Here is a 60,948-nt window from a genome sequence, read left to right as displayed (position 1 = left end):
GAGACCGCATACTTGGATGAGGTAGAGAGTCTCACATCATGGTGCCAGGACAACTGTCTCTCTCTGAATGTGAGCAAAACTAAAGAGCTGATCATGGACTTTAGGAAGAGACAGCAGCGGCCCTACACTCCTCTTATGATCAGTGGGACCCCTGTGGAGAGGATGAGTAACTTCAAGTACCTCGGTGTAAACATCTCCGAGAACCTGACTTGGACTACACACATCCAAACACAGGTTAAGAAAGCCAGGCAAAGACTGTACCATCTGCAACAGCTGAGGAAATTCAGGGTCTCACCAGCAATCCTGAAAACTTTCTATTCAGGGACCATAGAAAGTGTATTGACACAGTGCATCTCAGTGTGGTATGGAAACAGCTCCAATCAGGACTGCAAAGCACTACAGAGAGTTGTGAGCTTAGCTGAGCGCATCTCAGGGTCTGCTCTCCCCTCTCTGCAGTTTGACTTTGATGCTGGTGCTAGACACGATGATCTCTGGTAGAAATTCACTTTTGCCAGTCATCTCATTGGCATGGCAAACGGTTAGCAAGGGCAGGCCTAGCTAGCCAGTGTTAGCAAGTAAAAAAATCACTTCACTGGATTATAGACAGCATGCAAACCCTACGGGTTGTTTTTACTAGAAGGTGCATCCAGTGAGCGAATAATAGAGTGTGTTATAGAGGCGCAGCGAGTTAATAGCCGGGCTACTGCCAACTTGACCGGTTTTAATAGCTGAAAAAAGTGGCAGGCGTGCGCGTCTCACAATGCATTTTCTCAAGGCAATTTCGGATTGTGTCACTGAAGCAAACACTTGGATAATGGAGGCACTGCCTCCGGCTAGCTAGCTCTCCGTGACTTTGCGAAGTAACATGCCTGATCTCGAGTGGATTTTATGCTCTAAATAAGCAGCCAGCGTTTACACAGTGCTTTTGCAACTGTAGCTAGATTCTCGCCGGCAAGAGAGGGGATGCCATCCAATCAGGACTGCAAAGCACTACAGAGAGTTGTGAGCTTAGCTGAGCGCATCTCAGGGTCTGCTCTCCCCTCTCTGCAGGACATCTACCTCAAATGCTGCAAAAGTAGAGCTGTCAAAATCATCAAGGACTCTAATCACCCTGGTAACCGACTATTCACTTTGCTTCCATCTGGTAAGCGCTTCCGTAGCCTGATGGCAAAAACTGAGAGACTTAGGAGGAGCTTCTTCCCCCAGGCCATCAGGCTCCTAAACTCTAACTCTGTGTCATAACATCACATGTAAATATCACCATGTCAATAGCTATTCATAATTTTTCTCTACCTCATATTGCTGCTATTTAAATACCCTGGAAAACGTTTTGCACATTCCTCTTATTACTATTTAAGTCAACAACATACTGACCTGTACTGACCTGCACATTTATATTTATATTTTTTATCTTTTATTTTATTTTATTCTCTTATTTTTTCTACTTTTCTTTTTTCTTAATATCTGTATACTTTATAATTGCACTGTCCTTGGAGCGGACCTGACTTACATTTCACTGCTGGTTATACCCTGTATAATTGTGTATGTGACAAATACAAATCTTGAATCTCGAATCTTGGCTTTCTGCAGACCAGTCAAGTTCTTCCACACTGACTGAATCAATCATGTATTTTTGAACCGTGCCTTATACACAGAGGCACTGTCATCTTAGAGTAGAAAAGGGTCCTGTCCAAACTGTTGCTATAAATATTAGAAGCACACAATTCCCTAGAATATCATTATATGCTTAAACATTAAGATTTGTACTCATAGAAATTACTAAAGTAGTAACCTGTTCATTAGAAGGGGGTGACACAATACTTTTGGCAATATAGTGTCAAAACAAGAATTTTGAAACTGACTTCATCCAGTGTTTAGATTTTGTACTAGAAATGTGTGAAAATCAGCGCATATTTCATTAAAAAAATGACTCATTTGCATATTTAAACCTAACATTTTAGAAAACTTGTAATACAAATAATGTTTGCAATTATGAATGTAATGCATCTAGGCACAACTGGGTAGCCTAAGTAAGGTGATAACTATTAGTTTTTTTTTTACCCTATTCACCTGCAGTGTCTCGCCTTGATTGATTGCCCTCCTCAGAATGGATGACAAGTTGTGGCATTTAAAAAAAAAATAGCCTTTAGTTATGTCACAGTCATACTACACTACGACTCCCTAAAGGTTGAGGAGGACACCCCGAATCCATGATCACCAGGACAGTAGCGAGCAGAAACCGCTGCGGGGCTGTGACGTCACGGGAGCACCGCCGCCCTGCAGTGTCCGTGATTTTAGTGACTAAAGCGCTCGCGGACGCGACGGCCCACCGCCACTATTATCACTATCGGAATCCACCGGACACCAGGAGAAGACGTTTTGAGATCTATGATGCACGCCGATCTCTCGCTGGTTCGCGCGCATCTGCTGCTGTAGCGACGGTCTCGCGCTGGATAGCGGTCGCGGCGACTGTTGGATATAAAATAGACAAACAAGCCGAAGCATCTCGGCTGAGCGCGAATGAATAATATTTAGCGGTCGGAGCGGAGCGGAGCGTCTGGGTGGAGTTGCAGTGCATCTCTCAATTATGCATGAAGAAGCGGCTAGCGCACTAGCAGCGCAAGCTAACCACTGTCCCGTATTATGACAGTGATCTGCATGCCTACAGCGTTTGATCATCACGCGTGGCTGTCAAGAGCGTTTGACTTTGATGCTGGTGCTAGACACGATGATCTCTTGTAGAAATTCACTTTTGCCCGTCATCTCATTGGCATGGCAAACGGTTAGCAAGGGCAGGCCTAGCTAGCCAGTGTTAGCAAGTAAAAAAATCACTTCACTGGATTATAGAGAGCATGCAAACCCTACGGGTTGTTTTTACTAGAAGGTGCATCCAGTGAGCGAATAATAGAGTGTGTTATAGAGGCGCAGCGAGTTAATAGCCGGGCTACTGCCAACTTGACCGGTTTTAATAGCTGAAAAAAGTGGCAGGCGTGCGCGTCTCACAATGCATTTTCTCAAGGCAATTTCGGATTGTGTCACTGAAGCAAACACTTGGATAATGGAGGCACTGCCTCCGGCTAGCTAGCTCTCCGTGACTTTGCGAAGTAACATGCCTGATCTCGAGTGGATTTTATGCTCTAAATAAGCAGCCAGCGTTTGCACAGTGCTTTTGCAACTGTAGCTAGATTCTCGCCGGCAAGAGAGGGGATGCCCTAAACGCTCCAAACATGTCCAGCAAAGCTTCGGGAAAAGAGAAGAAGTCCGGCTTCAGCAAGAAGCTCTTTCGCCGGGGCTCGGTGCGCTCCGTGGGGAGTTTCATGAGCAGAGTCCTAAAGACCCTCTCCACGCTCTCTCATTTCGGATCGGAGCTGCACGCGCCCGAGGGCGACAAGGACGATGGGGGGTTCACAGCCTTCAAGAAAGAGGGCAAGGGATCCGTCGCGTCGGATGACAGCGACTGCGGGGGGTTTCTTGGCAGGGACAAAATCCCCGGAGTGGCCGGTTTGAAGAACCACGGCAATACGTGCTTCATGAACGCTATTCTGCAGTGCCTGAGCAACACGGAGCTGTTCGCCGAGTATCTGGCGCTGGAGCAGTACCGAGGAGACCAGCCGGACGACGAGAAGCCCAAGACCAACGGGGTCGTGAAGAGGAAGGGTGGCCAGGACAGAGGAGAGGTGACCGAGCAGCTGTCGGGGCTGGTCCGAGCCCTGTGGACCTTTGAGTACACGCCGCAGCACAGCCGCGAATTCAAAGTGAGTTGTGTTGAAGCACACCTGGGAATATTTGACCTATCTGCTGTATCTTAAAACACGCATGAAAGATTATCTAACCGACATAAGTCCTGAGAAATTGTATGACCTCTCCAGGGATGTTTTGATGATTCTTTTGAGTCGGATCTTTTCAGTGAATCACTTTAACCGCTTCACAAAAGTCGTTCACGAGGTGGAATGAATCGGTTTCGCTGATTCACCGAACCATAGTCGGATATACCAGTTTAATAACTCGCCGAGAAATATAATGGGAAATTACTAGTTTACTAGTAACTTATTGGAAACATACGTTTTAAAGTGAGTTGACATGGAGGAGTGTGGTTACACCTCCTGGGAATATATGTGACCCTGGAGCACAAAACCAGTCTTAAGTCGCGGGTATATATTTGTAGCAATGGTCAAAATTATAGATTTTTCTTTTATGCCAAAAATCATTAGGATATTAAGTAAAGATCATGTTCCATGAAGATATATTTTTTCCTTATGACTGGTTTTGTGGTCCAGGGTCACATTTTACCTGCTGTAACCACGAATGAAAGATTAGCTAACCGAAATGAGTCTTGAGAAATTACACTCGTCTCTGTGACACCTCTAGCTATGTCTTGGTGATTCTTTTGAGATGACTGGTGATTCTTGCATCAACTTTACAACCAAACTAGGTACTTAATCACATTCCAGAATATAGCCAATTTTATTCAGCCTTTGTTGAGCATAACCAACAGAACAAAAAAATTAAACCTTCAAAATAAAATAAACCAGTGGTTCTCAAACTTTTTACACCAAATACCACCTTAGAAAATATTTGGCTCTTCAAGTACCACTATAATGACCAACAATAAAAGACAGTAACGTAGTAGCGCAGCCTAATAATTCAGCTACAGCTATGCACAGTTCAAATACAAGGCGGTTTTTATTCCTAATAAGAATATTTATTATTGTTGGCTACTTTAAACATTGCAAATACAGTATGAACATTAACACTGCATTGTGCTTACATACAGGTAAATAAAAAACTTGAATAAATTAATGTACTTTGCATTTTAAAAACGTACTTTACAAGGTAAAGTAAAAAATGTACAGTACTTGATCAAAAAAATGAACACAGGCATCACTTAGCCACCTTGCGAACTTTAACCCTCGGTATCACAGACAAGGCTTAAACCTGGTCTTAGACTAAAATGTGAGTCTGAGCTGTTTCAACTAAAATAAACTTGCACTGACTGATCTTAAAATATATCAGTGACTTTGTTTTGTCTCAAGATGCACCCCATGTTTTTTTTCTAAGCATGTTTATAAAAATGACTTAAATGTCCTAATTGAACTATAGCCTAATCCTGTCTTAGTCTAAAACCCTATTCGCACGGGATTAGTATTATCTGGGGACCATGTGTGATTTTGAAATTGCCCCCCCACATCTGAATTTTGTGTGGTGCATTCGCACGGGATAAGTGAAGCCTATGATTTTACTCAAAATTACTGATTTATCACCCGGATGTCAAGGCTTTGAGAGTCCCGTTCTATGGTCAAATTTGATGGATAAAAAAAACGAATAGTTTTGTGCCCCGTGTCATTTACATTTCACCAGGTTAAAATAATATCTCAAGCTTTATGCTTGATTTATTTGTCAAATCAAACCTTTTTAGCTTTCTCTTTCTGCAAATTGTATGGTGTAGCGATATGACAGCACAACACAAACACTCAAACACTCCATCGCAGCTCAAAAAAAGGCGCACAGGAAACAAAAACCTTAAATTATATACGACCCGCCAAGTGCTGGCCAAAACACAGAGATGCCGATTCGCACAGGACTAATATTATCACAGGACCTCGGTGTTCGGCGAAATATGGTAGGTCATTTGCGAGGGAATTCGTGGCCGATTCATGGCCGATTCGTACGGGATTAAGATCACAGACAACCTCCGCAATTATTACAAATGACTGGCGGTCACCAGGTAATACTAATCCCGTGCGAATAGGGCTTAAGCCCTTTCTGCGAAACCGGGTCTAAGTGTTTTAACATTAACTTATATTTAATTCAGTGGTTCCTCTGTGTACCACTAACACACTTTGAGAATCAGTGAACTAAACTAAACCAGAAATAAAAATAAAATGATGCTTCAAAAACAAAATATAACAACAAGGACTTTTAAATGAAATTAAACAAATCCAAGAGAGAAGTCAATTTAAGGGCTTTCTTGTTCTTAACAAATTTTAAAGATTTGTATGCGTTTCACCTTATTACACCATTGGATAAAGTTGGGTTTAGATTTAAACCATGTCCACTTATGAATAAAAAACTTACCCAAATATAACAGGAAATTAATAACAAATTCAAAATCTTTGTTTTCAAGAAAACTACCAAACCTGACTACCTTCACATTGAATGGTGGGAATTCAACATCCCCGCTTCACAAAACGTGTTAACGAGTTGGAATGAATTGGTTTGAGCGGGTCAATGACTTGCTGATTCATTGAACTGAGAATCGGATATATAATGGAGAATTAGCAGTTTTGAGTTTTGAATAACTTATTGGAAACATACTTTTCGAAAGAAGTGATTCATGGAAATGTCGAACTACTCACAAACAGTGATTATTTTAGCAATGGCGTTTTGTTGGTTGCTAGTCTGCTTTAAGGTTTAAATGCAAATAGTTTCTCCTATCCCACTTTACAACCATAAGCAAGCCATAGGTAGTTTTCATGGAAAAGTGCTTTAAAAGAATTTGGACAACCTGTTTGGATCCCTTTGGTTAACCCTTTTAATATATTCAAGTGGTCCCTAGGCATTATTTCTGTCCACTGCTGGTGGAGCAGCATATATGAGTTTTATTCAGTGTTATATTAACCCTGTAAAGCCTGACATGTGAAAATAAATGGTTGTTGTTGTTTTTTTTGTTTTTTTTTTTAATAGAATGGTTTATTGAAATTTCAGACAGCATCTAACAAAAAGTTTGCATATGATTTTTTTAAATGTAATAAAACATACAGTAGTATGATATGTATATATATATGGCACATATAGTATGATATAGTGAGAATATGAAGCTCATGCTCAGGTGGGAAAAACTGAGCAAAAACTGAGCTAAACTTGTTGCAGATGTTGCGATTTACTTAATCTTTTTTTTTGTGATTGTGTTAATCTTAAATGTTCATTCTTACAGTAACTTCCTAAAAATCATTAAAGATGTCACAGCAAAAAGACACAACCCGAAGGTTGAAATATTGACAATTTTACTAAAAGACCTTTTTCTTGCTAAAGAAAAGTTATGAAGTATTATCAGTCATCAAGGTTTGATCATGTTGATAATTTAGAGTCCTTAGTGAGTCATGTATCAAATATGATTCAGTAGGCTTTAAATGGTTGAAACCACATCAAAGTAAATCGCTAAAAAGCACAGCTGTCAACACTGAATAGAAGTTTTCCATATCTGATCTTACTTCTGTAGATTAGAAGCATTCATGTCTTGTTCAAAACTTGACTGATACTCTGTGTGTGTTGTGGTAGAATGCTGTGGCCAGGAGTGCCATGCAGTACCGGGGAAATGCCCAACACGATGCCCAGGAGTTCCTTCTATGGCTACTTGACCGTGTCCATGAAGACCTCGACCATCTTGTACACCCTAACATAAGAGCCTCTATAAAGGTATGGCTGATATCTTAGTGAACGGACATAGTTGGGTTTAATGACAGAATGTTTGGTCTAAGGATGTCACACAGTAAGGTCTGCTGAATTAGGAGACCGTTAACCACTCTTGCTGTTTACAAAGGTTGCAGTAAATGACGTTTGAATCAGCAGCTCCATAAAAGCTTGGGATTTCAATTGTTTAAATGGCAGAACAGGATAAGAGCCAAACGTGGCTGGATTTATAGAGCCGTTCTGCCCTGGAATGGCAGCTAGGAATTTCACATCAGACATTAGTCTGGACAGAAGAGTTTAGGGCACTTCAATTCTCCACTGTATCAAATGCATGGGACGTTAAGTCACATCCTATGGCCTGTTCGGAAGAGGGCTCGTTCGTTTCTTTTTACAGCCTGTGGTGTCCTGGTCAGGGTCAGCTACTTGCGTACTCGCATGAGATCATTCAGCTTGTTCCGATTGATTTAGATTTATGTTGTGGTTTCCTGGAGTTTGTGCCAAGAAGCACGAGGCTGACGGTTTCCTGGCCGACTGACTGCGCTGCTCTGAAGAGCCAGATGCTTAGCTGGAATCATAAACTTATAGAAGAATGCCAGTCTCTCAAATTATTAATCACTTACACTGTCTCGGCAGTATATCAGGGTTTTATTTATTGACTCAAGCACTACCTTATGTTGCACCTTTAATCTGACTTCTGTCAACAGTTCTTCCTTGCGCTTGAATTGTGTAGATAGTGTTTAAATAGCAGCATTCTGGATGGTTTAATAGCAGATATACTAGTACAATTAGTTTTTTTGAGATTTTTTTTCTTACCCAGGCTGAATTAATTTGTAATCAGTAAAAACAGAAACAGGGTTCGTACAAGGTGCTTGAAGTACTTGAATTAAAATTTTTTGATATTTAAGTCCTGGAAAACCCTTGAGAACAGCCATATTTATGAAAAGGTACTTGAAAACTACTTGATATATTTTCACGCAAAATTAACAATGCTGCGTGTGTTAATTACCATTTCCTTTTGGGAGCGCACAAGATCTCGCGATATCAGTATAAAGTTGCGTTCATGGTAAAACCTTTGATAGTGCTTGCATTATATTGCTCGGTCTTTTATTGCATGTGCTGTTCGTTTGGGTTTCATTTGGGAACGCATATAAAATCTAACGCGCTTTGTTTCCATCTCAGCAGCTCAGTCCACAAACTCTTCCTCTGCATGTGCTGGAGTTTGGGTTGCTTAACGTTCATCTGGGAAAACAGTGTGTGTTATCTGTGTAGATTTGTAATGTAAATCATTTACAAACCTATGCCAACACAGCAGAATACCTCAACATATTTCTAAACATGCGATTTGTTGTATATCGCGATTTCAAAATAAAAGTATCTCTGAGTTTGCTTGTGTTAAATGGATTTAAATGTTTTTAACGCTTGAAAATGTTGCTTATTCATATTATAGTTTTGTTCAATAAAACCATGTAATTACTTGGATTTGATACTTTATTTGAACCAATTATGATTGCCTCATCGTTAGTTTATATATAAATATAGTCATATTAAAGCCTGTTTTTCACTTTATTTTTATTACTAAAAATGATCAGATTACTCAATTGTCAAAATAATCAGTAGATTTCTTGATTACCAAAATAATTGTTAGTTATGTCTAGGGCTGGGTATCGTTCAAAAATGTTCGATACCGATACCTTGAGTTTGATACCGGTTCCTGAACGATACTTTTTTCGATACCAATTTTATGAAAACAGTTTTAACAAGATTACATTATCTCAAAAAATTTTGGTTTTATTTTTTTCAGCTTGTTGACATGTATACAGACTCAAAGACTCATCTCCTGAGCCACTGCACAAAGGAACAAAATATAGCCAACACAATAAATCAGTACAAATAATTTTAATAAAGCTCAAATAGTTTTCAGTTTACACTAGTGCGTGCTCGTTTTAAAACGCATAGCTCAGACAGAATCATCATTTCTATTCATTTATTCTAGGTTGTTAAAGACTTCAAGAAATTTAATCTTTATCCACTTTCATAAGTGGATGTTTTATTTTATTTGTTTATTGTTATTAAATTCTGTGATGTAGTATGTCAAATTTATTCTTAAAACAGCCTTATGAAATGTTTTCTTTTTCCTCAGAAATTCTGTGTTCTGTATCTGGTTTTCAAATGAAGGGATAAAACATTAATTTCATTTTTGTTTTAAATTATTGAAAATAAAACTTTATTTATTTATTTTGGCAAACAAAATTTTACTATTAAAATTAAAACATGGAAGAAATGTTGTGTGATCATTAATTAAAAAAATAAGAGTTTTAATAATTTTAATAGTAGCCTAGTAGTACCAGTATGTACTGTCTGCTGAACAATATTAATTTATTTCTGCCGCAGTGTCTTCCAAGTTAATCTGAACTTTTATTTTGACGGGTTTCCGGGAATACCTTTACAGTTCTGTGTGTATATGATATGAGCCAGTTTTACTCAAATCAAACGGTAAAATGCTCATGAAGTGACTCTCAGAGCAGTTCTAGAGCTGTTGTTCATGTGTTTGTGTCCTCATTTAGTGAGACAGCAGACGCTGAAATGTCACGCGAGCTTCAGTCTGTGTCAAGTTAGCGAAACTGTGCGATATAGAGAGCAGACTGCTCCGTACGCTTTCAAATTGCTCTCGCGGATTTTTTTAAATTTTTTATTATGCCTTAAACAACATATACAGAACAATACAACAGACAATATAAAGCCAGGGAATTAAAAGAGAGAAGAAAAAATATATAATAAATAAATAAAAAAATTACATAAACTAAAAATACACTAAAAAACATGCAAGACCTTTACATTACTCAAATATTTTGAAGACAGAACACAAACGAACAGAAAGCTCAGAGCAATTTAAACTCTCTGTATACACTTGCAGGAGGAACGGAGATAACAGCTCAGAATATAACTTATAAAATTCAGCCGTTATCCCATCACTACCAGGCGACTTGTTAATTTTTAACTGTGAAATTGAATCCTTAACCTCATCGATAGAAATTGGTAAGTCGCATAAAATTTTATCATGACTAATAGTATTAACATTACCAAGATGTTTCCTGAAAGTGTCCAAATCGGCTAGATTCAATTTAGATTTATACAAATTAGAGTGAAACTTATAGCAAAATTGGGAAATTTCTTTAGGATTTTCTGAGACAACCCCTCCAATATTTAATAGACAAATAGAATTGTGTTTAGCCCTGCTTTTCTCAAGCTTAAAAAAATAGGAGGACATTTGTTCTCCGTGTTCAAGCCACCTTTGCCTTGATCTAATAAAAGCACCATCTGCTCTTAATTTATACATATCATCCAACTTAATTTGTAAATCAACTAAATAAGTTCTTTGACTATCAGACAAATTTTCAGGCAAGATCTTGGTAATAGAAGAGATTTCACTAAAAATATTAACTTCTTCGAGACGTTTTAATTTAGCCAAATTACCACTAAACTTTCTGAGGTATTTCCCAATTTTATATTTTTAACAATTCCCAGTTTAAACCAAAATAATTTTCTCGTTTTGCTTTGCTCCAATAAAAGCCAATAAGTCTTCCCAGCTCTGACTTAACCTCATTATGATTAAGTAACGAACTATTCATTTTCCAATAAGAAGAGCCCTTGATAAATCTAGCTTCAGGAGAAAACATAAATTTAATACAGACAGCCTTATGATCTGTTAATGGCGTTGTAGAAATATCAACAGAAATATGATCTTTATCCAAATTTCTAGAGACTAACCAAAAATCAATTTGTGAAAGTCTAGATGGATTTTTATTACTCCACGTATATTCTCTGTCATTTGGATTTTTAACCCTCCAGATATCTACAAGCTCTAATCTATGCATAAAAGCTTTCAAAGCTGCGTTTGAGTTTGATTGGCGACCAGATGGCCACCTATCAAGAGATTCATTTAGGACAGTGTTAAAATCACCACCAATCACTAAATAAGCATTTGGAAATTTTGACTGCCAATAAGTAAGCTTGTCTTCCAAAACAAATAATAGCTGTTCATTCTCAGATCTAGAGTTATACCCATAATAATTAACAACAATAAGATTTACATTATAACATTTTAGAAGTAACAAAATAAAATGCCCATACTCATTACAGTACGTGTGCAACACATCACCTGCAAAATTATTTTTTAAACCGGAAACGCCTGCAGAGTGCTCTGAACCATGAGAAAACCATATCTCATTACCCCACTGCGACTTCCAAAAATTAACATCTTTATCATTAGAATGCGACTCTTGAAAAAAACCAAAATCAGAACCAAACTGTCTAGAAAATAAAACAACATCTCTTAAACCCCTGGCGTTTAAAGACACAACAGAAAAAGACATTTAAATTCACAAAAACTGGCACAATTAACCTGCTTTAAGAAAGTTCTATGAACTTAGATCTTTGAAAGTAGGTCACAAAGTCAAAAATGCTGAAAAAAGCAGCACCATATTAAATATCAAAAATTACAAAAAGAACACTGTAATGAAAAAATATTGGCAGTTTCTTAAATGTATAAAACAAACCCGTATCAATGTCTACAAAGTGCACCTGACAGATCAGTCAAAGTCAAAACAAGCGACGCCTGTTATTAAGATGAAAGCACTTTAAGTAGACAGGATGATTTCACCCTGCCCTTGAATGAAAGCTCTGCCTCCAACAAAGTATGCCGTCTTCCCCTCCGCACGTGGTTTTTGGACCTCAGGCCACAGCTTCCTTCTCCTTTCACAATCTCCGGCTGAAAAATCCTCCATAAATCGCAAACCGTTCTCTTTCAGAAAGGAAGAATTCTTCGCGGCCTTCCAGATAGCGTCTCTGTAAGAGCGAACGGAGAACTGCATAATGGTCACCCTGGGACGATCCGTGCCTCCTTGTTGCATCTTCCCGAGACGATGGACCACGTCAGTAACATCTGAGAGTTTGTCCTTTGCACTAGGAAGAACATTTTGGCAGATTTTGACCACCTCAAGCCGAATATCTTCGCGCGCAGATTCAGGAATCCCGGATATCCTCAAATTACGTCTTCTCAAATATGTATCCATATCCTCCATCCTCCGCTGCAACTGAGCCACAGGTCGTTCAACACCATCCATTCGCCGCTCAAGACTAGTAACCTTCTCAACAACGGCCTTTAATTCAGCTGACATGTCCGACATCTTTTTCTATTCCATCTGAGCGACTGTTGATCAGCTGTGTTATGCCTAATAGCTGCAACGAGATATCAGCTCGAGTGTCGTCACTTGCTCTCTTCTTTATGACCGGTGATTTACTCGGGGTGATAGGCAATGCAGGGAACTCTTCTTCAGCTAAACAGAACGCATCCTCCTCGCTTGCACAAGAAACAACGTAATCATGGCCGCTACTGGCTGGTGAGCATGCATTAGCATTAACGCTAGCCACCTTAGCATCAGCCGAAGAGTTGCTCAAATGACCGCGTTTACGCCCCATGGCGACACTATATAAAGGTAATCTTCAAATCAAAGAAGTAACAAAATTACATACAGGCAGTATACAATTAATTAAAAGTCCTTTTTGCACTATCTAAGCACATATGGTGCAGGAGCTCGTACAAACACGTCTGATTAGGCAGCCATCTTGGACCCCCGACCATTGCTCTCGCAGAGGTCAAACACTGATCAGTCAGCACCGCGTCACTTCTAGTCAAACACACCTAGTGCTGCAGGCTTATTGGCTCACTGACGTTAATGAGATTAACCCCTTAGGTATCGAAATTTGGTACCGAACGACAAGACGTTTTTCTTTTTTTTTTTTTTTTTACTTTTTTTACCCGGCCTGTCAGTAACACAGATAACACATGACAGTACGTATGTGTAGCTATGCTATCATCATTCACAGCCTTTTTTTTTTTTTTTTTTTTTTTTTTTTTTATATATTTATTTATTTTTATTTTTTTTAATTAATTAATTAATTAAATTTTATATACCCTTTTATTTAACCATACTATGACCGACAAGACCAGGGGACAGAGAAAACAAGAGAGAGAAAGAAAAAAAAAAAAAAAATAATAATAATAATAAGACAAGACGTTTTTCAATACTCTGTGGTATCGAGGCAATTCGGTCGGTGCCTAAAAAGTATCAAACTCGATACCCAGCCCTAGTTATGGCCCTACATTAGTTAAAACATTTCAAAATACAACTGCATTGTTTTGTGATTTAAAAGACAAATGTTTTGCAATTGAAAATTTTTTAAAAATAGTATTAAAATATTCTCTCATTCTAGTGAACCAAGTATCTGCATTTTGTCTCGTCTCATGAGCTAAGTTTGTCACATCCCTAGCGTCTACAAGCATGATATAGCTCATATTTTCCAAGTGTATGATATAGCTTTTATTCTTCAGGTCAATCATGTATTCATAAAATAAAAGGAAAGTGTACTTTGCCATAGTATCATTTTAAATGTTAAAATGGCCATAGTCACTGCATGCTTTGTTTGAGCTGCACTTTATTTGTACCATTGTTTTATTAGTTTGTATTATATTTTGAAAGATAATAACAGTATTGTTTGATAAGTGAGATCTGTCCTTGATTTTAGTCCTTGAAAACCAAAAATAATTGTGCTTGAAGTTCTTGAAAGTCCTGGAATTTCATTTAGCAATTTCTGTACGAACCCTGCAGAAATATTGTGAAACATTATTATAATTTAAAATAACCATTTTCTATTTAAATATATTTTAAAATGTATTTTATTATTAATTTATTAAGCTGAATTTTCAGCATCATTACTCCAGTCTTTAGTGGATCACATGATCCTTCAGAAATCATTCTAATATGCTGATTTGATGCTCAAGAAACATTTATTATTATTATCAGTGTTGAGAACAGTTGTGCTAATGTTTTTTTGTGGAAACGGTCGTACACTTTTTTTTCAGGGTTAGTATAAAGTAAAAAAAAAAAAAAAAAAAAAGCATTTAAAAATGGAAATTTTCAATTTTTCCATCATCTTAATTATAAATGCCTTTACTGTCAGTTTTGAGAAATGTAATGCATCCTTGCTGAATAAAAAAATATATATATATTTAACAAAAAAATCTTACTGACCCCAAACTTTTGAATTGTAGTGTATATGATGCAGTTTGTAGCTTGAAACTGTCCAGTAAAAAATGTTGTTGCGTAATATTTGGAGACTTTGCTTTGACCTTCCGCTGGTTTGTCTTGAATTACAGCTGTTAATATTGTTAAATATTGCCTAAAAATCTGTTTGTCACCGTAGCTTCCTATTGAGGAAGACGATGGAGCATTAGAGGGACCTTCACCTCCTCTTTCAGCCGGCTCATTTGTTCAAGAGCTGTTTCAAGCTCAGTACAGGTAATAAACACGATGTCTGTCTGTCAGCTGTATTTAAATGTTCATCTTAGTTGAAATTGCTCACTGTGGCCTCTGTTGATTCCAGATCCTCGCTTACCTGTCCGCACTGTCAGAAACAGAGCAACACTTTTGATCCCTTTCTTTGCATCTCCCTCCCAATACCATTACCTCATACACGGTAAGTACTGATGTCAGAGAGACTGCCATTTAATTCCTTTCTGTGTGTTTTGATGACCGCATCATGCTTCATCTGTAGGTGTAGACATGAAGGCAGATTGATCAGCCGTCATGTCTTTATTAATGGTGTGACAGGATGAATATTAAGAAATATGTTCAGACAGCTGAGTTTATATGAAGTGTTCGATTTCATGACTGTTGGAATAATTTTCTTTACTTTACATTTCATAGAAAACTAATGGCTTCATTTAATTCTTAACTGAACTTTGGGCTGGATCTGCTGTTACACAGCCCACCACGTATTATCACCAATCATGAAACTCATCGCTCTGTAGCAACTATACAGATACACTATCGATCAAAAGTTTGGGTTACAGTATAATTGAATGTAGTGTCTTATGCTCATTTTTATATATAATTTATGAATATTCATATAAAAATACAGTAAAACAATCTTACATATCAGCACAGCTTTACGTTGATATCAAAGCTGAATTTTCAGCATCATTACTCATGTCACATGATCCTTCAGAAATCATGCTGATTTGCTGCTCAAAGCAGTCAGTGTTAAAACCGTTGTGCTACTTAATATTTTCGTGGAAACTGTAATACACTTTTTCCCCTGTAATCTTTTATGTAAAGTGTTCAGAATTACAGTATTTATATAAAATAGAAATCTTTTGCAACATTATAAATGTCTTTACTGTCACCTTTGATCAATCTAATGCATCCTTGCTGGATAAAAGTAGGAATTTCTTTCAAAAAGAAATACTTGTCCCCAAACTTTTGAACAGTATTTATTCTTTGATTATGATTTTTTTTGTGTGTTTTTGTTCTTGTTTAAAGAAATTCTGAATCAAATGCAGCTATATTGAGAGCATCAATATCATGTCGATTACCTTAGAAAATAATTTCTGAACAAAGGGAAAAAAAAAAAGGTAATGTACAACTGGTAAACTGGACTGTTTAAAAACAAAAAGCATGAATCTCATTTCTGACAGGAATTATTCATTTGAGGCAGGACTTCTAGGGGGGTTAGAAAAGTTACTGTCATTATTCCTGTGGATATTTCTGTCATGTTTATTTCATGTAAAATATTGTTTTATAAGTACTTCATTTGTACAATTTTGCCCTAAAGCTACTTGTTTTACCAAGTTAATGTGGATATGATACGATATATGAAAGATTGCATTTAACTTTGCACAGACAAGGTTAAGAAGTGAAACACCTCTCGTTGTCTAATGCTGCGTATAGTATTTATAACGATATTGAATTAACTTATTTTGTTTTCATTTTAATTAAATTTTTTTGTGCTTTGCTGTCAGAATTTCTATTGTTTCTATTAAATGTATTTTTAATTCAGTTTTAGTAATTTTAGTGCTTCACCTTGAACTTAAAGTCGTTTTTAGCTTGCATTGAATATTTTTATTTCAGCTTTATTTCAGTTACCCAAACAATTTGTAGTCTTAGTTTTAGTTAACAAAAACAACACTAACACCTGCCCCGTATCTTCTCATGGTAAGGGTTTTACTAAACACTACAGACATTTTCCTTTGTTTTTACAAGCTTATGGACAAAATTAAACTTATTTTCTGTGGAAATTGACAGCATGCCCTGGATATCCATGTACTTTTACTCACAATATTTCTTCATAAAATATAAAGGTTCCGAAGTTGCTACTTTCTCCTTGTTTTAGCTGCTAAATATATACGTTTCCCTTCAAATGATCATCCTGTTCTGCTTCTCTCCTGAGGTGCTCTGATGCTATTTTTAAGAGGCCAGTGTAGTGGTTGATCAAGGAGAGCACTTGGATTAATCCAGTGGCATTTTTAAGCTGCTGAATTTATTAGTACACATTAATGATTAAAGAAGCCAGACAGTGTTGGAAGACAGACAGTACAGCAGAGATGACGAACCAGTGAATAATAGTCCCTGGCAGAGTAGAATAGCAGGGCAGGTTTCACTTTCACATCATTATTAAGTAAAACCCTGCTGGGGTTTTCATATCATCCCTAATCCAAGAGGTTCTACATCATAAAGAAGAATCGGGGGATATTTGGACCTCTCCGCCAGCTGTGGCTTTCTGCACTGTCGGCATCGCTACGCTCTGAAACACATTAGTGCAGAGGAAGACTAGATTTGGAGCTTATGCTCTGCCAGCATGAACAATGATCTGAGGAAGAGGAAATTTCGTCTGGAAGTTCAGCGATGTGCGACTTAAGCGATAGTTGCTCAGGTCGTCACAGTCTGTGGGAGTAGATTTCATTTGCCCTCTCCTTAATTTTGTTTATCCATGCTTAGCAAGTGCTGTTATCTCTGTGTATTATTTCATAGGCCATTTATTCCCTACGCTTCCCTGATATGCCACTTCACGGGGGCAGATATTGATGAAGAGTTGTTGATGTATCTGCTTCGCCTTCTGGGGCCACTGCACACAGCTTTTCCTCTTTAGAGATGAGTTTGCTTCTTAATGCGTTTAAAGAGGTGATCAAGCATCATTATAGCAATTCTAAATGCTTTCTGTCCTTACAGGCTGCTGAATGCAATAAAAGGACCTTAAATAGTGTTACATAGTATCAGCTTGTGTTTTAAATTAATGTTTTTTGGAATGTTTATTTATTTTATCCACACCCGAATTATAGATGTCTTTGCACATTAATACAGTTGCATAAGCATTAGTCTTTAAAGGAATAGTGTAAAAAAAAAAAAAATGAATTGGCATCATTTACTTACCCTTATGTCATTCCAAACCATAACACTTTCATATACCTGTGGAACACAAATTAAAACCTGATGTTTCTGTCCCTCCATTGAATGTATATTCTACCAAAACGTTCAAGCCTGAAAGAGTTCATAAAGACATTGTAAAATTTGAAAGGGTTACTCCTCCCCAAAATGAAAATTTTGTCATTAATCACTTACCCCCATGTCTTTCCAAACCAGTAAAAACTTTGTTCGTCTCTGGAACACGGTTTCATATATTTTGGATGAAAACCGGGAGGCTTGTCACTGTCCCATTGACTGCCAAATAAATAACACTGTCGAGGCCCAGAGAAGTATGAAAGACATTGTCAGAATAGTCCATCTGCCACCAGTGGTTCAATCTTAATGTTATGAAGCGACAAGAATACTTTTTGTACGCAAAGAAAATTAAAATAACTTTATTCAACAATTCGTCTCATTTGTGTCACCATAGCACCATTTTGGAGAATATCCGCTGGACGCAAACTGCGTACGCTGTTCTGTGTCAGTCACACCACACGGATATGTCTTTTACGTTTACAAAACGTGTTCTAGTTGCTTCATAAAGTTCAGATTGAACCACTGGTGGCAGATGGACTATTTTGACGATGTCTTTCATACTTCTCTGGGCCTCGACAGTGTTAATTACTTGGCAGTCAAGTCACAAGCCTCCCGGTTTTCATCTAAAATATCTTAAATTGTGTTCCCAAGACAAACTAAGCTTTCACTGGTTTGGAACGACATGGGGGTAAGCAATTAATGACAATTTTCATTTTGGTGTGGCGTAACCCTTTAATCCAAGTTTTCTGAAAAGACACAACCACTTTATACAATAAAAATATTTTTTTTTTTTATTTGCATATAAACAGGGTTTGAAATTAACTTTTTATCTCACCAGCCAATTTGGCTACAAATGTTTTAAGTTACTGGCCATTCATAACTTCTACAAGCAAAAAAAAAAAACCAACAGAAGTAAACCTACAGCTTGAGGCACGGCAAAGCAACCGTTGCAAAACATTTGCACTCCATGTTAGTACGTCATAAATTGAATGAACACATTCAGTGTAAACAGCACCACGGATTATAATATTGTATTTTGTCATGTCGCACCGTGCTGCGGCACTCATGTACAGTGTTGACACGGTGTGAGTCTTCAGTCGTTTTTCCACTCTTCACTACTGCTTCAGTGCAAAGGAAACCAGTGCGTTATTTGTTGCGTTGTAACTTGATTTAAATGTCCAATTTATACAGATTACTTTTATGATGTCTTTATAAACATTTTGAAGCATCAAAATTATGGTGGAATGGACTTTTCGTGGAAGGACAGAAATCTATTAGTTTTCATTAAAAAAAGCTTTGATGAACGAAAGTGTTACGGGTTTGGATGACATGAGGATGAGTAAATGATGACAGATTTTTTATTTCGGGGTGATGGACCCTTTGAGTTTACAGTCAGGTGGTGATGTGAACTAATGGCTAAAAATCTGGGTTAGCCACCAAAAGCCTGTAGGTTTGCGAATCATTATTGTACCGTTGGTTGCTCCAGGGCGACTGTCTCTCTGAAGTTGCTTTGGATTAATTTGTTGTATCACTTGGCATCCCTCAGGCCTCTGTATGTGACTGTGGTTTATCAAGGCAAGTACTCTCACTGCATGAGGATCGGTGTGGCCGTACCACTCAACAGCACCGTGTCCAGACTAAGAGAGGCCGTGTCACGTGAGACCAAGATCCCACCAGACCAGGTGCAGTTTCCAGTTTTTTTGTCAAAGTACGGAGATGTTATTTTGTATCGAATTCTGGTCTTGGTGTAAAGATCTTTACTGTTTCCCTGAATACAATATTGATTCTCCATTAATACTGAGGTGTGGACACTGATGGAGGGTTGATTGCTGTTTGTATGTTCGTCTTCTCACATAACGTCATCAACCAAAGATGTTTCCTGTTTGTTTGCCTTGTTTTACCGAGATGTTGAGTGTAAATCACTTCTGACCATCCGTCTCTCTTATGTCTGTGCAGTTTGTCCTGACTGAAATGTATTACGACGGTTTCCACCGCTCCTTTTGTGACGATGACGACGATCTTGATATCATTCAAGAAAGTGACTCAATCTTTGCTTTTGAAACTCCTGAGACTTTTAGATTAGAAAACATTCGCTCTAAAAGAGGTACTCTTTCATGCATTGCACTTTGGTTATAGCTCAAAGTATACATCAGTTTTGACGCAAACAGCCAAACACACTTGCTTTCATAGTACTTGCTCTCCATTTGATAGCATACGCAAACATAGGTGGTTAACACGTGTGCACTAGAAAGTTGTATTTTTGTCCAGTGTTGGTCTGCGCCATTTCTCTCCAGAATTTGACCAATAAAAATGTCTTCGTACTTGTTTAAACTAGAGTTTCAGGTATCTCTTTACTCGCTCATCTAGGTGGGTGTCTATTGTTGACTACCATCTCCAGTAGTCAGTTGTTTCTTTTTCAACTGTGAAACAATGGGCCAGGCCAGTGTTGCCCCCGTTTGGACCAACAAATGCATGCAAAAAAAACCCCTCAAGGCACATGTGCAAGCTGAGCATACAGAGTATGTGAGGTTAGAAAAATCGAGCTGTGCTGATGACCGTATTTACGCAACTGTACGCAAAGCCTAGCATACACGTAAAAACCGAAGTATACTTTGGGCTTAAGAAAAACTGAATGTGTATCAAATAATCCTAATTATAAGACATCAGCATTTATTGAAACATGAAAAATGAAATATTGGAAATTGAGCTAAAGGTAGTGCTTTGTCTTTGAAAACAGAAACTATATCTACAGTAGCTTAGATTAGGATCATCATCATTTCAAAGACAAGATTCAAGATTCAAGATTCAAGAGTGACGAATAAAACTCTTGAATCTTGAATCTTGTCTTTGAAAACAGAAACTATATCTACAGTAGCTTAGATTAGGATCATCATAAAAGTAGACTGGATACAAAGTAACATTTTTAACCATTTCCAGGGAGCCTTCTTGCTAATCTGAATCAGAACAATTTGAAATGCGGAACAGAGAGCAGCCGAACACCGTCTTTCATGCAGGGAGTGTTGAATCCATCATCTCCCAACAAAAACACTGGATGTGAGAAAATGATTCTGCTGATCTGTAACCGAGCCTGCACTGGCCATCAAGGACGGAGGTAAAATTATTGTCTTTCCGTCTTTCTACTCACTCGAGTTGAAGTTCCATTATTTTTTTAAACAATATCTTACAGTACATGGAGGAAATGTAGTAATCTCGTTATGCACAATATAGTGTAGCACGAAGTGGAAAATCACTGCAGTACTGTACTTTCTGTTTGTTGCAGGTTCGGTCTTCCGTTTGTACTATATCTAGAGCGCACTGTGACATGGGATGTGTTACAGAAAGAAATTCTGGAGAAAATGCGTCACCTACTAAGGCCAGGGGTTTACATTCAGGTCAGTGAAACCTCTACTTGTTGTTAAACACAGGTCTTGAAATGCATCTTTTTTGCAAGTCAGTACAATTAAATATGACTTTTTTTCTTGCATACAACTTGCACTTCTAATAAAGTGGATTGGTGATTTTTAGGTTGGACCCTTTAGTCTGCGTGTGGTCGGAGTGGTTGGAATCACATATCTGTTGCCACAGGAGGAACAGCCACTATGTCATCCCACTGTGGAAAGGTTTGTATTGCATAACCATGTGTTCAGAGCATATTGTGTGAACTTAAACTTCAGGTGTCCTACTGACTGATTTAGACATGTATATTGTTCTACTATTAGTGGACATAGACAGTTCTTCCACAGGAAAGCAAATTGTCAGTGCTTTTATTACAACAGCATTTTTAACTAAGGACATTTTATGTTACGCTAGATTACTTGAGTGTAGTTGAAAAGTTTATCATAACTGCTTTAGTGTGATCATTGAATTTAACACGTGTAATAAAACAAAATGCTACAAACCTTGATTCTTTCTTGGCAAACATCATGTCTTTCCTCAATCTTTGCTTTTTAGAGCATATAAATCCTGTGGGCCAGGTGGGCCTCCTCATGTTAAGATTGTAGTGGAGTGGGACAAAGAGACCAAGGAATAGTAAGTCAAACAGAGCCATAATTAATTTGTCTATAGTGTTTTTTTTTTTTTTTTTTTTCTTGTAGAAGATTAAACGACACTTAAAAATTGCTGAACATCATTGCATTAGATAAGGGTTTCCCAAACAAGGGTTTGAAAACCCCTGGGGGTTTGCGAGGGAACTGCAGGGAGTTCATAAGTTGACGAAAAGCTAATAATTAAATCAGTAAATGAAATAATTACATTTAAATTAAAACAGATACAGTTTTAATAATAATCAAATTAATATATATATTTTTTTAATGCAAATATTTTATTTATTTCCCTTGCATGTCATGTGACCATTAACCGTGAACATGTAAGTGTATTGTTACATTTATTGAATTATTATATTTAAATCTCAGGGAGTACTTTAAATAAATATTTTAGGTCAAATGTGTTTAGTTGAAAGTAAAGTTTTGGAACCCCTGCATTAAAAAAAATAAAAAACATGAAAAACACAAAAGGAGCCTTTTAGATGCCACTTGGGTTATTTATTTATTTGTTTGTCTAATGCGTGGAAATTTTATACTGCTGTATACTTCCTGAAGGTAGTTTGGGGTAAGATCAATTCCACACGGGGAATGTATGGCTAAAAATGTCAGAGCAAGAAATTTTAGGGAAGCCAGAAAGGAACATTTCAAACATTTTTTGAAGTGTCAAAGGAGTTTCCTGACCACATGTATTAAACATTCTCTGGCAGACAGTTAGAGAAAATATCCTGAGATAAAATAAATATGTCTGTTGAAGTCACAGAGAGGATCGCAGACGTGCTTGACTGGTCTGGTTAGAGATTTATTTCCAGCGTATGTTCTGATTCCCGCAGTTTGTTTGGACACACTGAGGAAGAGTACATCCCTGATGCTGAGAGTGTGTATCTGCACAGAGAGCAGCACCATCAGCCGCAGGCCTGCACCCTCGCTCAGTGCTTCCAGCTCTACACCAAAGAGGAGCAGGTAAAAGTCTGGCATAATACACATCAAGTTTTACCCACATAGAGGATTTGTTTACCCAAAAGTGAAAACTCTGTCATGTAGTCACTATCACGTCTTTCCAAACCTGTTTGACTTGCTTTCAAAGGGAGAAATTTCGAAACTATCCCATACAATGAAAATGAAAAAAAATCCAAGGCTGTCAAACAAGATTTTTATTGAATAATGACTTTTTCTGTCCCTTCCTCACAGAAGAGGTGATTTATGATGCTTTAATATCATTTTTGGAGCTTGACAGCCCTGATCCACTTTCTTTGTATGGAAAAGAGCAACTTTTGTGTTGATGGAAGAAAGAAAGTCATACAGGTTTTGAACGGCATGAGAGTGAGGAATGAAGACAGACTTTTGATTTGTTGTGTGAACTATTCCTTTAAAAGAGCCCTCACACTCCTTTAATTTCCACTTCTCCAGAGCTGTCTTTCTGGGTGCACGTCAATGTTACTCTATTTCTGCTGTCAGTGCTGTTTTAAAATTGCTACTTTTTTGTGAACACATCTTTAACCCTGGAATGGGTCCACATATCGTATAAATATACACTGTGGCTAGCCAGAGCTGGCCTTGAGCAGCTAAGGAAGGGTTTGGAACTGGCTGTGTTTTAAGGAAAATGAAAGAACAGCCAGATTTGTAAATGTAAAACCTCTCTGACTGATTTTGTTTATGTCTGCTTCCTGTATGCCTTCCAGTTGGCCCCAGATGATGCTTGGCGCTGCCCCCATTGCAGGCAACTGCAACAGGGGCGGATCAAACTCAGCCTGTGGACCCTGCCGGATGTTCTCATACTGCACCTCAAGAGATTTAGACAGGTGCTGAACTGATGAAATCACATTCCCTGCACAAATGTGCTCTCTGCATGCACATGTGTGATAGGGCCTGTTTACACCTGGTCACTTTGTGCGTTTTCTCTGATCGGATAGCTATCCAATCATGAAAAGACCGTCCGAAATGCTTTCGAGACCGATTTAAATCTGATCGCTCAAACCACTTCAGGAGGTGGTCTGGGATGCATTCCACACGAAACTAGACAAGTGTAAATGCATCTGGTTGCTGAAACCACATATGCAGGGCCGCTTTATCCTAATGCAGCCCAGGGCCCCGAACACTAGGGGGCCCCCCCGAGTCAATTCTCTTTTGCATTTTATATAGGGTTGCCATCCGTTCCATATAATACGGAATCGTCCAGTATTTAAGGCATTAGTTTGTCCCGTATTTGCAGGCATATGCCGTATGACCACCTAGACCATAAAAATAGCAAACAAATGATTCTTTTTCCAAAGCATTTGTTTGAATTGCGAATGTAGCCGCTCAAGGAAGGCTTTAAGACCAAGCGGAATCGTCTGCCACCTAGTTGCTCCTGCTTCACAGGCAGTGGGACTCTTGTTTTGATTTCTGCAAATCAGTTTGGTCGAATGCAAAGACGTGATTATTGATCGTAAGCACAACATCCAGCTAGAAAACATACTATCTGCCTTTTATTGTTTGCAATAGTTGGACCGAGGCTATGGAATAACCTAGCTAACCTTCCTTTATCTGTGAAAGCTTCAAATTCTGTCTACGAGTTTAAAACTAAATTGAAATCTTATTTTCTTATTGGCTTTTTAAACATTGTATGTTAAATTATCTTTTGAGTTTACTGATGTTATTCTTTTTACTGGTTTTTATTTTATTTGTACAGCACTATGGTCAACTGCTGTTGTGTTTATCGGTGTTTAATAAATACAAATACCTGAGGGAAGATGTCTTTCACTATTGTTAGTTAATGTTGTTAAATAGAGAAACAAAATTATAAATTTTTATAATGTGTATAACTTCTAGCGCATTATAAGAGCCCAGGGCCCCGCAAAGGCTTAATGCAGCACTGCACATATGTAAATTTTACTCCTCCAAAAATGTTAAAATAATAAACGTGTGAGAGCGTTATAGGCTATATGACGTGTTACAGTCAGATATGACGGCGCTAATTCAACATGCATCACCGCGGATGAGTAGCTGAGTATCTCTTCAGCAAGCCAACGCGTAAACTGCCACAAATAAAACTGAAATTAAGTCACAGACGCTCAACACACTGTCATCTTCATTAAAAGTAGTTAGACAAACTGGTCTTTCCAGTGCTGATGCCACACTCTCTTCTTCTGTGGTCTTTTGTCTAGAAATTAGCTGATAATGAATCAAATGCAGCGCATATCTGTTGCTTTCATTGACGTGAACTGTTAAATTTACGCATAGTGCAGGAATTAAAGATCAGATTATACCCCTTTTGCGAAGACGCATTTATGTGGCCAAGTGTCAATGGAACCGTTTTAACAAATCGGATAGATATCCCATCAGAGAAAATGCATGAAGTGGCCAGGTGTAAACAGGCCTGTAGAGTGGCCTGTGATGAATGTTTGGATAGTAAAAAAATTTGAACCCCACCAGGGGGCGATCCTTTAAATATCATGAAGGTCTACCTGGAGAGTTGTGTGTTAGCATTCCAGTTCACTGTCTTTGGATAAAAGTGTGTAATGGCTTACTAATGTGTGGAGCTTGTGTCTTCAAGGAAGGGGACAGGAGGGTAAAGATGCAAAACATGGTGCGATTTCCTTTGATTGGCATGGATATGGCGCCTCATGTGGTGAAGAGAAGCCAAAGCAGCTGGAGCTTACCCTCCCACTGGTCCCCATGGAGGCGACCTTACGGACTTGGCCGTAACCCAGATGACTACCTTTATGACCTCTATGCTGTCTGTAACCATCATGGCAACATGCACGGAGGGCATTACACAGGTAATGCACTAAGAACTTAAGTGCTTGGATTTGTGTCAAAATTTTGCTGTATTACCTTCCTGACTGGTGTATTTGATATTTCAGTCTCTGTCTTTTAACTCTTAACAGCGTACTGTAAGAACTCCATTGATGGGCAGTGGTATTGCTTTGATGACAGTGAGGTTCAGTCTGTAGCTGAGGAGGATGTCTGTCAGCAAACTGCATACATTCTGTTCTATCAAAGGAGGACAACTATTCCCTCGTGGTCGGCAAACAGCTCTGTCGCAGGTGACTCTTGTTCCTTATTGAGTTTTGGGTTGACACAGTTTGCTGACTCATTTGTCTTGTTCATTTAGAAGGCTTGTGAAGGTGCTGGCATGTGAACCAAGTGACCCTCTTTTTCCAGCCCGATGAAACTGCTTCATATTAGTATGGCACACTTTGATGAGATTTTAGTAGAGCCCAATTCCATTTCGGAGAAATAGAAAATAAATGAATTAAAAGATTTTGTTGTACTGTCTAGACATATCTAGCATTGAAGGGCCTCCGGCACATTTATGGAGACAAAGTTAGGAAAAATGGGTCATTTAAAATCCTCATGAGTCATGAGCACATTATAGAAACAGTTCACCAAACAATGAAAATTTCTCATTTTCTTTCTACACTGAGCAACCAAAGAAATGTAATTATTGTAAAATACTCTAAGGGTGCTTTTAATGATTTTTTTTTTTTTTTAAACAACTGCTGTTTTGTGGGCCTAAGTTTTAATTTTTATTCATACCCCCCCCCCCCCCAACAAAAAAAAGACACCACCCTGCTGCCTGTTCTAAAGATTTCAGTGGTCATGTCAATCACAGTGTTGATTACCAATGTAACAAACTAACCTAAATCTATACCTTAGTATAACTTTTGTAGCACATGCTGTTAGGTAGCACTATGGTTTGTTGTGATCACATCCATCCATTATTTTCTGAAATCTTAACCAAATCCATAGTCTAAACTTCACAGGGTATTGTGTGATGTAGATCAGTGTTTCTCAACTGGTGGGTCGCAAAGTGTGTGGCCAAAGAAACGACATCTGATGCGAGACTTTTATTTTTAAAAAACGTGCATGAAAGCTGTTGACACTTCTGTCAGATGCAGTTTAAGTAAAGAGTGCCTGAGAAAAACGCACTGTCCCGATTCAGTATCTGCGGTCAGATGAGATGTTGACAGGTTTAATGTCAGTGTCATTTATTCTATCGTTATTTTCGTAACTTATGAAATAAAAAGTCTCTCACCTCAGAAAAGCGAACTATCCTGTCCTACCAAATGTTATACTGTGCTCATCTCGCACACTCTTCAATAGCACGCGCGAACACAGCGCCGTGCTGTATATCACTTCACTAAAGCGCAGAAACTACGAGCATGCAACGGTGAAATAAAAGTGCAGTACCGATAAATCACAAACTGGTACTGCTTGTGTTAGCTGGGAAGCCTTTCCTTATGGGCTGTTTATTCAGTATTAGTCATATTCTTAACAGTCTTCATTTTTGTGAAATAAAATTAGCTGTTTTTGTTTAACAAATAACAAATATCAATATTCAAAACGACATGACATCGATTCTCATAGCCAGCAATATGATATTTGCCAATACCTAAAAAAAATTGTACCATATGATTATGATACAATTCGATTTGTTTGGGGAACAAAAAGTCATGCGTTGAATGGCAGTAACTGCCATATGACCAACAGTTTTTACATATCACCATCTGTCTTGATGATCAGCAGTGGTTAGTCTACAAGTCTAAAAGATCAGCATATGAAGAGTAATGTATCAAAACAGCCCAATTAATTCTAAGGGTCAGAGAGTGGACAGAAAATGGAATGTTTTTTTGTGAAGAATACTCTTCTGTGCAGAGTGTAATACAACAGTGCAGAACATGGCCCTGTAAATGAAGATCCTTGTTTTTGGATTTGTGTAAAACTTTTAGGTTCCACCAGCTCATCTTTATGTGAACACTGGGTTAACCGGCTTCCGGGCAGCAGGCCGCCCAGCCTGGCCTCCGGAGCCTCCTCGAGACGCACCTCCCTGATCTCTTTGGCAGAGTCAGTGGAGTTTCCCGGTGATCGCAGTGAAGATGATGGTGAGGAGCTTCGTTATGCCTCTAACATGGGTGTTCATCTTTCTGGCGTCTGTAACATGTAAATCTTTAGAAGCTGAGTAGTACCGTATTTTGCCCTCATCTTCCTTGTGTCCTCTTATTCTGTGTATTGTGTCAGTGTTTTACTATTGCCTTTCTTTATTATGTCTTCTCTCTCTTGTAGCTTTAGCGCTTACTAACACAGGATCTCCCGCATTGCTCAGTTAAGACAAAACTGCATGCCAATGCTCTTTTCATTCAGTCTAGTATTAGCGCTTTAGTTTAAATCTCTCTGTTCTTTTTGTTAAGGAGGATTTTCAACGCGGCCCATCGTGAGGAGCATCCAGCGGCAGAGCTTGTCCTCCAGATCGTCGGTTACCAGCCCTCTGGCTTTCAGTGAAAACGGGATGAAACCTTCCTGGTCCATGTCACAGAAACTACAAATGAGATCCAACTCGCCCTCGCGATTCTCTTTGGATTCACGCTCTTCCCCTCCTCTCGAGAGGATAGGTGAAGCTTGTGATGACAAAGTGTCCACGTCTTGCTTTGGTGGCTACAGCAGACATGAGCGTCAGCCCAGCAGTAAGGCCCCACTGGCCATGATGGAGGGTAATGGCAGTGATGACGGCAGTGGGAAACGGATCCTAGATGAGGCCTATTGCAGAGCTCCGACACAGTCCGACAGGAAGAGCTCTAAAGGTGAGCCTTTCGACAACAACAACCAGATTAATGCTGTGGACCAGAATGCTCTCGGAGCACTCGCCAAAGAGCGAAAGCATAAGAGCTCCGGGTCAGAGAAGAAAGCAGATGAGAAGAGCTCCAGCAAGAAGAGTTCCACCAAAACCAAGGGGGACCAAGAGAAGCCCTCCAAGAAGCGCCAGAGCACCTCTTCTGTCACCAAGTCTCCATCCTCCCAAGTGTCTTCCAGCCCTCAAGCGAAGGGCACCAAAGCGACCAATCTAAAAGAGAAGAGCGATTCTCCCAAGAGTACCAAGGGTACACCTTCAGGAACACCCCCCAGAAGGAAAGAGTCTTTGCAGGCACAGGACTCTCTGGTGTCTGGAGGCACAAAGGGAAAGCCATCCCTTACTTCCACACCCCAGTCCTCTGCCTCTCCCTCGCCCACTTCCAAAAAGACCTCCTCGGTGGCTGAGAGGAACTCAAGCAAGAAGAAGCTGGTGGAGAGAGGCTCCAGCAAGGACTTGACACACACCAGTCCCCTGGCAGAGAAGTCTAGAGTCAGTGCCACCCCGCGAACATCCCAACCTAAAACTGCCGAGGCGAGCCAGCCCGAAAGGAGGCCGGTGAGAAGCTCCAGCAGTAGCTCCTCAGTCACCAGCCTGCGCTCCCCAAGCGTCTCCTCGAGAGACCTCCGCCGCAGCAGCAAGTCTGAGGACAAGGGACTCTCGTTCTTCAAGAGCGCGCTTCGGCAGAAAGAGACTCGGCGGTCGACCGATCTGGGCAAGACCACGATTCTCGCCAAGAAGGCTGTCGAGAGGGCTGCCAAGTCCAGCAGCCAGTGCAGACTCGATGCTGACGAGGGTGAAGGCTCGGGAAACTCTTCCCAGCAGGTCTCTCCGGAGCCGCGCTCCTGCAAGGCTGCCGCCAATGAGAAAGAGTCCTTGAAGACCTCCAACAAACGCTCTATCTTACCAGTTGGCAAGTCCAAGTCTTCCAATTCTGAGACTAGCCTTCAGTCTCCCATCAATGGGAAGAGGCCTCTTGAAAAGATCTCATCCTCTAAAAAGCTTTCTTCCAGCATGCAATCCTCTGCACGTCCAACACAGACGCCTCAATGAAAATTTAATAGCAGTTCTATTATTTTCTGTAATGCAGCTATTTTTTGATGTGCCTAAGAAGAATATAAAGTATATAGTATATACCTGTATTTTACTTTTCTCAAAGAAAATATGTAAATTATCAGAAAGCGCCTTTCTATCCTGCCATGGAACCAAATCGTTGCCTCTGGCAAGGTATGGTATATGAATCTACTACTGTTCACGATTCTGAATAGGTATGTTTTAACTTAGCACTTTGTATATATTTTTTTCTCCCTCGAATAATGCTTGGATGTAATGGATACTATGTTCAATAATTTTTAACTTGGTACCGTTCCTTTTTATTTGGACAAGTCACTTATGATGAAATTAGATTCTTGCGATATTCCTTGGAGTACTGTACCAATTCACTCCACATCTACACTTGGTGCTATTTACAGTCCAGTATTCCCCTGGCACTGATACGGCATGAGATTGAGAAGAGTTACAACATGAAACCTGGCTGAATTTGTGACTGTAGACTTATTAAGGTTTGGCAGAGTCAGAACAATCTCTTTGGTACCTCTCAAAGCCTGCTCTCCTACCCCAACTTTTTTCCTTTTGTAATCAAGAGTAGTTACAGTGTTCCAGTAGCATTACTGCCCTTAGAAATATGCGCAACAATGCCAACTACAGGCCGATAGCTGAATTGTTGCTGAATGAATGTGATCTTTCGAATGGTAAATTAGTGGAGGACAATCTTTAAACTCACAATATTTAGTTTATTGCAGCAAAACGCTGTGTGATCTCCTTATCTGGATATTAATGGAGGCAGTGTAAGCCCTGCATGAATTTGTTTTGTATATCTGTTTTTACAATGAAAGTTTAGAAGCCACATAATCATACTTGAACCATTTCACGCCCTCCAAGTCCAATGCCAACATATGAGCGGTTTTAATTCGGCTTGCTCCAAGCTGGGGTTAGCTGCATGACGGTTTTTTATCTCCCATACTTATCTGTGGACAACCAGTGCAATAGTTTTCAACACTTTGTCGGAGATCCGATATATGACCTTCTGTATTTGGGAAACATGTTCAACTTGATGTTACTGTTTTAGAAACAAATTATTTTAAATAACAATACTGTGCTTATGCAATAGTGATACAAAACATTTAATCAATGTAATTCAAAATTATTTTCTGGACTGTAATGGCTCACCACAATAATGGGTTTCACTTTTTATTTAATTTTTTGTGCCAAGAGTTTGTGATTTAATATCCAATTGAAATGGCTCTGCAGAAAGGCCTTTGTTTATTTTGCGTACTTGTCAACACCATCGACTTATATATACCTAAATATATTTTCTTCTCGATTTAGTTTCGACAAGTTCATTTGGACTAATTCAAAACGTTATGTATGACAGGAGAAATGTAAGGTTAAGTAAGTCATTGTTACATTTGCATAATAGTGTCATTATGTTGGCCGCTGTTCAGCTTGCTGCCCTCCCTGTACTTAAAACATTAATCCAAACACTGCTGACGCCACTGTTAAACCGTTCTCATTTTCATGCTGCTATTCGGTCTCAGAAACCCATCTCTTTCAGCACACTTTATCTTAAAATAGATAATTCAGCAATGAACCTAATGTGTAGCACGCTTCGTATTTTTTGCCACAGGCCCATATTTTGTGTGCACTGAAAAAGTGTTTGTAAAAAGCAGTATTGCATGATAACATTAACGCATGTACTTAACTATGCAAGTAACTGTTGCTAAACAAGACGCGAGTCTGGTTATTAATGTCTGATTTTTTTAATTTTTTTTTTAGAAAACAGAGCATGAATTGTTTCCATTTTCTTGCTTTTTTGCACACTTGTCCAACTTTTATTTCTTTAAATATTGTGATGTGAGAACATAAGTTATTAGCTTTAATCAAATGTATTCCAGAATTAGCAATTGGCATTGTATTTTTATGCTGTTTTTTTTTTTTATTAAAACTATTATTTTAATTCATAAGCTGTTCTTTAGGGTAAGACCTCCCTGTCTCCATGTGATAAATGTAGTTTTTATATTTTTATAGTCACAGCCTATTTTGGTTTTTCACATTTCGCTGGCGTGATGTGGTCTGCTCATGCTTTCACATGTAGTATGTAGGGAATGTTTTATCTTATATCAGCTATGTAACTATCGTCAGCATTCAATCAGTGCACAAGTCCTGCATCGCTTGCAATGCTGATACACTAAACACTACATTCACTTTGTTTTTCATTTCATTCCATATTTTAAATTGTGAAGTTCTCGGACCATGAATTCAGAGAAGTGCTATTACCCCCTCTATAGTCTTACTGCATATGGGATGTTTTCAATGGCTCAAGTGCTAATATGACATGGTCTTATCAAGCGTTTGAATAGGACAGATGATTTTACCATTTATAATGAAGCTGTATCAGTCTTATGGTATAATATGCGTGCTCTTGGTTTACACACTGGACTTGAACGATTTCTCTCGGCCCAGAGCAGTTTTCATGTATTTGTTCACGAACTGGTACCTGCTTTGGTGGGCTAATAACTGGGCTGTCATTTTATTATATGAACAACAGCCTAGGTCAACCAAAAGAGGAAAATATTTGGTTCGAAAAATCGAAAACCATGTAAATGTTTGGTTACATGAGACTGCGTCAAATGCTTTTTGTTAATTTATTTGTATGTTTTGTGTATGCACTTTTTTTATTTTATTTTTTATTTTAAAGAATGCATTTCTTTGAAGAATCATTTGTATTCATAACATTGTCTCCCCAATGTAAGTTGGCGGTTGAATTATGATTAAAAAAATAGACCTGCAGTAGAGGTCTATCCTCAAATTTGTCCTCAATAATTATTTTGATTGATTTTATTTGCTTAGCTGGGGTTTGAACTTTTCTTTGCAGCAAGCAGTGTGATATCCAATGTTGACCACAAGATGGGGCTTTCCACCATGCTTTTAAAAAATATGCAGCGGTCCAGAAGATTTCCTGTTGGGGAAGAACAGGCAATTCTGGACTCCCTTTGGAGGACTTCAGGCCCCTGGCAATTAAATACATTTTATAAAAGAAGGTGCTCATAATGCAAGTGAGTACTAATGGAATCATTGTAGTTTGAGTGAGATATTCATGTAAACTCAAGTCAAGTCTTCAAGGGGTAATCAATTCAAAAATGAAAATTCCCCCATGTCATTCCAAACCTGTATGACTTTCATTTATCTGTAGAGCACAAAAGAAGATATTTTGAAGAATGTTGTTAACCAGACAGTTTTGGTTCCTGTTGACTTCCAATGTATTTTTGTCAGTGGGAACCAAAATGGTTGTTGCCAACAAACCAAAAAATTGTAAGTCATGTTTGGAAGTTAATCATGACAGAATTATCCCTTAAGTGAATGAAAACAGTTTTTTTTTTTTTTTTTTTAGTTTTTCACATGGCAGGTGCATGTTCACTTGTAATCCCTCTTTCTGAGAAAAGCTCAATGTGTGATTGCTTGAATAGCGGCCAAAATGTTTTTGCACTGCAGTGAAAGCAAGGCTATTATTTAATTTGAGGCCTCAATATAGGCTACACTTCAACCCGAACAAAAAATTATCTTATATCCCTCCCTCAGCATCTCAAGCCTCCAGGGACAACTACAATTGTTGTTTGCTTTTATCTTAACTTCACTCAGTTTTCATGTTGCTCAGCAGAGGTGAAACCTGTCTCTAAGCTAACTGCATCGGCAAGGTGTTCAGAGACACCGGCAGACCTAATACCTTACCATGTGCTGCATTTCAAACGCCTTTCTCTCTTTTCCCGTCTTTTTTGTTAGCTTTTTTTAAATACAGCATCTCGCTCCTTTTTCTCCTTCATTACAGATTCTGACAAGCCATTTGTGTTTGTGAACAGCCCAATTCTTCAGAGTGTTGTCATCATTACCAGCTATTTTTGAGGATTGGCAAGTGCCCTGGGTGCTGAGTGCAAATGCATTCCTGAATATTTAACATCTGCGATATTCATTTACACAGTCTAGAAAGAGGCTCACCTAAAGTGCTCTTTTCACCGTTTAATCCATAGATGATTTACAGATTGGAGGAACTTCATTAATATTTCTTTGTGGCATTTTATGCTTTGCCATTAAGTTAATAGCTTCTCTGCATTTTCAGACAATGTTGCTACAATCAAACATCCAATATTCTAGACATGCAGTAGGCTGGGCTCACAGAAGAAGAAAAAAAACATTAAAACATGTTATGTCCAGTGTTATTGCAAGATTCATCATAACTGAAAGACAACTGCCATATCCCAGTTTAAATATAAATATATATATATATACATATATATATATAAAACCAATGATGTTTGGAACAGGAACTTGTAGGCATACTAAAATATCTATATTTATGCTTTCATATGAACAAGATGTGACTTGAGCCACAGTGTCTAGGAAACATTTCATTTAATACTAAAAAAAGCTAACAGAATTGTATTATATATCTTTATACACACACACATATGCATGTTTTACCAAAGTCCTGTCACTCCGCGGCCATCTTTGAAACGCCTCTTGGGCATCCAAGTGCAGCTCCTATCTCTTTGAATGGGGAAACATCAAATTCTCCAAAACTGCTCACTAAGCTTACGATTAAACTTCATATTTGAAATCACCAAAGAAATCTGACAATATATGTCATAAATGTTGTTTCTTTTGCTCAAATAGCGGTTTAAAAAAGCTTATTTCTCAGGCTAGATCAGCCAGTGCGCATGCGTAGTCCTGAGCGCGCGTCTCAGAGCGCTGACTGTTTCTATAGTAACCGGGACTTTTGCAGCAGCAGTGACGCGCTGACTTTACCGATTAGCGATTGGCTCTTTCATTCAGAAGGCGGGGCTTCCAGCGATCGAGCGGCCATATTAAGCATTGCATTTTTCCCCATTCAAAACAATACGAGTGACATGTCATGGGTATTCTTATACATAAATTTAAATCACTTATAAATTTGTAAACATCCGGGATGCGCGCGCATCATGGTTGCAGAAAACCCGGGAGAGTTAAGTTTACGGCAAGAGAATTACATGGATAAGGTACAAAATAGTTAGATTTAAAAAGATTATATATTATTTTGATTAGGTATTATTTTCGAAATGGTCTCTACATATTACAATAACTTATCACCCAGCGATAAGCACTGTTATTCAACAAAATTGACGTTAGTGAGTGGGATACGCCTTACAGATCCGTTTGCCATACCACCTTAATGGGTAAACGATGAAACGAAATGGCCAAGCATCCAGTGGCCAGAGATATATAATTACCTGATCGACACTCCAAGTGTATATGGGATAAGTTAAAAGCGTACAAGTCTCTTGATGCGTACAACTTTGTTCTGTGTGGTCATGTCCAAGACATACAGTTTCATGATTACCAAGTTCAAGACTTCGTAGTGCTGAAGACGGAGGTTCTGCCCAGCCAAAGACAGTGTAAGAAGACGGAATTGTACAAGGCGTGGGTTATCGTCAACAAGACAAACAACTGTATACTTACAGCGAACTGCACCTGTATGGCTGGGTATGTAACCAAAAATCACTATCTTAAAATGTTATTATTTGTATTCAGTGTCAGCAATTTATTTAAACTAAAGTTAACTGCTTATTTGCTGAAATCATACAACTGTTTTTATATGTATACCTAAAGCACAATTTAAACTAATGTGTTTCATGCATTATAACATTTTGTGCAGGTTAGGGTCATGCTGCAGCCATGCAGCTGCACTCATGTTTAAAGTTGAGCTATAGGTCAGGATAGGAAAGACTGAGAAGTGTTGTACTTCAGGGACAAATATGTGGATCCAGCCATCTAAGAGAGAGGTGAAACCAGCCAGACTGAGTGAGATCAGCTTCAGAAAGGCTAAGAGGACAGACACCCAGCTGCAGCCAGTCAGAGTAAAGCATAGAAAGATCAATGTAAAAGGTAGACACAATCTAAATGTAGACAAGATCAGGTCATGTAGCAAGCAAGTATTGATTATATTTTTATAACCTGTCTTTTATTGACTTTAGTTGCAATAATGTACAAATAAAGCTTCTGAGGGTGTATTAACATGGGCTATTCCAAGGCGTTTACACATTGGAATACTTGTAGAAATGTGTTTTTGCATCAACTTTCAAGTCTTTGCTTACTTCCATTGTTGCAGAATACCTTGAAGTTGTTAATTTGTTACTTTAACCCTGACAATTGTATATCTCTGAAAATTGCTTTTTCTAAATTTTGCTGATCCAAACTTTGTCTTTATCTTCTTTGATTATTCTGATGCAATGGAAGTAAATGAAGCCTTGAAAGTTGATGCAAAAACACATTTCTACAGGTGTCCCAATCTGCCAACACCCTGGAACAGCCTGTGTTAATAAGTAAATGTTATTTTAAAATTTGTCAGTTTGCTGTTCCATTCACTGGACTTAAACTACTTATTTCAATAAAACTACAAGATGGATATGTTCTAAAACTTGATTGGTAGTGTAATTTAATGTAAAAACATAAGTTATAATCAGTGCCATGCAACTATTAATGACTAACCAGATTTGTGTAATTTATATTAAAATTAGTTTGGTCTAACATTTATTTTGTGTATTCAGAACTGACAGATGAAGACATTGCAGAACTGAAAGTACTAGCACCTAACGCAGCTGTGCTCACTAGCATGGACTACAGTGACACCGATTCCGCATCAGAATCTGAGATGGAGACCGGAGACCTGCCAGAGCCCCTGGTAGCTCTGTATGATGCCGATCTGAGATGCCTCTGCCAAAATGAACTACATGAGAGGAGTGAAGAGACATTTGAAATACTGGGGAAGGAGTTAACTAATGAGCAGTGTGTAAACCTTGAGCTTACCACTAAAAAGCAGGCCCACTCTCAGGCCTGGCACACACACAGAACTGGAAGGATAACAAGCACAACCCTACATCGTGTATGCACTGTAGTAACTGAGAATGCTAAAACAAACCTTGTAAAACAGGTAATGCACTACAACAAACAACAGTTTGATCATGTCCCAGCAGTACTTTGGGGAAAAGATATGGAGGACACAGCCAGAAGACAATACACAGAAATAATGAAAGCACAACATCAAAACTTTGACGTGGAGCTCTGCGGTCTTTTTGTGCAGCCAGACGAACCACATCTTGGGGCATCGCCGGATGGAATAGCAAACTGTACCTGCTGTGGGAAAGCAACTGTAGAAATTAAGTGCCCCTACTAATACCGTGATGGTCTGACAGGGAGTAGTGAGGACACACAGTTCTGCTTAGACAAAGCACTACAACTAAAGAAGAATCATGAGTACTACCATCAAGTTCAGCTTCACATGTTTATATGCAACACCCAGTACTGTGACTTTGTGGTTTGGACAAAGCAAGATATTACCATCAACCGCATCAGCAGAGATGACAAAATGCTGCAAGCAGTCCTGCCTAAAGCTGAAGTGTTCTTCAAACAGAGCATTTTGCCTGAGCTGTTAACACGCAGCATGGATCCACTGATGCAAGCACCTACACCTGCAGTCTGCTCACGCTGTCAAAGGCCAGACTTTGGGATGATGATTGACTGTGCAAAGTGCAAGAACCATTTCCACTACACATGTGCCAGAGTAAAACGAAAGGTTGTGAACTGGTATTGTGAACAATGCAAAAAAAAGAAGTCAGAATAAAATGTATTTTGAAACAAATGATTTAATACAGTTGTAGTATTTACATAAAATGTATTGCACTTTCAAGTGTTTTAATTACTTTAAAACGTTACATAAATTAATCTAATTCAAGCTATCTTCTTGGAACTACACATTTGCAAAGGTTTGTTAATGCTCCACACACAATCACTATATCATCTAAAAGGTCAACCTGTGTGATTGGAATAACAGTTGTCAGAATTTTGAAATTTTTCCATCTACCTATTACTCTTTCGATGTGTATTCTCACATTAGACAAACGCCTCCGTGTCCACTTCTTGAGCAGAGAGCTGCTTTCTACCTTTGGTAAAGTGAGGGATCCTAAGGGTGGCACCACGTGTAGCAAGCTCATCTCTGATGGTAAAACCACGATCTGCTAGTATCTCATCATTATGCTCTAGCAGGTCATAAAATCCAGATTCAGCTGTAATTTGTTTATCTGAAACGCGCCCACCCCAACCTGCTGACAGAAATGTAATGGCTCCTGCAGGTGACATGCCAACCAAATACTTAACAGTGTTGTGGCTTTTATAAGTAGAGTACGTCTGGGCTCTGGAGGTTAAATTTGTGGGTCTGTCAATCAAAATTTCTGTACAGTCAATAATGCACCTACAACGTTTATATTTAGTTTTAAAACATTTTGGCATATTCTTTAATATTGCATGCTTGCTTGGCCACTTGATGAGAGGCTTTAAAGTTGCAGATATAACAGGGAGCCAACTTCTCAAAATTTTAGAGATGTCACATTCTGTGACATTAAATCTGAAAGCAATATCCTTGTTGCTGAGCCCTAATCTTAGTTTCATTAGGATGGCTAGTAGATGATCCTCCAAGTTCATAGAGCCACGCACAACCTCTACATTGTCTTTTAGCTTGCGAATTAACCACTCAAAAATGACACTTGTCAAACCTGTGAAAAACAGAACATGCACTGCTTTGCTCTTGATAGAGCTGAAGGAAAATTGTGTTTTTCTAAGTGTTGCCTTTAATTCCTCATTCTCAGATTTCAGTTTGTTGATCTCCAAACGCAAGTTGACACACTCTGTAGAAAGTTGGCTGTACTTGTGTTTCAGATCATCATGGAGAACCTTTGGCACCGTGGATTCTGAAATAGAGATCAGATTGTAATTTACTTATAAAAGATGCAAAGTCACTTGTTTCAGTTTAACTACTCTCTATTATTTGATTGATGTTTTCAAACATCATGTGCTAAACAGAATAATGTATAACTTCACAACACAGTTCTGCTGTATTGAACAATAAATAAACAGGATGACCTGATTCATTCCAATAACGACTGCCCTACATTAGGTAAGATGTCACAAGTTCTTACCAGTGCAAGGACCAGCACCATGTTCCATTCTGCAGTCATCTGAGGACAGGCCTAGGGATTCGGATGCAACCTCATCAGTAACTTCTTTTGACTGCTTCACATCATCTGGTGGTCTGTGGGCGGTATCATCCCTTTTCCTTTTCCTATTAAATCTGATATTCAGAGATAAGTGCAAACAGTCAGTCCAAACAGTTTATTTGCTTGAATATCATAGAGGTTATCAGGTAACGTTACCCAAATAAAATCAAATGCAAATTCCATAGCATGCCTCAATGGGCATCACAAAAATGATCATGGTCTAGAAAATTCTCTTTACCAAATCGAAGTGCCATTACTTGCCATAAATTCTCTGCATTTTAATGCATGCAATGTGATACCATTTAGCAACTAAATGAGGCTAAATATTTACCTCTCAAGTTTAGCATCGCCTTTGTTTATTTCACAGCTGGTTGAGTAGGAAAAGACAGAAGGAACAAAGTCGGGACTATTGAAGTCCATGGATACCTCTCCTGTAGAAGAAAAATAAAAAATGTATTCTGTTGATTGACAGTATGATAGACATTAACAGCCAACGTTAGCCTGAGTTTTCTGTAACGTATTAGCCAAGTTTAAATGAAAAGTTAGCTAGTAAACTAGTTCAACACAAATTTTTACATTACTCCGTGTTAGATAAGCGTACATCTCATTATTTACCGATATTTTGTTGCTGTGCCTGTGAGTCAAACCAAATGATGTGTCTGATTTACATTTAGCGTAATGCTAACTCACCTGATATGAAGTGTGAACTGCAGAGTCTGGCATTTTTAATTTGGTCCTCTTTCCAATCGGCTCTTCTGAGGGCTTATAACCAAAGACGTCTTTGGTTGGCATTAAAAGGAGTGTGAGTTGAAGGTATTTGGTAAAACTTAAAACTACTGTTTACAGATTTCCGATTCTGGCATCCCACTGCACAACACGACATTTTCCCGCCGGTCGTCTTTTGCAACCGACATGTGCAGTTGAAACAGCGTGACGTCTGTGTGACGTAGGGTGATAATTGGCCTATAGTCTTTGGTATTACTTACAGAAAGCCTAATGGCTAACTTGGATCACGTGTGCCTTAATAACCAATCACTTTACAGCCTTGACGTCATTGAATTTCAGTCAGAGTTGTACGACACTCAATCGCCGTTTATGTATACCATAGGAATGAACGAGAAGTACCGTAAACCGAATCCCACCTGTCGCAAAAAGTCAGTGACTTCTCTTATAAAACTACTTTTTTTCATGAAAAAGTATTGTGTAGTGTAAAACATGTTGAAGATTAGCAGATAGGCTGTTGATTCATTAAATGATGAGCTGTTTCTTCTAAAAAGCTGTTTATTCTGCGTAGTGAAGCCTCCCCTCCATTGACATCCATTAAAAAAAAAAAAAAAAAAAAACGGCCTCTGGCCTCCTTTCCCACGTACTGCCAGACCGGAAGCGTTAGCTATACCCATTACCTTTTTCGGCTAATGATTGCAGGCTTGCCTTCTAGCGGCTTTGCCGCTGCACGTGTGTTTGTTGCTGCCGTAAAGTAGTTAATTTGTACAGAACAGACGTTTGGGCAAAGAGTATAGAAGCCTGAGAGGTGAAACTCAATAGAACGCTCCATAGCAACTGTTGAGCCCATGACATGACTGTGCCGCCGCCATTTTGGACTGAAAACTACACAAAAACACAGTAGAATAACGAGCCAGTCGCGCTTGACCAACTTACAATTACACATTTAAAGTGTTTATGTGTGTGTGTGTGTGTGTTTATATGTTTGTATCACTTAAATATAAAGATTATAGATAGGTCCCCTCCACCAATTGACTCGACTGCTTCATACTGCTTACTGTTTGCCCAGTAAAAAGATTAAATTACTGCACACCCTTTACTTACCCATATCTATGTTCTATTGTACATTTTCCTTGTTAAAATATCAGCTGCTTTGTAAAAAAAAACGTAATTTAAAGCTGAAATACAGCCTGAACGATGACAACAATAATGTACAATCACTAGTGATCATCAAATTATTTATTTTACAGACATTATTTTAAAGTCTCCCCCTTTCTTTTCCCCCTTTTGCTCTCTAGAAACCAGTTTTGGTTGAAAATAAGTGTTAACATTATAAACACTGAATTAATGCCAACATATGAAATTAAATTAATGACAGAAAGAATATTGGACAATAAATATATAACAGGAATAACATTTTGACAGTAAACTGTTTTCGCAGTATTGTCTAATATTAATGTCCTTTAAAGGAAGACTGTAAACAAAAACTAAAAAAAATGTTTTTATGTTAAAAAAACACACACAAGTACACCCACTTTCTCCAAAATTGTTTAATTATGACAGACACGGTAATGTATCATGTTCTAGAGCTCATCGTGTTTGTAGTGTGTTTCAGGGGATTAAAACGTACAATATATATTTCATACCTACTCAAGAAATAATAATATAGTAAGTTAATTGTAAATGTCTGAAGTTGCATATGCTCATTATAACTATAGTGTCATATCCATATAAATCATTATGGTTTCTATGGCTGTAGGACCTGCAGTTCCTAAAAGGATTTAAGTTTACTACTAGACTAAAAACAGTTAAAGCTAGCAAGTGCATAACTTCAAAACACAATATACACTTTTTGTGAATAATTAGCTGTCAGGGTCTTTGGGAAAACGATAAAAGGCAATATTTTTACTGTCACACTGAGGTTTTTGCAGTGGATTGACCAACACTGAGTTCTTATATTCCTCTTTCGTTGTTATTCTGTCTATTTCTGTATATCTGTAATGTTGTCCAGTTGGAATTTTAACCCCAAAATGGCGGCCGCGCTACCGAAGCGCTACCCGAAACACATCAGAGTTTCGCCTCTTGGTCTTCTATACTCTTTGGTTTGGGGTGGCGTGTGGGAAAGAAACGGATGCCATTTACCTCATTAGAAGTCAGTGTAACATCAGAACTGATACCTCAATGTGAAAAGAAACGAGAAAAGAAAAAAACTTAGTTGCTTTACAAAATTACCCATACTAAAATTAACCATGGTTTTGCTACAAATAAAACCAAAAAAACGTGGTAACAACAAATTAGCCATGATTCTGCTACACTAACCAGTATTTATAGTAAAACTGTGGTTATACAAATGGTAATAAATACAAAAAACAAAAACAAAACATGGTTGCTACACTTTGACTACAGTAAAAACATGGTTATTCTTCATAAGTGTATTTAATCAGAATGCAGCTACTTTTTTTCTACCATCAGTGGAAAAAGTTACTTTTTGTCCCCAGATGCTGTAGTTACAACATCTACCAGCAGGAGCTAATGTGGAGCTTCCTACGAAGCTTTACCACCTTCACCACTCATAACAGGTATCTCACAACATTTGAGTCCACTGCATCACTGCGTATCCCACCCAGCTGTTTATGATCACAGTCTAATACTATCTCCTCTCACTGCCCCGGGCATCTACCCCTCCTCTGCTCGATCTGCAGTCTGATCAGCACTCCAAAGTCTTTAAAGGCTAGATGAAGACTGTGTTCATCGACATTCAACCTGATTGTGTTGGCTAATTATGACAGTTAGTAGTGGGGATTGTGAGAGTCGTTCACAGGGCATTAGAGCTCAGTCCGCGAGGTGATATCATCTGTCACTTCCTCTACTCCACTGCAGCGCTCCAATGTCTGTGGCGTCAGTCCGCATCCCACAAGCCCTGAGACAGGAAGCCTTAAATCTGCCTTGTAAGCCTTGTGCATTAGTTCCTTTCCTTCCTTTGTGGAGTGAGTACGCACTTGCCTGACTTTTCTTTTAATTGCACATTTAACATGATCAGGATATCTGTAGCCAGATGTGAGATGTAGGGAACAAACCTTTCAAAAAGCTCCTAAATGTTCCCAACTGTTTCAGATCTAACCTCAGTGAAGGCAGTGAAAATAAACAAGACCGTCAAATTATGCTTATTTACCTTTGAGATGCAAATTTTTCACTTTACGCTGCACCTCTAGTCAAGGGCAGAGGGACGATGAAATGATGAAAAATGTGTTGAATACCAATCAACAGAGGCCCCTTTGTGCGCACGCTGACCTCTAACTGCAACTGCGCTAAGAAAGATAATGCATTGGTCTCATTAGAGGAACAGGAAAACTGAGAATTGTTTCAATATGACCAACAATAATAGCTGTTAAATTATCTGGAGAACCATGGATAAAGGGTCCGTTCATGAAAAGACATGAAAATTCTGTCATCATTTGTTCAAGTCATGTAATTTCATATCTGTCTGAGTTTCTTTTTACTGTTCTTTTTCTGTTATGAAAAACAGCAATGTGCTGTTGAGCTCCAAAAATGTCTGTAAATGTATTATAAAAGGGGACTGTACGATGTATACAGTGTTTTTCAAGACATTCTTCCTAATCCTGGTTGGGCAGGGTTGCCAAGTCCCATCAAACCGCCAAAACACGGTTTGATGGAGCAGACCACCAACGGAGGGGTAAATCGTGGAAAAATATGCGATTGAGCTAGTTTTGGCCTGTTTTTGTTTTGCAGACCTGGCAACACTGCAGTCTAGTAAGTGCACATGGACACGTCATGAATGTTTCCAACCCTCGCAGTCACAACATGAAAATACTTCTAAAATTATAATTTGGTTAATAGTGTATATTAAAACATCTTTATATTAACTGATTTTCGTAATGCAGTACATGCAATGAAAACTGTCTATGGTCTCTCAGCGGCTTACGTTATGCTCCGTTTAGCATTATGTAATTCATTTACAACAAAATAACAGAAAACAGTATCTTAATCTCCAAAATCATCATCTTCTTTTTTTGTCTTGCATTACATGAAATGAAAATGAAAGTGGACAAGCTCAGGAAGCTTTCATGAATTTGAATATGTGCAAAGAATTGTGGGTAATTGAAGGACTTGAAGGATACACCTGATGTACCCTTCAAAACAGGCCGAATGAAGGACATGAAATGAAGACTGCCTACTAAGGATCCTTCAAACTGAGACATCCGTCGATGACGTGGCAGCTGAGATTGCAGCCTTACTAAGACACAGCCTTCTGATTGAGAAGCACCCAGTGTCTTAAGAATCACTAGAAACGTCAAGGCAAATATGTTTGAAGCAGGTTAGAATTAAGTTCTAGATTTTATTCACCTGAACGGTGCCAAATTCAGAAACAGCCATATGCAAACTGAATACTTTCCTCCCTGTTTCTCCTGCTTCATAATTAACTTTAAAATTTTGAAAGGATGGACTGTGTCATACTATTGCAATGAAATGCACAAGTCACTTTAATATTGTTTTTTAGGTTTCTTTTAGGACTAATTCATCTTATTTTTATGTATATTTATTTATTTATATGTATGTTTTTTATGAGAGTGAATGTAGATGGATATAGTTGTAGTTCCACAAAAGATATGAAATTTTGTTGTATGTTACATGCAATGACAATAAAGGTATTCAATCAATTCAAATTACATCCATTGAAACTCATTGAGTGGGATGCACTAGGAATGTTGCAAAATACCAGTTTTGACAATAATTGTGATATTAAAAAAATGGAATATTGATAATACGTTAATACTGCACATACAATGATATCATCAATAATCCATAAGTGTTGTATTGCAGCTCAACCCTGAATGTCACCCACCATAAAACTGAAAAAAATAAGATGGTGCCACAATGGCTGCTTCTGAAATTGCATGCTTTCTGAGTTGGTGGTACTTTTGATTAGTTGCTTTGCAACTTTAAAAAATATATACATGTTCTATTTAGTATGAATGTGTGTTTTATGAACAAAATCCATCTGTCATGTTGTCATTGTCATGTTACCTACCAGCATCAGTTATGACGTACACATATCCTCTCCCATGGCCTCAAAAAAAAAAAAAAAAAAAAATCTTAATCTTTCCCTCTATCCTTCTCTCCCTCCCTTACTAGCTTGTACTTATTTGAACAATGACTGCTGAGACTTGTTGTTATGAGCACTTTCGCTGTCTAATTGCCTCTTCAAGATGAATCGCTTTTTGTATTCCCCAATTGTAAGTCGCTTTGGATAAAAGCGTCTGCCAAATGTCTAAATGTAAATGTAAATGTAAGATGTGCACTTAAAAATCTCGACAGAAGCAGCAGGTCATCAAGATATTTTGTACATTTTTCCTATTGTTTATGAATACAGTGAATTAGTTTATATTACTCTATTCACATATTGTTTTTCACCTACTATATAGTAGAGAAGAATGCATATTTAGATACAGCTGATGTATTGCTACTATTGCCACACAAAACCAAAAGCGAGTTTCCTCTACCCACAAAAAAATAGGTTTGCCAGTGTGGGAATTATTTTTTTTTGGGATCCTCTGAAAAAGACCACAGTTTGTTCTTTTTATACATTTTTGTATTACATTTTACACCACACTACAAATTTAGAGTGTTCCAGATTAGAGATTAATTTGATTTATAGCAATATTTTTCTCCAACATTTCTACTGATGTTGCAATAATATTATTATTGTGATTTCTTTCATCAATGATAATGGTATAATGAATATATGATATATGTGCAAAAGTATAAACAAGAAACGAGAGATACAGGGTCTCTCATTAACTTCCATTAAATGGAATTGTTCTTAACTTCTGTTTTGTGTTCCACAGAAGGCAGAAATTCATACAAGTTTGGAACGACATAAATGTCAGAATTGTTATTTTTGGGGTGGACTATCCCTTTAACTAGTATACTTGCACACTACTGCTGTTCCCTTTGGTTTCTCAATCGTACAAGAAGTCAGACATCGTCTGGATCTCATCCTGTGGTGGCTCAATAAAGAGAGGTAGACAGCAGCCGTGTGGAGGAACCTATGGTTTAGCTCCACTACGACAAGAGGTTTTAAGTAGCGCAGATGGCATCATTTACGTACATTCACCTGGTCCGTCGTACTGTGCTCTTCTTTTTTTTTTGTTATCAACATTTTTTTTTTTTTTCAGTTTTTTTTTTTTTTTCAGTTTTTTTTTTTTATTTTTTTTTTTATGCAAACAAACATGCTATTTACAGGTGACAAATCAGATAAATAGTAACCAGGGTCAACAAAACATACATGACAGCCAACGTGGTTTGTGTGAGTATGAGTGTGTGTGTGTGTGTGTGTGTGTGTGTGTGTGACTGGGTGTTGGGTTTGGAAGTATACTATTTTTATTTTTCATACATAACACAACATATATATAAAAAAATTAAATAAAAAAAAATATATATATTTTTTTTATAATAAAATAAAACAACAGACATATACTCAACATCTCAAAGTCCAGTCAAAAGGAGGGAGAAAAGGAGGGACAGAAAAAAGAAACCCACAGAAGTCACTCCTCCATACAGTCACGTATTTCAAAGAGAAAGCACTGCCAAGCATCAATGGTTGAAGGCTTGGCCCCATTGATTCACGCTGTTGTACATTCACAAGACACTATTTGCAGGAGGCTACGGATCCAATATGTTTTCCCACACATATACGGTGTAAACCAGTTCTGTATTATGGTCTTCTTCGCAGCTGTAAAACCAGCAAACAACATTCTCTTTTGCATCAAACTTATACAGAGACCAGAATCATCATTAAGAAGACACAAACTTGGATTAACTGACCAATCAATTTGCAGTAAGGATGATAAAACCAGGTTTACATGTGTCCATAGACTGATAGTGATAGGACATTCCCAAAACATATGCAGAAAGTACCTGATGATGTAGTACATATATGGCAGTTGAAATTTGATTGTAGTTTCATTTTGAATCTTTTGTAAAGAGTTACGTATGCTCTATGAATGACTTTGAAGTGAATAAAACGATGAGCCAGATGTTAAACTGAGATTAGACCACACCCTCTCCCAGTCGACAGATAAATTAAGGTCAGATAATTCCCTATTCCAAATAGTTTTAATAGAAAGAGGTTTTATAATGCAATCAAGAATCTTATTATATATTAAGGAAGCAGACGGCCGACCAGCAGATGGTGCAATCCAGTCCCGCATAGGATGAGAGGAAATGGGAGAAGACCAAGAAACGCCATACGCTTTGAGAGCGGAACGTAATTGAAAAAAGACAAAATATGCGGATGCTGTTAGACAAAATTTGGTTCTTAACGTCTGAAATGAACATAGGCCCTGGTTATCATATATATCACCGCACATGTTTACACCTAAAGAAGACCAAGAGGGTTGGACAAATGGGCGATTTCCGCATACAAAATTAAAATTGTGCCATAAAGGTGTACTATTACAAAATTTGAAGGGTCCTCCTATCCGACGTTCAACCGTTTTCCAGATTTTAATTGGCCACAATCGGACCAATTTATAATTATCCCCTTTTTTCCCTGTGCCAGTAAATAAAATGTCCTGGAGTCTGTTTGGTTTAACCTTGTCAGCTTCAATCACTCTCCAAGAAACTGTAGATTGAGGATCAACCCAAGTATGAAGAGCCTTAAGCTGGAACGACCAATAATACAGTTCAAAATTTGGTACAGCCAGTCCTCCTGCGCTATTAGGATGTTGTAATGTGGTAAATTTAATTCTGGGGCATTTATCATTCCAGACAAATTTCGTAATTATGGAGTTGATCTCCTTAAAGTAGCCTGGAGGGGGAGAAAGCGGTAGCATAGAGAAATTTTTTTTAATTGAGGTAACAAATTCATCTTAACAGTGGAGATTCTTCCTTGGAGGGAAACGTTAAGATTCTTCCATCTTTGAATGTCATTCTTGACCTTAACTAAAATATTATTAAAATTGTCCCTGGCAATCTTATGAATGTTTTTATATATGGTAATGCCCAGATAGGTGAAAGATTCCTTAATAGGGATGAATGAGGGAATAGAAGAATTAACTTTAATATTGTTAATTGGCATTAAAGCAGATTTGCTCCAATTTATTTTATATCCTGATAAGCTACTAAAATTATCAAATTTTAGTAGCCATACTAAAGCCAGTCACTTCACTAAATTCCTTAATTATATTAGGGACTGAAACATCAAAGTGGTCTAAATATAGAATAATAGCAGCAGCGTATAACGAAATACTATGATTATGATCATGAATCTTAATTGATACTTCAGACTTCCTGTTGGCTTGTGCCAAGGGTTCAAGAGATAGACAAAACAATAAGGAGGAAAGCGGACAGCCCTGCCTCGTTCCCCGCTGTAAAGGGAATGGGGGGAAAATAACATTACCAGTTATGACTGATGCTGCAGGTGAGTGGTATAATGTCTTAATCATAGAAATGAAGTGCTCACCGAAGCCGAAACATTGCAAAACTGCCCACAGATTCATTTTAGGAATGTATGGTTGGATACCACTCACTATCGGCCGAGGAGGGCGAAGGGGACAAGTCTGGATCAGGTGACCATCACCTCCACAATACAGACACAAACCTCTCATTATTCGTCTTCATCTCTCCGAGGGCTCAAGGCGATACATATCGGTTTGCATGGTCTCTGGAGGGTCTCTGGCTGGTGGCTAGGAGGAGTGACAATGGCGGTAGTTGTAGCTGGATCTGACGGGCATGCTCGTATCTGATTAGACCATCTTATGGCTAGCTGAATGAACTTCGAGCCCATAAGTGTCATCATATGCCGCGAGATGTAGTCTTAACCAAGGGTTCAGCCCTTGGCGAAATGCAGTGAGTAAGGAGGGCTCGTTCCAACCGCTCGCGTCTGCGAGGGTGTGGAATTTCAGCGAATATTGGTGGATGGTCATCGAGCCCTGCCGCAGCTGATACAATTGTTCTCCCACTGATGAATCACCTGGTGAACTACTAAAAACCTCACGAAAATGGGCCAGAAATTGAGCGAAGAATTGGGTAGCGGGGCCAGCTTGACTGGATAGTTGGATAAATGGATAGTTTCTGCCCACTTAAGAGCGGGACCCGTGAGAGAAGTTACAATGAAGGCGATCTTGGCTTGGTCCGTGACAAACATCTGCAGATGTAAATCAATGGTGAGAGAACATTGCAAAATAAAGCCAATGCACTCCTCTGGATCACCTGAGTAGGGCGCTGGTCAGGCCATGGGACTGGCGAACATCACAGGTGAAGAAGAGCCGATGGTTGTGTTGACTGGTGTTGACGTGGAAGCCGGGGTTGACGGTGCTGAGGGACGTGTGAGGATTCTCTTGAGGGTGTCGACAAGTTCCTGAAACGGGTCTGAGGCATTCATCCTGTATCCGTGATGGTCCAATCTTCTGTTACGTAAACTGCCGGACACGGAGGTAGGTGTAAAACACAGTGAGTTTATTTACAGGTTCAGTGCAGCAGTGAAGAATGATAAGGTGAAGAGGTGAGTTCGTGATCTTCAGATATCTTGCAGGTAACGTGTCGGGATTCTGATTGTGGCTTTGTTGTAAACAGGAGCGTGACGCAGAGAGAGCTTGGAGCACCGGGAGGCAGGAGTATCCACCACAGCGTTGGACAATCTGGAGACGAGGAAGACACGAGGAGGCGAACAGGAGGTAAGTATAAACAGGTAAGGAATTCAGAGGTAATACTCAACATACAGAGTTCGTTGGGAGAGAGTCCACGTTGTCTGAACGAGATCGGACAATGAGTGAACTGTGGTGAGTGCTCTTATGGGGTTCTTGATGACAGTGGTGATGGGGTGCAGGAGCGCGTAATTAGAATTCAGGTGAAGTGGATCGTGGTAGTTGGCTGAGGGAAGAGCCTGGCCATTCTGTGACACCAAGGTGTTCAATTGTTAAATTTAACTTCCGGTTGACAAGGATAAGCACCCCCTTAGTTTTATTTTGAGCGCAGGAAAAAGCTGCTAATTTGTAATACTTATTCTGAAAACGTGCCACATCGGATTGCTTTAAATGTGTCTTTTGAATTAGGGCACAGGAAATAGATTTACGATGTAAATATTCTAACACACAAGTTCGTTTAACAGCTGAATTTAACCCATTCACATTTAGTGATAAAATATTTAGAGTATTCATTGAATATATAGCGTGTAAACGTTGATGTGTATTTTAGATACCAAACCTCCTAGATGAAAAATCCCTTTAGAAATAAGGTAAGATAAATAAAAGTATAAATGTCTGTTGTAAAAAGTAAAAACAACACAAAAACATGAACAACTGACAACCTTAAACAAGGAACAACTCAGACCGCACATTACCCAGAACATAGGTCTGACTAAGCAACAAAAAATAGTGATGGTTCGTGACCGATCCACTCCAACACAGGACATGTCTCCCAAAAAGCTCGTACTGCCAATTAATTTTTTTAAATTAAACCAACTCTCCATTAGTCCCCTCCAAAAGAGAAAAAAGGGGTGTCAGTCTTGCCAGCAATGAGATCGTTGTACCGGATATATAGGAACAATATCGCAGTAGTAGAGGGGAGAGAAGAAAAAAGCAAAAAAATTGGTTTAGCCAGCGTCCATGTCCATTCTGCCATCATCTGCTCCTGGGCAGCTGGGACCATGTTCATCCAGGTCATCAAACTCCTCACGCCGAGCTGGAGAAACAGCGGCCGCCGTTCCCCCGTGCAGAGCCGCGGCATACGTCTTCTGCTGAGACAGGGAGCTAATAAAATCCTCCGCTTTCTGATGTCACGGTGCACACACGAGGGTGGAACCAGGAACACGCAGACGAGGATATAAACTCAAATAACATACTTTACTGACATCAAGGCAGGGCAAGACAAGGCAGGGCAAGACACAGACATCAAACACCGGGGAGTAACGAGTAGACCAGACAAAATCCAACTGAACAGACAGAACTATAAATACACAGGTAAATCATAGATAACAAGACGAACATGGCTAGACAAGAATTAACTGATGTTGACACTTAACAAGGACAGGAAACAAACCAAAATATGGACACAAGGGGCAGGAACACATGACACACACGACAGAACCCTGACAGTACTCCCCCCTCCCGAAAGGCTCGTCCCGAGCCTTAACAGTTCCATCAGAGAGGGGGGGTGGGCGCTCTGGAGGCCCCTCAGGACAGACATCCACAGGAACACAGGACGGGGACCTCCAGAGCAGAACAGACGGAGGCCCCGGCGGAGCTCAGGAAGCCATGGCAGAGCAGAGAGCTCAGGAGGCCATGGCAGGTGGTATTTGTGGCCGTGGCATCCTTCATCGGCCCGCCCACCCCACCCAGAGCTCTACTACCCCCCCAAAAAATTTCCATGGGGAATCCAGGGGGTATCAGGAGCCCTCCGGGGCCAGACAGACAGGAACAAGGACAGGACAGGAACCCGATAGCCCTCCAGGGCTAAACACACAGACACAGGAACAGGACAGGACAGGACTGGAAAGGACCGCCCACAGGAACAGGAGCCCACCTGGGCTAGCTCGGAAGTAGAGGCTTCTTAATGGGCATGACAAGGAGTCAGGGGCCCTCACAAGGTTCCCTCAGCAACCGCTTCCACTTCCGTGACAGGGAGGCAGGCCGCTGGAATGGCCTCCATGGCCACAAGACAAGGAGCCTGCCCCAAACGAGTCTCCATGGACAAGACAAGACTAGGTTTTTTTTTAAATGTTCCTGTGGGCACAACAAACACCAACACGGCTCTCCTGGCCGTGACGTGTGGACTTGATCCACGGAGAGGGTAATGGCGGCCGACGGGCATGAGTCAGCGGCAATCCGGCGGGCTTGAGTCAGCGGCAATCCGGCGGGCATTGAGTCAGAGGCTGGCCGGCGGGCATTGAGTCAGAGGCTGGCCGGCGGGCATTGAGTCAGAGGCGGGTCGGCGGCGTGCACAGGGGAGCCGCGGACGGCGGCGTGAACAGGGGAGCTGCCGACGGTGGGTTGGCTTTCCCCACGGACGACAGCGTTGATCTCCCGCGAAGGGCGGGCTCGGTGAGCCATGAACGGTGGCGTGACTTGGGGAAGCCGCCGACGGTGGGTTGGCTTTCCCCACGGACGGCGCACTTGGGTGAACCGCAGGTATCGGCGTGATCTCCCGCGAACGGCGGGCTCGGTGTGCCGCGGACGGTGGCGTGAACTCCCGCGAATGGCGGGCTCGGTGTGAGCGGCGAGGTTGGGAGCCGCGGACAGCGGCGGATATCTCCCGCGATCGGCGGGCTGGAGGGCTCGCGGCCAGTGGACTCGCGGCACTTGCGGTGCCGAGCAGCGACTTCCATGCCGCGAGGGACAAACAGAACAGGAACAAACAAAAGACTTTTCAAAAAACGGAAAACAAAACGAGGTGAAGGGGCGGCGCTTACTGTTGTGGTCTGGTCTTCTGTCACGGTGCACACACGAGGGAGGAACCAGGAACACGCAGACGAGGATATAAACTCAAATAACATACTTTACTGACATCATGATACAGACATCAAACACCGGGGAGTAACGAGTAGACCAGACGAAATCCAACTGAACAGACAGAACTATAAATACACAGGTAAATCATAGATAACAAGACGAACATGGCTGGACAAGAATTAACTGATGTTGACACTTAACAAGGACAGGAAACAAACCAAATATGGACACAAGGGGCAGGAACACATGACACACACGACAGAACCCTGACATCTGAGGGGAATCAAAGCTTTTCTGTTCCCCCTTGTGCCGTAGTTTGATTACGGCCGGATAGATGAGGAAGGGCTGCAGACCAAGCGCTGTCATCTTCTTCAAAACCGGAGCAAATGCCTTTCTCCTGATCACTGTAGCTGGACTAAAGTTGGGAAAAAATAGCAGTGTGACATTGTTCTGTGCGCATTTCACCGGATAAGCCTTTCGAGCACCCTTCAGGATATCTGATCTGTCATGCCATCTCAGTACACGGAAGATGAGAGTGCGCGGCCGGTCGGAGCCCCTCCTCCGTCATATGCGCGATGTGCCCGGTCAATCTCAAGGAAGGAATCCACTTAGAAATATTAACCAGCCGCGTCGGATCCCTCAGCCCCCTCTGGCAGCCCCACCAGTCGTACGTTGTTCCTCCTGCACCTGTCCTCCATATCCGTCACCTTCTCGGTGAGTCGCTCCAGCTGATTTCTTAAGCCCGTGACTGTCCTCCTATCCTCACGTGCAGCTGCTTGAACAGGATCTACTCGGTCACGTGTCTGCTTCGCCACGGTAGCTATGGCCTCAAACTCCTCTCTTAGCTCTTTAACAGACTTGTTGGTCACTTGTATGTCTTCACGCAGTTTGCGTAATGCTGGAATCAGCACAGAGTCCATCCCTCTCTTACTGCCAAATTCACAACCGAATTCAACGTGTTTTGCTGCTCTTTAAATGCTAGTTCGATGCGGCTAGCAATAGCATCGTCGAGGTCTTCTCTGGAGATGGCGGAGTCTCTGAATTTTTTCTTCATTGATCTTTTCCGATCCCCTTTGTCTGCCTTAGCACTCATGACAGGTCCAATGCAGAGTGGTTCAAATTTTACTGACAGGATCATACAAAATATGGCAAAGTGAGCAGAGCGAAGGACTAAGCCTGCATCGCCGTCGAAGGGTCACGTGATCCCTCATACTGTGCTCTTCTTGTTTGCACTCAATAATTTCTCTCTCCCACAGTAAAGCAGGTTACTTTAGTAATTCACCAGTGGTTTTCATCCCCTTTGTCCCCTTTCTCTGACTCGGCCCTGGAGAGTGAACCGAACTTTGTAAGAAAATCAATAGTAATTGATTCCTCCAAGGCTAGACATAGAGGGCCACTATTCAGAGCCAAGCATAGGAGCATCAGAGTGAAAGGAAGAGGACCTTGGGTTTAACATGCACGCAACAAACCCTGCTAAAGGTCACCAGTGTGATGCTGTTTACAGCCGCAGATTATCAAAAAGATCCAAGCAACAGTGTATTTACAGCTTTGTAGAGATGAGCCCCAATTACTGTTTTCTAAAGGTTATTTGAAGGCATGCTTTTGAGATCTTGGATTAGACTGTATTGTGTGCCATGTGAAAAGTTTACTTGCCATGCTTTGTGCAACACATTTGCGTTTCTCTTTTTGATTTATTTTAAATTTTTCACCTGTCACAGAAGATAACATGAAACTTAGAACAGATTTTCAACATGAGAAAAATTATCAGGACTTGATTTCATCCACTGGGTAATGGGTGTTGCACATAAAAATGAAGTCAGACATGAATGCGAGTTGCAGTCGATTGCAGAGAGGGAATTTTTGGCCTTATTTATTAATTTCTTCCTGCTGGGAAATGAGATGGTTACTTTGTCATGGAGGCTGAAGGTCAAGAGCAACTGGACTAATTACCAATGGTAATGCTTCTTTTTCAAATCTGTTTTATTTTCTAATGCTAAAATTTTTGTTATAAAGTTAGTCATGTAAACGTAATACATATAATATTAATATGTAATTTAAAGAAATAGTTTAATTTAGCTCAAAGGGAATCATTTATGACTTTATAGGGATTTGAACAGAATCAGTGTTACGGCGATTCACTGAACGAGTCGTATAACAAACTCTGCACTGGATATTAAAATACAAAATATAGTGAAAACACTATTAAACAGCATTGTAACTAGATCGGCAGATTAAGACATTAACTTGTGAGCAGGAAACACAAGATACTTCTCTTTTCAACATAAATCAGATTTTATTTATATAAACCTAAGACATAAACTAATCTAACACATGAACACAAGCATTCACACAGTCACACGTTGCAGAAAGAGAGAAAGTGAGGAAAGGATGAGTTTAAGAGAATGGAAATGTGAAATCCCAAGTTTACAGCAATATGTTCAATTGTATAGACCTGAACTACCATCAATCACTTATTTAACCCTCGCTTTGAGTTTTCAATGAGGCTAAAATTTATATTAAAGTCACCAATTCAGAACATGGAGGCGTTACTTGCTTGCTTTGCCTGTGTAACGGGGTTGTGTCCTAGTTGCAGACAGAGGAGTTCCCCGAAGTGTCTGATTGGTTGAGAGTTCAGTAGTCTTTGAAGTGAGGTCTTGGGCGTTGGCTGAGGATGCGGAGTTGGTCTGGTCGAAGTTTGAAGCGAGTGCAGTCGGAGCTGGACTTTGTAGCAAACTTACATTAGAACACGAAACTCCATGGAAAGAAAAGAAACTAAAGTAAAAGAATAAAAGGATGTAACGAGACTAAGTTGTTTTCTTTCTCATTATGGCACATGGGCCAAAAGAGAAGAAGAGAGAGAGAGAGAGACTAGAGTGTAAGGCAAGGGTAAGAGAGCACAACAAGAGAGCGTAAAGAGAGCGTGGCAAGAGAGAGAGGAGAAGCGGGACAAGAGTTTTTAAACTCGGCTTTCAGACGTCCCATCTGTATGTCTTGACCAATTAGATACTGTCCTTGCTTGGGGTATTGCTTTGTTTCTCCACCCCTCTAATAAATCTGTTCAGTCAGAGGTCTGAACTTTACAGGCTCGTGCAAAGTATACCTTTTGAACATTGATTTCTATAACAAGACTATGATACATTTGACAAATAATTGATTGGAAGAAACCTTTAAAGCATGAATTTTCAAACTCGTACATACTAAACATGAATATTAATCCTACAGCTATTCGATACTTATTAAAGCAAGACATACACAATGAGGGATTAAAACAAGGATATTAAAATCATATGTGGGGTTCTACATAAAAATGTCCTTTTAGGATGATTTTATGGGCATATGAAAAAGAAAGTCTTTGTGACAACAACAACACAAAATCGAGATGTAAGCTAATATAATATTTCTTTTTGTAGTCAGTTTTTTTCTGTTTATTTATTTAATAAACTAGGGTTCTCATGGCCATATGAAGTGATTATAAAGTGTGAATTTTACAATGAATGTATTTTTTTGTAGTTTTATCAAGCTCTAAAATATTTTATTGGGTAGAAATTGCTGACAAATTTATACATTTGTGTATAATAATAATAATAATAATAATAAAATATTGGTACTAAAAAGTTTAAATGCCGAAGAACATTTAGCTATATAAACACAAGTTATTTTATTGAATAATTTATACTATTTTATTTTTTGGCAAATTGTTGGCTAATTTGTAGGATGTTTTTACATTTTCATAGGATCTGCTCATGCTTCACATCATACAAATACATATGAAAGCACCACCTCATAAAATAGCTATGTTTTTCTTGCAAGATCAGAGTGGAAGTGTCTTTAGGGGCTTTTCATATCATATTTGACAACGAAGGGCCTTGAAATAAAAAGGTTGAGAAGCACTGCTATTGACATTAACATTATTTTTTATGTTTTAGCAATGTCAGCCATTAAGATATCAATTTAAAGGTGAATCAAGTTGTTACATTTTGACGAACAATTACAAAGACACACATTTTTCTTTTGATCAAATGTACTGATCACTTGCGCACAATATTACACCAGGAATGTGCAATAGGGAAGTTAATAGTGTGGATTTTGATATCATGTTGACTGTATGAGTTATACGCTCAGCTGTTTCACTCCATGTGCGCCCAGGCCTGGATACATTCCCCCACTATTAATTTCCTGTATGCCACTTTCTCTTTCCTCAGATGATTATATCATTACCTTTGTAGTGTGATGTGTAGAGTAAGAGATACAACAGGAACAAAACACCCAGAGCATGACCACAGATAAAGAGGTCCGAGATCTGTCTCTCCTGTGGTGCGATGAGGTCAACTGGGCCGACAGCTTTTAGATTGATGCAGGACATCCTCGCAGACCACCGCAGCCCACTGGGCGAGAAAGTGTTGAACAACATGAACGGGAAACCGAGACCCCAGCAGGGATTTCTGGACACTAGACTCCCTGTGGTCTTGATGAGCCTCTCGCCTGCTTCATACCTTCATCATCAAGGATTGTGTCAGGACATTCATCCTCTAAACCCTCCCGCTCTGGGGAAGACGACACGCTCTGAAAACGCAATGTGAGCATGCAGGAGCAAAATATTTTGAGGGCCATTGTTCTTGTTTTTGAGATGACTTGCTATAATTTCCTTTTCTTTCCTGTCTGATGTTATCTTCAGAAACAAATATTGAGTTTATATGGCATGGAAACAAAAGCACAGTGTTTGACTGAGATCCCCATCGCAGCAATCCAAACCCAAGCTTGATTTTAATATAGATCTTTGGGGTTCATGTACTTTATTTTTAATTTACTTTGATTTTATCACCCCTCATACTGGATGAGTTGCTCCAAGATATTGATACACAATCTGTTTCACTTCATCTAGCATCCAGAAGTTTTTCATTTAAAATGATTTTCTGTAATTCTTAAAGTCTGTCTTAGTCATTGTCAGACCGTTTCGTGTGGGCAAAAATTCGTATTTTAAGAATTAATGCTGCCCACGTCTCACAGGAGGTTAAACCAGAATGACAAGAAGACAGTGTGACAGCGACGGTTAAGACATTTATAATGATACAAAAGATTTCTATTTCAAATAAATGCTGCTCTTTAGAACTTTCTATTCATCAAAGAATCCCAAAATCAACACTGTAAAAATTACTTTCAAAGTTGTAAATAAAACAAAGATTATTGGAGTATGTTTTACAAGAAAATACTATTTCTTCAAGAAAATCTTTCCACTTTAAAATTTCACATTTACTTGCCGTTTCTTTAGCTGAGTGAAATTTCTAAGTGAAAATTGTTTCAACACTATATATATTTTTTAGCGAATGTATGACAATTTCCACAAAAAAATATTAAACAACACAACTGTTTTCAACATTGATTATAATAAGAAAATGTTTTTGCACAGCAAATCATATATTAGAATGATTTCTGTAGGATCATTGAAGACTGGAGTAATGGTGCTTTGACATCACAGAAATAAATTACATTTTATTATTACAATAATATTACAATATTACAATATTATTACATATTACAATAATATTTCACAGTTGTTTTTTTGTTGTTGTTTTTTTACAGATTTTTATCAAATAAATTAAGCCTTGGTTAGTATAGGGGACTTTTTCGAAAACATAATTTTACTGACCCCAAACATGAGAATAGTGTACATATATAATTTAAAACTACACTTAGTTACAGGAATTTCTTTGAATTTCATTTCATTTTTTATTATACTAGTTTACCCAAAAATGTACCCAAAAATTCTGTCATGATTTACACTTATATTGTTCCAAACATTCCTGTAGTGAATTTTTAAAGGATATTCTTTCACGAGTTCACCCTTGCATCTAATCTGATAGCAAATAGTAAGCATATTTTGGCGTGCTGTCCTGTGGGACGGTTCTGAGTCCGGAATATGGCCCGAACCCAGAGAACTCCCCCTATCCCTAATATAGGATAAAATAGATTAGGGGTGAGGAGTTGGGGTGGAGGACGGATGCCGGAAAACTGTCATTGGACAGAGGTAGGCAGGCTGCATATTTATACGCATTGTGCTCGTTAGGATAGTTAACTAAATGAGTTGCGCTTGCACCAAATTAGTTGATTATCTGATCGCGCTCCTGCCGAGCCTTGTTAATAAAACATCATTCACTGAAAATCCACCTTGCTCTCCTTGCTGCATTCATAAGTGTAGAAATGTCCATTTTTATAAATGAATCGTTCTTTATTATTATTATTATTATTATTATTATTATTATTTTAGTTAAACTAAAATCAGCTGATCCAGTTCACAAAACAGGTTTGAGTGATTTGTTTATGCATCAACATAATAGTTAACAGCACAAGCTGCTTAAATTCCAGTCTGATTGTCCTACAAAGCTACTGCTTGGTCTCAGAAGACTTGGTATGGACTGTTTTTATTCTGCCTTTATGTAATTTCCGAAGCTTGAAAGCTTCAGTTCTCATTCATTGTAATTGCATGCAGCAAAGTCTTCAGAATGTCTTTTGTGTTCCACAGAAAAGAGAAATTCATATGGTTGAGAACGACATGAGGGTAAGTACATGATGACAGGATTTTACTATCCTTTGAATTCTAATTCAAAGTATAAGATGGCATTCTGTTTGCTTACTGAATTTGAAATCAAGAATTGAATCGAACTTTACAAACATTTTCAATTGTGTTCTGAATAGTGCACAAGTCCAGTGTCTATGTAACTCTGTGAGAGTTTTCTGCTTCTATTCACAAACAAGAGAACGATCAATAATCAAACAGTGTTTCCACTGACCTTCATTTATATGCTGGAAAACCCAATGCATGTAGAACAGCCTAACACAGTTACTTATGATCAAATCTCATCTTCAGAAACTCATGCAACAATCTTGACAGCATGTGTGTTTGTGTGAGAGAGGGATGGACTTGCTTTTGATCAGCCATGCATAATTACAGAATTTCACAAGTCCTACTAATATATATCACTGCAGAGAACTGATGCACATTCATTCATCATGACAGGAGATGCTGTCTGGTTTGATTGCTGCTTCTGAAGCTTTCACTCAGATTTAATGAAGCTTCTGCACCTGTCAGTTAGGTCATATTACAGCTCTCGTACTTTTACAACTTGATTAATATAATTCCAAACAAAGGCTGATAGCTGGAGTAAACATATTTTTTCTCTTGAAACATTCCACCACCTCCTTTAAATGTTGTTGCTGTTGTTTCTTGTCATATAGCCTAATGTTCTTGGCATCTAATATATAAGTCTTTGCACTGCTCATAACAGGGTAACGTCTCCATGGTCACTGGAACACTGCACCTGGAACACTGCAAAGATTTAATATCATAGGAAAGGAAAAGGCTGAAGAGGGTTCCACAATGAACACTTGCCAAGTGCCAAATGAGCTTTGATGAGCGAATAAATTGTTTAGACCAAAAGGGTCACTTTTTTAAATTTAATTAATTAATTTTTTATTAAAATACACCAATGGTGACTTTAAATAGTTAAACAAATAAAGGTTTTAAATTTATTTAGGGGAATAAAGAAAAAAAAAGACATTTCTTTCTTCATTCATTTTTGTTGAACTGCAAATAATATTTTTATTTTAAAATATGCACACATTTGGTCTTATTTGGAATATAAGTGCTTATTTTAAAATATAGCAAAAATATTAAACATATTATTGGCACTAATGTTGGAAAGAGTTACATTTATAATGTAACAAAAGAGTTACACTTATTATTGATAGATATATAAAATAATATACAGAATAAACAATAAATAGCTTAATTGCTTTGCACAATTTGTATTGTGAAAAGTGCTATACAAATAAATGTGAATTGAATTGAACACACACACGCACACACACACACACACACACACACACACACACACGCACACACGCACACACATATGTAAAGTACAATTTCATGGCAAATAAAAGCATTTATGACAAACTATCTCAATTCACCCATGCAGGTGTAGCAAAAAGTTCATCTTGGACCCTGCATTAGAGCCATCTGTCCTTTTTATTGAGTTTTATTTTGTTAAATCACACAATTACTTTACAGATAAAATGTATTGTAACAGGAAACGAACATTATTACACATCTAAGACCACAGCTAAGCCACCCCCCATCTTCTCAATGCCTTCCTAAATGGACAGTTTCATTTTCATGCAGTCATAATGGAGGCAGAATAGAGCTTCATCAGGATCCATAGCCCCTTGAGTGCTAATATGGGGCTGGGGAGCCAGATGCCCTCATAAGCAGCCCTCAACATTATTTATTTATGGACGAATAAGTTCAGGCTCTTCTAATATTTCTCCGAGCTTAGCTGGAAAAGCTAATGGATATGTGAGTCTTTGTTCTCTGTTTTTTAATTAACCCTATTAACTGTTATGGGATTAAGGTGATGTTGAATTGGGTATTTTTCACTCCTTATTGTTCATCCCGAGTTCACTGACTCTAATTTCATTTTCTGAAAGATATTAAATGCACAGAATTTCAGTTCTTGTGACACATAGCTGTAATGTGTATTTCATTCACCCACTTACTGTTTAATTACCAAATTAATGCATCACAATGTGGAAACTGTGTAAATGTATATATAGATAGCTTTTTTTTTTTAAACCTGTGAAGTGATAATATGCAAATGAGTGTCCTTGAGTACAGCTGTCATTTAACATTTAACAGCCTTTCTAAGTGAGAAAACTGCCTTTAAACTCATTGTCACTCAAACTTACATTATGGTGGGTTGTCATTAAAGGGCTTCTTGCCACCAAGCCTGTGGGGGAATATAAAGGATGTAAAAACTCAGGGTGTCTAAAAATCATCTTTAAACTGAGACACTCAAAATGCAAATGCAGATATATTTAGTGTTAATGACTTGGTCGTCAGCTCTGTCTGCCCCTCGCACATTTGCATCATAAATATCACCTACAGCAGCTCTAGAAAGTAAATTGGTGCTTTAATAGATTTGTCAGCAAGAGGGATTTCTCATTACTTCTATTAGGATGCAGCTGCTAAATTCTTCAGCACCAGAACAGGAGCTCACAGAGACAATAAATCAGGCCATATTAGCACTGTCTCTTCAAAAAACAATTAAATCTTTTCATTAATGTCTCAACCTTACAAGTGCATTGCTTTTAAACGGCATGGATATGCTTTCATGTCGTAAAATCTATCCTTGCTAATGTCCATATCTAATATATCTACATTTG

At 38.9% G+C, this 60,948-nt stretch overlaps 2 protein-coding genes across 2 annotated transcripts; one reads left to right on the top strand and one right to left on the bottom strand.

Annotated features, from left to right (window-relative positions):
- The first annotated feature begins 2,281 nt into the window (after positions 1-2,281).
- LOC306848574 (ubiquitin carboxyl-terminal hydrolase 31-like) lies at positions 2,282-32,268 on the top strand. Its single transcript, XM_079383213.1, has 16 exons — positions 2,282-3,755; positions 7,279-7,416; positions 14,674-14,768; positions 14,854-14,946; positions 19,294-19,429; positions 19,704-19,851; positions 20,685-20,859; positions 21,028-21,139; positions 21,273-21,367; positions 21,699-21,776; positions 22,621-22,750; positions 23,470-23,589; positions 25,323-25,548; positions 25,657-25,815; positions 27,502-27,654; positions 27,961-32,268. Exons 1-16 carry the CDS (start codon positions 3,228-3,230, stop codon positions 29,448-29,450), a joined length of 3,876 nt encoding a protein of 1,291 aa, XP_079239339.1. The 5' UTR covers positions 2,282-3,227; the 3' UTR covers positions 29,451-32,268.
- Positions 32,269-37,117: 4,849 nt separating this feature from the next.
- On the bottom strand, positions 37,118-39,503 carry LOC306847288 (uncharacterized protein). The gene is made up of 4 exons (XM_079381146.1): positions 39,227-39,503; positions 38,868-38,967; positions 38,459-38,610; positions 37,118-38,230 (listed from the first exon to the last, which is right to left on the bottom strand). The coding sequence occupies exons 2-4, from the start codon at positions 38,954-38,956 to the stop codon at positions 37,377-37,379; spliced, it is 1,095 nt and encodes a 364-aa protein (XP_079237272.1). The 5' UTR covers positions 38,957-38,967; positions 39,227-39,503; the 3' UTR covers positions 37,118-37,376.
- Positions 39,504-60,948: the final 21,445 nt, after the last annotated feature.

The sequence above is a fragment of the Barbus barbus genome (assembly GCF_936440315.1).
Source record: "Barbus barbus genome assembly, chromosome: 3".
In the NCBI taxonomy this organism is placed as follows: Eukaryota; Metazoa; Chordata; class Actinopteri; order Cypriniformes; family Cyprinidae; genus Barbus; species Barbus barbus.
The sequence above is the reverse complement of the archived record's forward strand: the minus strand, read 5'-3'. Positions and strand labels throughout refer to the sequence as shown.

Bases quoted from the DNA above. Each gene is read 5' to 3' on its own strand.
- LOC306848574 (XM_079383213.1), top strand. From the start codon at position 3,228: ATGTCCAGCAAAGCTTCGGGAAAAGAGAAGAAGTCCGGCTTCAGCAAG. The intron at 21,140-21,272 runs GTCAGTGAAACC...GGTGATTTTTAG, and splicing joins GGCCAGGGGTTTACATTCAG to GTTGGACCCTTTAGTCTGCG. The intron at 23,590-25,322 runs GTGCTGAACTGA...TGTGTCTTCAAG, and splicing joins ACCTCAAGAGATTTAGACAG to GAAGGGGACAGGAGGGTAAA.
- LOC306847288 (XM_079381146.1), bottom strand. From the start codon at position 38,956: ATGGACTTCAATAGTCCCGACTTTGTTCCTTCTGTCTTTTCCTACTCA. The intron at 38,611-38,867 runs GTAAATATTTAG...TCTGAATATCAG, and splicing joins GGCGATGCTAAACTTGAGAG to ATTTAATAGGAAAAGGAAAA. The intron at 38,231-38,458 runs GTAAGAACTTGT...TCTCTATTTCAG, and splicing joins TGGTGCTGGTCCTTGCACTG to AATCCACGGTGCCAAAGGTT.